The sequence below is a fragment of the Theobroma cacao genome, chromosome 6, assembly GCF_053813885.1.
Source record: "Theobroma cacao isolate CCN51 chromosome 6, ASM5381388v1, whole genome shotgun sequence".
Lineage (NCBI taxonomy): Eukaryota > Viridiplantae > Streptophyta > Magnoliopsida > Malvales > Malvaceae > Theobroma > Theobroma cacao.
Genome location: NC_142644.1, coordinates 23,316,292 through 23,377,239, shown reverse-complemented (window position 1 = coordinate 23,377,239; position 60,948 = coordinate 23,316,292). Strand labels below are relative to the sequence as shown.

The 60,948-nt window shown below is 34.0% G+C and overlaps 3 protein-coding genes, 1 long non-coding RNA gene and 1 other non-coding gene across 7 annotated transcripts; all 5 read left to right on the top strand.

Annotated features, from left to right (window-relative positions):
• The first annotated feature begins 12,547 nt into the window (after positions 1-12,547).
• On the top strand, positions 12,548-12,629 carry TRNAS-CGA (transfer RNA serine (anticodon CGA)). The gene has a single exon. It is a non-coding gene; the product is annotated as a tRNA-Ser (tRNA).
• A 98-nt stretch (positions 12,630-12,727) lies between these two features.
• EMB3123 (PPR containing protein) lies at positions 12,728-13,574 on the top strand. Its single transcript, XM_007024164.3, has one exon. It carries the CDS (start codon positions 12,781-12,783, stop codon positions 13,459-13,461), a length of 681 nt encoding a protein of 226 aa, XP_007024226.2. The 5' UTR covers positions 12,728-12,780; the 3' UTR covers positions 13,462-13,574.
• Positions 13,575-13,724: 150 nt separating this feature from the next.
• Positions 13,725-18,058, top strand: TED3 (Pex2/Pex12 N-terminal domain-containing protein / zinc finger (C3HC4-type RING finger) family protein). Of its 3 annotated transcripts, XR_001928535.2 has the most exons (9): positions 13,725-14,089; positions 14,669-14,785; positions 14,879-15,032; positions 15,692-15,873; positions 15,976-16,076; positions 16,434-16,551; positions 17,123-17,289; positions 17,399-17,538; positions 17,671-17,811. XR_001928535.2 is itself a non-coding variant. In XM_018123565.2 (8 exons), the coding sequence occupies exons 1-8, from the start codon at positions 13,976-13,978 to the stop codon at positions 17,798-17,800; spliced, it is 1,083 nt and encodes a 360-aa protein (XP_017979054.1). In that variant the 5' UTR covers positions 13,745-13,975; the 3' UTR covers positions 17,801-18,058. The 3 variants fall into 3 exon arrangements, 2 of the variants coding, with proteins under 2 accessions (XP_017979054.1, XP_007024224.2); XM_018123565.2 differs by lacking the exon at positions 17,399-17,538 and having other exon boundaries at positions 13,745-14,089; positions 17,671-18,058; XM_007024162.3 differs by lacking the exon at positions 17,399-17,538 and having other exon boundaries at positions 13,759-14,089; positions 15,737-15,873; positions 17,671-18,058.
• A 3,161-nt stretch (positions 18,059-21,219) lies between these two features.
• Positions 21,220-24,920, top strand: LOC18595972 (transcription factor bHLH68-like). Its single transcript, XM_007024160.3, has 8 exons — positions 21,220-21,679; positions 22,107-22,443; positions 22,603-22,677; positions 22,916-22,981; positions 23,244-23,309; positions 23,465-23,521; positions 23,768-23,812; positions 24,441-24,920. The coding sequence occupies exons 1-8, from the start codon at positions 21,501-21,503 to the stop codon at positions 24,567-24,569; spliced, it is 954 nt and encodes a 317-aa protein (XP_007024222.2). The 5' UTR covers positions 21,220-21,500; the 3' UTR covers positions 24,570-24,920.
• Positions 24,921-41,082: 16,162 nt separating this feature from the next.
• LOC148762208 (uncharacterized) lies at positions 41,083-42,952 on the top strand. The gene is made up of 3 exons (XR_016026996.1): positions 41,083-41,187; positions 41,842-41,927; positions 42,766-42,952. It is a non-coding gene; the product is annotated as an uncharacterized LOC148762208 (long non-coding RNA).
• The last annotated feature ends 17,996 nt before the right edge of the window (positions 42,953-60,948 follow it).

Sequence of the window (60,948 nt, the reverse complement as noted above, 5' to 3'; positions counted from 1 at the left end):
TAATCTGAATGAGACTCGACAGAGTCATTGTAGATTAGATTAAGGTTCGAATAGTGTATATTCATGTCACTTAGGTGATTCATTCGAAATTAAGGTAAACATACTCCTCAATGCCATACATAGCCAAATTAGAACACTAGCTTAATATACCTCATTTAATTGATTACTATACATATATAGTGACCCAATTAAATTAGGTACTTGTACAAGCATCTCGATGGATACTTGTGCATAGTTTGGATTTTAGGTTAGCAAAACCACCCATGAATGTAAATAATAAGAGAAATTGGTGTTAAATGAAGTGTTGAATAAACCCATAATCCTAGGTTTTAGTCTATTACCTTTCTTTAGTGAATATTTAGTTTTTGTTAATAAATTTAGTTTTAGATTGAATTTAGTTTTAATTAATTTTCTACAAAATCAAGTTACTTGAATAGGATTGATCTATCATAATTTGATACTTTTGAATAATTAGAAGCAAATCCTTATGGGATACGATTTTAAATTTACTGTCTAAATTACTAGTTCAATATGTATACTTATGAGTACTAAACCCACAACAAATTCTTGCTAGCCATGAGCCTTTTATTTTAGCCGAACAAGTAACTCAATTGTACTACATTCCATATCCATCAAACAAAAGAGATTGACGGATTGGTGGGTAATGTTCAAAACGAAAGCTCAAAGTCGATTTCCCATTATGGACAATGAGCAAAGTGATTGGGAAATGACTGACCTTAACAAAAAGGTGAATCAAGAAGATGAAGCTTCCTTCAATTCACAATTTGATCATAGTTCGGTCAACATTGACAATAATACAATTCTTCTTACTGGTGAATATGAAGAGGTTAATACGATGGAGGATATTGAACATAATGAAGAAGATGATGAAGTTGAAGAAGAATACGATGAGACAAAGGAAGAATCAGACGAACAAGATAAAAACGATACCGATGATTATGAATATGAGAACGAAGAAAATGAGTTACCTTATTCCGATGATGATTGATGGATCTTTTGTTTTTTTTTTAAAAAAAATTATACAAATTTATTATTTCGACTATGACATTTAAATTAATGTTTATATGCATATTCTATTTTTTATAGTTATACTAACAATTGTATATTTTTCTTTTTATTGGACATACATGGTTACGGTGAAGAAGAAGATGAAGGATTGCTTTTGACCCAATAGTAGCAGGCCCTTCGGTTGCTCGACATTTTGTACGGCAACATTCGTCGCCTCCTCTTCTCAGACCATAGACTCCACTTGCAATGATAGATATTATTCTGGTACAAGCAGAGGTACCGATGCAGAGTTCGACTACTCCAGTTGGAAACCCCCACTTCAAACGTTACTATGGCGTTCAACATGTCATAGTTTAAAGGTAGAGGGTTGAGTTTTTGTTTGTCGACTCTGACTTATTCGGACCGACAGATATTTCTACATCCTCTAAGAGATAGGTAAGTTCCTTTACTCCAATTTATGTCATTAATTAAATGTAGTCAATTTAGTTAATTAATTTATACATTTTACTAACAATAAGTTTATTTTGTAATACTTTTAAGGAGACTGATGTTACTCTAACGATTACGCGAATTATCAAGAGCAACTTCAGTGGACCTTGGTCGATATGGAGGTAGGTTCTTCATAAGCACAAGGATAACATGTGGCGAAAATTTGAGGTAACGTAAGGATATAGTATTAGTGTATAACATTGGATAATTTCCCATACTAATATATATTTTTCTTGGATGTAAGAATCTTTTACATGGGTTGCTATAAATGCAATAGACGTCTGGTCTATATGGGAGAAGATTTGTAAGGACTACCTCAAGGACCTATTAGGGGATGAGTGCGACAAGGCCAAGAAGTAAACAAGCGACCCCGATGTCTATCTCGTATTGATGAAGGGTAAGGCGGTATCTTGGCTTATTACTGAGGTATGAGAGAAACTAGTTGATGACGTATGGTCCAGGCCCCGAATGGCAGTTATGCTCTTACAAGGTTAGGTAGAATCGCTTGACTGAAAAGGACAGCAATGTGGCAAAACATATCAATAGTTATTTGCCTTTCACCCTATACCAGAAGTGGCTGCTATGTACTTTTATTTAAACACTACAAAAAATCATTCACTTTAATAATACTATTGTTTATGTTGTTAACCTGTTTTTATGATTACAGGAAAAGGAAAAGCAACACTAGGTCATGTTCTCCAACTTCTTCGAATGCACTCACAAGCGATAGAAGGGTATTGGACAATTTGTGGACAACAAGTCCAAAAATGTCTATGTAAGTAATATGTGTTTATATATGTGTATATATATACACATACATGTATATATATATATATATACACACACACATGTATATATTCGACATATATGTTGCTGACCGATTCAATAACTTAATAATTTTTAATTGCATTTCTATTTATAGGAATCATACACTTCGACAACATCGCAAAAGTATGATGACAAGCTATCGACCCAATTGGAGTTTGATCTAAAGGCATGGACCGAGGCCATTGGAGGGCGCACCAACACTAGGACCCACGTTTATGGATTTGGCACCAAAGTCCTTGCTTAGAGACTTCTAACTGTATCGGTGACGTTTGGGTCTGCTTATGGCCTTACCGTTACACCACCTCCTTTGCCTCTTGTGCTTGAGCCTGAGGGTTATAAGGAATTGGTTATCGACGTCAAGGACTTGAAAACGTCTTTTAATAGATTTAGTGACTTGTTGATTCAGGTAATTAGATCGAAGAGATTGTCAAACACCTCTGGGCCTTTCTCATCACAGTAGTCGGAGTCGTATCCTCCATTATAGTAGCAACAGCAGCCACCCCCACCCCCTTAGTAAGATTTGCACTTTTATTAGATGTTTATGTTTGAATTTTTATCAAATGTTTACATTCGGATGTTTACATTTGAATTACATTTTCATTTTTTTCTATATATATGCATTTTTGTGTTTGCTATATGTTTACTTTATCAATAATAACATCACATAATGATTTTATTACGAACATGACAAAATTTGAACCAAAAAAAAAAGTTCTACAAGTATTACAGACGGATTTCATCATTTAGTGGTGAATTTCATCATTTACTGATAGAATCACCGATGAAATTCATCCTTTGCCGATGAAATTTATATAAAATATTGACAAAATATCGATCGAATTATTGCCATTGATGACAGATAATGCTTGTAAGCTTCCAAACAAAATTTGTTGGCTATTTGTTGACAATTTTGTTGGTATTTTCAAACAGAATTGCCGAGCAAATAGTTCCGTCAGTAACCATCGACGGAATTTCTGACGAGTCTAAATTTGTCGATATTTTTACCAACGAAATTCTGAGAGGTCTAAATTCGTTAGTATTTTTACCAACGGAATTTATCGATTAATTTTTCTCCTTACTGATGACATTCCAACGGATGGGTCCGTGTCTTTGTCAACAAAATTCTTGATGAAAATTTCAGTCGATAAGTTATCGATGAAATATTCTGTTACTGATAAATTTACCTTTTTCGACAACAGCATTTTCAACTGACAACCGACGAAACTTTTCATTGATATTTTTATTGATAATTCCTCTTATTGACAAAAATTTCCATTAATAAGATCTTACTTTTTTGTAGTGATATTTAAACTATTACTTCAAATTCTTCGAGACTTCTCAAAAGTATAATTAACTTAAAATTCCCATCACTTATCTCAAAATTACTTTCATCATCTCCTTAAAATGAAGTAAGTTTGTCACTCATTCTAAGTTACACTGGGCTACTTCACGTGGTAACACAAGTTGACTTTTTTTTGAATTATTTTGTCTATTGTACGCAATGACGTAATGTAAGGCAATTTTAAAGAGATATCACCATAGCAGTCAAATGAAATTTTTACAATTAAAAAAAGCACTCATCTGTAACACCAAATGCGGTAAACAATTTTCTTTGTTTTTAAATAGTAATTACCAATAAATTTCTTCTTTTTATTCTGTCTGCTGCTTATTGATCTGTCCACTTCAATAAAAAATTCCATAAGGATTCATACTCAAAAAGTGTTGTCTAATTATCAAATTTAATATTATTTTAATAACACAAATAATTTTATTTTTGCAGAGAATTAGAGTTACATCATGGTCATTTGAACCTTTTTACATTCTTTTACAATCAATGTAGCCTTTCTACTTAGTTATCCAAATAAAACAATGTAGCCCTTTTTCTTGTATTTATACTATATTTTATGATATTGTTTCCAACCTTAAAAGCGTATGTCTGAAATTCAAAATTTATTAGAATAAATGGAAAAAGTAAATTAATTAATAAATGTGAAAACCCCTTTCTCAAAGCTTTTTTTTTAGTTCTTTCTCCAACTTTCAACTTCTGAAGCCCCATAAAATGCATTTTTTTCCATTAAAATGTTTGGGCCAAAAGTGAGCAGACAATAGGTAATAATTGGGTGTATTTTGAATGGAAGGCTGAGTTTATCGCATCACTTTGTAAAGCCACCCCCACTAGAGAGCTGCCACCTGGTAGGTGTAATCAAGAATGCTGAATATATATATATATATATATATATATATATATATATATATATAATGTATGTATATTTATATATTTATTTTATCTTTCTATTTGGCGTGAGGGGGCTGCTTCCCCAATACCATAATGTCTCTGTTGAAAAATTTTTGTTAGGTTGAATTGAATATGTGAAGGAAATCAACTTTTTAGGATTTAATGTGAATATTATAAAGTGTGCAAAGCTTGCATAATCTCCACGTACAAGATCCTGTCCAATCCGCAAGAAAGAAAGAGATAGCAATAATCTGAAGCATGCTTATAATGATCGCCTTTAAATTTTGATTTCTTTCACTCTCAGACCGACAGACTGGCTACTTATCTTGGGTGCTTGATTCTCCATCTCTATCTATATATTCAAAACTGAACTCATAAAATCAGTAATTGGATTTGTCACATTTTTATTGCTAAATTTAATCACTTTCTCCACAAATGTAACTTATATTGATTTTTGTTGATGACAGCTCTGAATAAATATAAAAACCCAACGGACAGGATCATTCCGGCCAAAGGGTACACGACTGATACCTCTTTGAAAACTATTAGTAGATATCTGGGAACCGGATCGTATTTGGTAATATTTTCATAAAAGAAATTACAAACATATGCATATTTTGGATGCTTTTTGCGTGATGATAATTAATGGAAGGGCATTAATTAGCAAGTTACTTAAATGAGAATGGTGCCCCAGATGTCCCCCACGCCATCGGGGGCTGCTTTAGTACTATCACTTTTGATTAGCAGCAACACATTTTTGGTCCCTCCTTATAGGGATAACTACTCGTACAATGCACAGGGCAATATTAATTATTACATCAATATCTCTCTCAGCTATATATGTAGGTTTGGCACACTGTCTCAAATAATTTTGAGTTTTCTTTTTGCCTTTTGGGACGGGGTCGGGGTTTATTTATTTTCACCTTTCTGGTCAAGAATTTTGTTTTATTCATCTTCGCAAAGTCATTAGTTGGTCAAAAAAGACATAAAGCTACTAGCCTGGAATTGACTCGTCTTTCTAATTTAATGCAACCTCGATCCTCACTGAATGGATAATTAAATGATCAATCCATAAAATAAATACAGGAAAGAGTGATGGGATTAGATCCAGGCTTGAATTAATGATAGTAGTATTAATATGTCTCATTTTCATTGCAAATTCCATGCTCTCTTGATTAGGGTTAATCATTGTTTTTGTATCATGTTCATTCACATTATATTGGTTTTAACAATTTCAGTAATGTTTTTTATTAAAAGAATTTTCATTTAAGATATATCACCTAGTTTTTTTATTACTACATTTAAAATTATCACATTAAGTAATATTCTCTGTTTCAAATTAAATATCTATATTTGTAAAATAAAAAACAAAATAACTCATTGTTAAAATTTTGTGATATTTGAAAAATTAATATTCAATTTGAAACAAAAAAATAATATTTTATTTTCTATTAATACAATTAAAATTGGTCAACTTACGTAAGAAGTCCTTGTATTATAGCTTTTTCCTTCAAATTAGTCTCTCTAACTAAAAACTAGTCAATTCAGTCCCTGTATTCTAACAGTTTATGCAATTGGGTCCTCTTGCCTGAAGTCGTCTAAATTAATCGTTCGCGTTATTGATGTGACGTTGATGTGTCAAACAATATTGACATGTTAAAAAAAAAATTGGCAAAAAAATTTTTCTTCATGTTAGTTTTCTAGTGCCATGTCATAAGGATTGAAATAAACAAATCGTTATATTATAAAGATTAAATTGAACAAAATGTCATAATATATGGACTAAATTGAACAAACCTCTATAATATAGGGACTTCGTGGATACTTTTACCATTATTTATGTCACATTACATATAAAAATGTTAACCCTTACTATATGTTGAAATAGTGCATAAAGTGTATGAAAATTTTGAAACACCGTAGTTAAATGTAATTTTTACTTATAATATGAAATGTTGTAGCATTTTTTGTAATTTTTGCGTATAATATGACTGCCATGCCAACATGCGACAAAGGCTATCACTTATGAAGAAGAGGATCCAACAAGTTGTTTGGCTAATTGTTATAAGAGAAGTGAATACTTGAAGGTATATGAGTAGATGCTCCATCTTGTTAAAGGCTCAATGTTTTCACCTAAAAGGAATGTGGAAGCTACATTACCTTCGTATGTGAAGAAATCTGTTAAAAGATCCAAAAAGGATAGGAGAAGAGAATCATGTGAAGGTCAACAAAAGACAAACATGTCGAGGATTGGAAGATGAAATGTAGTATTTGCCGTCAAGAAGGTCACAATAGGCCAAAACTTCCAATGTTGGGATCCCTCAATTTATAGGTTAATGATTTAGATTATTTTCTTGGTTTATTCATTGCTTTATTTATTGTTGGTTAGTTGGTATCATTTACATTTCTAGGGTCGGACAAGTAGAAAGAAAAGTCAGAGCCAAAAGAAGAAATCTTTTACTGATGGAGCAACTATATTTGCTGTTGGAGCTACTAATGGAGGAGTGCTGTAAACAAATCGCAAAAATTGCTACATTATTTCAATATTATAAGCAAAAATTGCATTCAATTACAATGTTTCAAGATTTTTTTTACACTTTATACACTATTTGAGCTTATAAGGAAAGCCAACATGCTCATTTGTAATGTGAAATAAAAAATGATAAAAGTATCCACGAAGTCTCTGTACTATAGAGTTTTGTTTAATTTAATATTTATATTATAATATTTTGTTTAATTTAATTTTTATAATATAATATTTTGTTTAATTTAATTCTTATAATATAATACTAGTAAGATTGACATCATACAAGTTTCTTTTGTCCAAAATTTTTTTCCTGACATGTCAAAGCTATTTAAGAGTTGTCTAACACGTAGGCAATATTAACGGTCAATTTGAATGGCATTAGGCAGGAGGATCTAATTGCACAAAATGTCAGAATACATAAATTAAATTAATTAATTTTAAGTAAAAGAAATAAAATGAAGAAAACTTTATAATACAAAGACTCTCATGATAGTTTGACCAATCACTATTTATGGCCATAGTTAAGAAGCATTGCCTTTAACGTAAAAACAATATTTTTTTTTTGTGAAATGTTTGGTGTAATTATGGAAGAATATTTGTGTAATAGTAGGAGAAAGAAGAAATCCCTCACCGCCGCTATGTTTGACTATGAGCACAAACAAGAACAAGACTGCTCTAAGTAAGGTCCACCATTTGGATGGGCCCACGTGGCAATGTGGTGGCACAAGATATTAGATATTTAGATCCCTCATCCCACCAGCAGGTTTTCAAGCGTGTGTCCTTGAAGAGGATCAAGGCACTGGTAATGATCATTGGGCCTGCAACATAATTTGTAAAAAAATTAAATATTTTAAAAATAAAAAATAATTATTATTTTATGTGTATAACATTCAAATATGATATCAGACAGTAAGTGTCATCCACTTTAATGTATTTTCCATTTGGTTTTGTTTTGCCAAAAAGCATACAGATATATTAATCATGTACTCAAAGGTGATATATACTTGCATGTGTATATATATATATATATATATATATATATGTATGGGTCCCATTTGTCCCGCACCATAGCTACAGTGTTCACCAGATTGCTAAACCTTTGATGAGCAATGCATATGCGCCCACCTCCCCTCCAAAAGGGGATTCCACCTGTTCCTCAATATTCCATCCAAAAATTCTCTGCTGAAACATTCTCACTGCTTCCACATTATTAATTTAAGGACAGATTACGTATAGTTACGATCGTCCCATATTAGTCATGTCCTGTCTGTCATGTTTTTTTGTCCAACTACATATATATATATATATATATATATATATATATATATATATATATATATATAAAATTGTATTTGATGAGATTTTCTTTTCTTTTCTTTAATTACTTAAGTAGAGATTGGGTGATTTGATTTATCATTTGATATGGTTCTTTCCCCTTGATTTTGTATGTTAAATGAGCTACATATGAATAAATACTAAGAAAGAATAAGAATAATAGATTTACACCAACGAATTTTGTTTTGGTTATGGCAGATGAAAATGATGGTCTGTTGATCATAGCAATAACAGTAGCAGCATGATTGCGACCTTTTGCTTTTGTTAGATACCCTGATAGGCGATATAACCACGTATATTTGATCGCTGCGTAAATTCTCATGTCTGCCTATGGAAACATGAATACATGCAATTGTAGGAATCCTAATAATTTGCTGTAACAATCATGCATTCATGCTTTAATTTTGTTTTTCTTTTTTAACGAGTAAGTTGTTGGTTTTAATCCGGGTTGCGCCGCCTTACCAGTAAACTCTCTGGATCAATCTAAACTTAGACAAGGTTGGCAGCCATTGCTTTTTCCGAATTGTTTCTTTCAATGAACAGAGAAAATTCAGTTTGTTTTCCAAGCATTTGGAATTCATTTTGAATACCTCAAAGTGCCTCCATTATCTTTTCGTCCGAAATGCTTTTTTAGCCAGTACATTTCTCAAAGGCTCTATCGCTTACACATCCAACACTCAAACCCACTTTAAACAAGAAACAGTGACTCCATTCATAAAAATATACTGGAATTTCTTTTATTGATTGCAACTCCTGAGTGTTGTGGAGGTTCTAAAATGACTGATCAAATTTTTGTTGATCAAACAGTGTTGATAAATAAGTCGAAATCAACCCAAGCTTTAGGGAGCTAACGTGTTTTGAGGAGGGCTAGAACTAAACAGTACAAATTGGAGACTAGGTGCAGCATGCAGCAAGAATTATGGACTTAATTAGTCAAGGAGAAAGAATGAAACATTTTTGTTCACAATTCATGTGGAAAACAAAAAAAAAAAAAAAAACTGAATCAAGACATAATGGCCACGTCCTTACCAAACAAACAACAGGGAAATTTTGGCAGGCTCTTTGATTTGGTGTCTTCAGCCTTTTTTTGGTTTCAAAGCAGACATGCAACCCCTTAAGCCCACAAGATTGATTATTTTCCCTGTGCTCTTGATTTCTATTTACACTGCACTATGGATAGAATTGAATTATTGGTGAGGACTAGCTGTATGTATGAATCATTCAATTAAGGATGAAAGTTCTGGCGTCAGTTAGCAACACCTCATCGATAGCGATAACAGTAGGTCCCTGGAAATGACTTGCAGAACATGTAAGATGTTAAGTATTTCTACCATTATTCACCAACATAAATCAAGAAGAGAGGGACAAAATTCCATATTTATGACTCTGTCCCGAACCATAAATTTCCATTGTTATGATTATTATGGCAGCTGTTAGTTTATTGTGCCAGACCTAGTTAAGATGTGCCAGTTCATTTTTCTGCAATTATGCTTATGCAGCACACTAATCAAAGATTAAGAGAGGGGAGCTTTCATGAAAAACATAATCGATTTGAACTTAAATGTGGTCAATGAAGGCTTAAAGTAAGCTAACAAAAGGCATTTCGTAAAGCATAAGTGACAGATTGAATGCAGCATGTTTACTCATTAATGTTCAAAGACAATGATGTGAACCTAATTATGCTGCATGACAGAACAAAAATATGGCATGGATTTTTTAGCCAGGCTAAGCCATATAAATGCATCTTCATTGTCAAAGTTAGCCGCCAGCTTTAGCCAGAAGGTTTGTTAATTTAAAATCACTGCTGAGCTGCTACTAAACAATACATTGTTATTCAGATTCATAGAAATAATATGATTGATCTACATTGTTTAGTGCAATGAATTTGGCACCAGAATCTACTTTCGGATCTGTATCCTGATGAATTAGTGAATTTCCATTAAAGACAAAAGGGCTTTTAATTTAGATTTTAGGCTAATATACGCCATTCCGAACAAACAGCATCATTATTCAAAGAGGTGAAATGTTCATATCAGAGAAAATTTGTGAAACATATTATGGCACTGCCATAATATTGTTCTGGCTTCTGCAACTTATAATCTCCATATTAAAGATGGCTTGGTTGAAGGGTAGATATCAGGAATTATTATCATATAATGGTTAGGACATGAAAACATCTGTCACGCATTAAAATCTGGGAATAGTTTGCAGATGGACCATGCATGAATGGAAAAAGCGTTTGCAAATTCTAGATATTCTGCTTAAGCATTTTGATCGTTTTGACCATTTGATATGGCAAAATCAATCAATGAAAAGAACATAAGAAAACCTATCAAGAAATGTTATATATTGAGAATTGGTTAGAGTTTTAAATGAAATATATATATATAGATATCGTGTTTATTCCTTGGTGCTTAATCCGACAACGATGCAAACCTAATTACAGGCGGCACACAGAAAATGGAAGCTATGGAATATATGTACTAGCCAAAATAAACCACATATCCTGATTGCATTGTCGGATTTGAGGAAAGTGTCAACTTCCAAATAGTTTTAGGTATGTTTTGATAATTATAGCATGAGAACTCCATGTAATCTAACAGCACCATGTAATAATTAGTAGGCACATATTGGTTGCAGAATGAAACCAAAAAAGATGGCTGATATTTTCTTCTTCTCTGCTCCTCCCCCACACTCTTTTATTGTTTTCCTATTCACTTATTGAATTATTAAGCTTGCTGCCTATACTTGTTTGTGGTGAGCAAGCAGTGCAAAGCGCCTAGCTCCACCATTGTCTGTTGTAGAAATCATTTATGAGAAAATCTAACCCGAAAATTGGATTTGGATATGGAAGCCAAATTCCACCATGTTTTTTTTTTCCATTTCCCCGCATGTCAGAATAGCATTGGCTGCCTTGGTTTTGTCTGTTTGCTACCGACCTCAATTGCTTATACTCGTGCCCTTTATTCATAAATTAAAAAAAAAAAAAATCAACAATAACATGAGAAAAATTTCATGTGGAAGTGGTAGAGAAGAAATCTTCGGCTCAAAAAAGTGAAATCCTACAATGATAAATGGAGAGTGAATGGTTGAGCAATATGATTCCAAAATGAACAGAGCTAACTATTCGTCAGAAATCAATGACATGGCAATGGAAATAGCAATAAGTTTGGACATGATGATAATATCGGCTCTTGAACGTACGTACCACTGAAAGTTGAATGTTACGAGAAAAAGTTACGCAGAAGCGACAGGGCTAATAAGTTAAACCTGTAAGACACTGAAATACAATAAATACTAACACATTGTTAAGACTAGAGGTGGGTGCTTTCTTCATTTCCACAAAATAATGGTGGATGATATTACAGGTTACAACAATAAAAGATACTCAAAGAGAAAAACAGGAAATCTTTACTACTCTCAGAACAACTTTTATGTTTGGTGAAATTGCTAAACAGATACAGCAGTAGCAATTAATGAGCTGCAGAGTGTGACTTCTCACTTTCACAATCCTATTTGGGTTTAATGGGCAATGGCATCTCATCCTTACCCTATCAATAATATTTAATTAGGATTTGCTAAGGGTGCCTTACTGACACTCTTTAAATTTACTATATTTGGGAATATCTTCTGTTAATATATTAAAATTCATTCATCACATTAACCATCAACTTATTCTACTTTTAATGCAAAAATATTATTATAAATATTGATTTAATTGACCTTAAAAAGTGCTTTTGGGACACTCATTAAAACAATTTTTGATAATTAATTGACATAGCCAAAAAAAATAAAAAACTAATCAGTCTGTATCCTTTTTATTGCATTCTCTCCCATTTATATTTTGCAATTAGGCGATTATGGAAAGTTACAAGGACCATGAGGGAAAGTGTGCTACTGTGGTCAAGCCAACGTGTGACATGGGCTCCATGTCTTCAACCATTGGTATAGAATTTCCTTTGAGTTGTTAAAGTAGCCTGTCAACCAGGCCCATGATGCATTGAGCTGTCAAGAATGGCCCGTTGTTTAGGCCCACCTTCTGAGCTCATTATTTTAAAGAAGAATAATTTTTTTTTATATTTCAGCCAAAATAGAGTGCTTCCGTCGATATGTCCGAGTGGTTAAGGAGACAGACTCGAAATCTGTTGGGCTTGTCCTGCGCAGGTTCGAATCCTGCTGTCGACGCTGTCTTTTGTATATCTTCCTTTTTTATATTCACTTGCGTCCCAACAAGGGTAAAATCGTCTTTCACCAATCAAAACGGCCTACTAAAATGGAAAAAGATAAACCCCTTTTTATCCTTTAAGGCTTTCGCAAAAATCCCTCCATTTTTTTGATGGCTTCCTATCTTTGTTTCAATCTCACTGCACTCTATTCTCTCTACCCCATCCCCACCCAGAGAAGCTTCACTCCGATACGTTGCGGTCCACGAGACAATCGTGGACCTCTCGTCAAAGGCCGCATCTTAAGCACAGAAGCAATCCAAGCCATCCAGTCCCTCAAACGGGCCTATCGAAACTCTTCACCAACGACGACGAATACCCAACTCCCTTCCCTCTCCCGCCTCATCAAATCCGACCTCCTCGCCACTCTACTCGAACTCCTACGCCAAGACCAATGCATCCTCGCCCTCCACGTGCTCTCGACCGTCCGATCAGAATACCCGCCTCTACACTTGACTTTGTACGCTGATGTTGTCACGGCGTTGGCCAGGAGCCAACTGGGGGGCGAGATTGACGGGTTGATTGGGGAGATGGAAGCAATCGAGTGCGATGATGAGAAGGCGCTTGTGAGGTTGATAAAGGGTGTTGTAGGGGCTGGGAGGAGAGAATCAACGGTCAGGATATGTGGATTGATGAAGGAAAATGGAGTGGGGTCCAGGAAAAGAGTAGGGCAGTATGTGGTGAAAGTGTTGAGTAAAGGATTGAGAAGGTTCGGGGAAGTGGGTTTGGCTTTGGAGGTGGAGAGTGAATTTGGTGGGTCGTCTAGGGTTAATTTGGACAAACTCAGAATATAGAGAGAAAAGAATGGGCTTTTTTTGGTGAAAAGCATAGAGAATTTTTCTTTACCTTTTTTGGTTCTCTTATGTATTTTTTTGTATTTGTAATTATAGAATATATGTTTGATGTGTCATTGAGCAAGGGAACCATCACTTCATCGGTAAAAATAAAAACAAATAATAAATTGTTTTTTAACCTATAAATAAAAGAATTAAAGTTTGATATTCATTTTTTACCATCTCCCTCAATCTTTTAATCCTATCCTATAGCAAGTATAATACTTAGTGAGACAAAAATACCCTTTAGACGACTATACCTTACACAAAATATGTAACTGCCATGTCCCTCAAATTTAACTTTAGCTGCAAGTTGCGAGTTTAGCCCACCTCTCAAGGCTTTTTAGCTGCATTTTCTGAAACAGGGCAGAGCCCAGGGAAAAAACGAAACCACCTCCTCATCTTCAAGGCTTCAACATCAAACAAATCTCATCAAATAATTTTTCCAAAGAAAACCCATATTATAACTCATCAAATGATTAGTGTTAGAAGCAATCCATCCCCACCTGCACTCCCACAAGAAGATGCTTGGATTACTTCTTACCAAAAGCTACTTCCTCACTGGCACTCTCTTTCTCTTTCTCATCAGGTAAACTCTTTTACTCTTTTTTTTTTTTTTGTGAATTCTGAAAATTTATTTGGATGTTCAACCAAAAAAAAAAGAGAATACCCTCTATTGATTTTCCTTCCATCTGTCCGATTAATGATAATTGCCTCTAAAGACTCTCCCACAAATTCATAAATTATGTTTTTTTTTTTCAATAATTCATAAATTGTGTTTTATGGTTCCCTTTTATATATTTTGTTAGTTATTGATTGCCCTTTAGAATTCATGGGAACTTGTTTTTATTGAATTCGTATCTGGAAAATTTCTGGGTAACATTTTATTTCCTTTCTACAAAAGGAATATAAATTTTGGGTATTAAGGATAATTTGACAAAGCTGAATGGAACTGCATTGTGATAGTAAAATGAAGAAATTAATTTCTAGTTCTCTAATTATACATATGGAAGAGTTATATACAAAAGTTTTGGCCCTTCCGTTTAAGGGCAAATAGGTTAAGATTATATCCGAGCGTAATCTGGAATTTTTCCTGGTTGTTCCAATTTCTGCTTTTATTTAACTTTTGTAGATTAGCTTATTGACTGTTTTTGGTCAATTGCTGCAGTATTCCACACTGCCAATATCAATATCCAGAGTTAATCAGTTTGACGCTGCTAGATTGGATATTGAGATGTCAGCGATGTTAAAAGAACAGTTGGTTAAAGTTTTCTCCTTGATGAAGGTACTTTTGCTATTGAAGGCATTGATGTTGTACAGAAAACGAAATTCCATCGTGCTATTATCTTATCTTGTTTCTTTGTTTTGTTGGGGTTAGCCAGGAATGTTATTTCAATATGAACCAGAACTTGATGCTTTCCTTGAGTTTCTCATTTGGAGGTTCTCAATTTGGGTAGATAAGCCTACTCCAGGAAATGCTCTTATGAATCTGAGGTATAGAGATGAACGTGCCATGGAAATAAGAAGAAAAGGTGAGAAGGTCTGGATCTCTCTTGCTTCTTGTGCTAATTGTTACTTACAAAACTGGCCTTCAATGGTTTAATTTCTCGTATGTTGAACATATAGGTGAAGACACATAGGTCAACGAAAATTTTGACGTTATGTTTTTGGGGCTAATAGTGTGAAGAGTGTCTTCTCATGTATGAGCATTGCTACTGACCCACGTGGTCTTCATATTAATCCTTTGATATGATTACTGATTTTAACTTAGCATGTTTTTTGATGAATTTCATTTTTTATGAGCAGGAATATGTATTCATAGATGTTTAGTTTGAATTTGTTTTTTTCATTTCTATTTCAATTGAGTTTGATGTATTGTGATATGCCCCATGTTAGTGTGCTGACCACATCATGCTCTGGTACTTTTTTATTGCCGTTCATAGCTAGTTGCATTGTTGAATTTCATTATGTTCTTGATTTTGTTAATGACTGCAATTATCAGTGATATTATATCAAAATTATATCTATTCGATTTGGGACAATCTTTTGTGATGCATTTAGAAGATGGAGCACTTACCTTAGTAACATTGTCTGTCCTGAACCATGTTTAGGAGAGTTTATTTTAATATCCGTGTAGCACTTTACCTTGGTTAACGTTGTCTTTTCTTTAAACATCCCTTCTCTCATGCAGCCTTACCTACAGCCTTAACTTGTGCGACTCATTATCTTTCTGCAGTAAGGACAGGTTTGGAAGGGCCTGGATTAACTGTTGCTCAGAAAATGTGGTATTGCATTGCCACGGTTGGTGGTCAGTACATTTGGGCTCGTTTACAATCATTCTCTGCTTTTCGCAGATGGGGTGATTCTGAGCAGGTGCAGCTTTTATGTATCTTTCCTTCTTTTTTGTCTTCTTACCCTAGGGAAGTGTTGGAAGACCGTTTAAAGTGAATACTGATTTTCCTTTTCCTTCTGCAGAGGCCATTGGCACGGCGGGCTTGGGGTTTGATGCAACGTATAGAAGGGCTTTACAAGGCTGCATCATTTGGCAACCTACTCATATTTCTTTACACAGGAAGGTAGGTTTCAAAGTGTTATTTCTCATAAGAAGGAAGCCCTTATGAATATTGAAGCGCATGTATATCTAAATCTCATTAATATTATAGGATAGTAAACACCTACAGAAGGACAGAAGCGCTGATAATAAGCATATTGATTCAACTTACTATATTTCAACTTGATTTTTCCATTTGTCATCTTCACTGTAGGAAACTGATCTGTCTGTCTGGTTTTTGGTTTGATATATGTTACTTTGTTCTACCAAACATGAAAGCTTGATGGGTGTGAATTTTTAGCTGGCTTGAAAAGCCTTGTTTTTCTATGATCACCTTTGACAGACAGAGTTGATCCAATTTTTATCTCTTGTTCTAATGCAGGTATAGAAACCTCATTGAAAGAGCTTTAAGAGCAAGGCTTGTCTATGAAAGCCCTAATATGAATCGAGCTGTTAGTTTTGAGTACATGAATCGCCAGTTGGTTTGGAATGAGTTCTCGGTAATCTTTCCTTGTTTAAGCCAGTATCACGATTCTTGTGTATCCGAATGCTTGATTTGAAATTATGCATGTCCTCTTACTTGGCAATGGACATTAGTAGTTGTTTGTAGGCTAGTCTCTACCATAATAACAGATATTAAATGAGGTGCATATTGTGGAGAAATTTACAAAAAAAAAAAAAAAATTCTGGTAGCTGTTAAATTTAGTGTTTGGTAATATATTCATATCTGATTCATGAAAAGCTCACCAAAAATGCCTAGAAAGGGGTGGGAGCTTATATTGCAAGTAAATGAGTATACATATGCTTGTAGAGTGTTTAAACTCCAGCACCTATGTATAGGATAAACATCCATATTTTGCTATTTGAGTCATTCAATAATGGTTCTTGATACGGCAGGTTTTTTACCTGTTCTGTGTCAACATAGCTAATCAAAGTACTAGTGTTGTTAACATAACATTGAATCTTTTCCCATCTCTTTGCCATTGGTCAGATTGACTTAGACTACCAGGAACCTTTCTTTTTCTGTGATGAATGTGTCTTAGTAATTATATTTCCTTTGCTGTTATGCAGGAGATGCTGTTGCTGCTTCTCCCTCTTCTGAACTCATCCACTGTTAAAAGTTTTCTTCACCCATTTTCGAAGGACAAATCTTCAAGATCTACGGAGGATGACTCTACCTGTCCCATTTGCCGGGCAAGTCCAACACTTCCTTATCTTGCTCTACCTTGTCAGCATAGGTAGGTTAACTGAATTCTCTCATATTCCCTGTTTAACTTCAACATTTTGTTTGCTATATCGGGTGATGTTGTAAAGAAGATCATCTAAATTTGTGCCTGTTTTTCACAGCCTGTCAAAATTCATGGGGCCTAACTTTCAAAAGGATGAGGCCCGTATTGCCCTAGGCTGAGAATAATTGCCTTGAAATATATTTTTTAATTTGGACTTACAAAAGGACTGACACATACATGGTGTGACCATGTATCTTGGTAATTTATTGAATGCTACCCTGAACAGTTGTTTCGATGAAATGCATTTCCATAGCTCCAGTGCTCCACAGTGTTTAAGAGTAATTGTCAATTATTGCTTGCTTATAATTGGGTCCAATTTCCTTTTTACAGGTATTGCTACTACTGCCTTAGAACACGATGTGCTGCAGCTCCATCATTCCGGTGTTCCAGATGCAGTGAGCCTGTTGTGGCAATGCAGCGGCATGGTAGCGTTGTTGAGCATAGAACTCAGAGTCAGTAACTTGCATAGGGGAAGGAAAAAATGGAAAAAGATAAAGATAAAGAAAAGAACGTTGTAGACTTCAAAATATGTATAACAAAAATGCCTGAATGTGGCATACAAATCATTTGAGAAACAAAGCTTTTTGTTTTAAAGCATTTGTACCCCAATTGAGTGGGGAATTAATCATTCTTTGTCAACTTTCACATTAATAACGAGGTATTTTTTCAACTCGTGGAAGAGAGATTCGTCCTTCCCATATTGGTTTATTCTTATGAATCTTTGTCTGGTAAATTTAACTGACTTGTCTCTTAGAAGGTGAAAATTTCTGACTCGCAACCTAAGATGTCATCTTATTTTTGCATCTTCAATGGCTAATACTTTTTGATGAAGAGATGGACACGCGAGATTGAGAGGAGAAAGTAGGCTTTGAAAGGAAAACCCAACATTGTCCTAGCTAAAATGGAAATGGATTTGCTTTAACAAACTCAAATTCCTGAGCAAGGTAGGGTCCTGGTAGAGGATAGAGCTTGCCCAGTACATCTCGTGGTAAGGGAATGGCAGGTGCCATAGAACCAAAAGGAATGGCTCACCTCTCACCAGCATAACAGGGCCCAGACTAGTGGCAATGATGTGGGTCAGGGAACACGTTGGTCGTATGGTTTCATATTCATCTAGCTGAATTTCTATATATATTGCGGCAGCATGTGTTGCACATTTTCTTTGGTGTAATCTTTTACAGGGAGCTTTATAACAAATGGAATGCTTTTGTTTCGTGTAATTTGTGTGTGTTTGTGTTTTTTTTTTAACCAAAGCATAAATTCATGGGTGTTTTATCCAAAGGGCAAAGTGGTTGGTATCCACGCAGACAGAGCTCTATAATATCTGATAGTTGGGCTTTCCCTGTCTTTCCTTTCTTTGGGTCTATTATACTTTCATTCAGGAAGTTTGACTCTAGTCACATTTCAAGCCAGCACAGTTTTGAAACTGACATTTCCATCATTTCATTAAAAAAAATATCAGGAACAGAACATACACTACTTTATTAAGGAAAAACCCTCTATATTATATATATATATATATATATATATTTTCAATAAATTTTAAAAGAAAAAACAAACAGAATTGTAGAGAATATCCTTAGAACTAGTTTTGTTTACCGTGGAATTTATCAAGAAAGAAACAGCTGAACATGTTTTCCACACTAGCTACCATGAAATGGACAAACTGAGAGTTGTACCGCATGACTTTGCCCAAGGTCTAATGGCATGTACAGAAGTTGGTGGTCAAACCTATTTCCAATAATATCCACAAAAAAAAAAAAGAAAAGAAAGAAAGAAAAATAATCATCCCGGCTTCACAAAGGACCATAAGTTCATAATCAAATTTTGTCTATTAATTCCTTATTTAATGTGCAATTTTGTCCAATTCTGATCACTTGTAACCTAGCTACTTCTGGTCAACCTTTGTCAAGTTTTTAGCTTCTTTCTTCCTTATCTTTTTTGAACCTTCAAAACACAATATGCTTTTTGATTTCCCCCTCGAGTCAAGCTGATGCTCAAATGCAAGCATCCCTTTCACCAAAGTCATCATAACATAGTTTACATATTTTCAAGAGAAATTTCCAAGTTTTTGTAAAATCTCAAATATTCTGTGAACTAATCTTCCATCTTAGAGGTGAAGACATGACCATTTAAACTGACATCGATAATCAATAAATATGTGGATATAATTTTCAATATATATATATATATATATATATATATATAATTATCGGTATTTGTATGTGTTTTTAAAATTAAAAAAAAATGATTAGAATCTAGTATTGTTTATTGTAATAGTTGATCATTAATGGTAACAGACTCGAATCTACATTTATGTGAAAAAAAAATTGATTACATGCAATTAAATTCGAGAACAATATTGGAAAGTGGATCATATATATAGGACTTTAAAAAAAAAAAAAAAGAAGAGACTGATGTTTGTTGGTAGCTTACATGGTTGAAAATTACATAGAACTGGGAAGTGTACTTTGGCGGAAAACCCGTGTCATGTTTTTCTCTCTAGCTAAGCTACATGATGCCCTGCTGCCTGCATTTCACAGTCCAAGTTTGGTGCTCTTCAAAATCCAAAGTGGTAACAGATATTCGGTTAGAAGCAGCACTATAGGCTAAGCTATTTGAATAATTTGATTCAACTGGCGGGCCTCCTTGATCTTAGATCAGTCCTGAAATCTCTGTCTTGTACGCTTTAAAGCAATTGCAAATGTTGTCTTTAGTCAAAAGACTGTCAGTTGCATGCCGATAAATTTTATTTATTTATATTTTCTTTCACTATTGTGTCCATCTTAAATCAATAGAAGCCAAAAGACCTTTCCCCTCTCCAAAAAAAAGTTCATGGTCTAAAACATTAAATCAAACGATCCAATCGCTCTCCTGTTTCAGCTTTTGCTACGCCCCTAAGAGCTCCCTTACAAGTTTGATAGTAGGAATTGCTGTTTCTGCTCTGATCGGATGCTCTCATTCAATTCATTATAACCTAAATTCCATATGCTCTTTACATTTCTTGATAATATCTTTTGGCTAAGATCGAATATAGATTTATATATTCTTATTTTTGTATAATCCTAAACAAAAGATGAATAATTTGTCTTAAATCTTTGGTAAAAATTTAGGTATTAAACAAGTAAAGATTGTATCCTATCCTCCATGGATAGGGAGCATGATTGAAGAAAAAAAAAAAAAACAAGTAAAGATTGGGACAAGTTGTTGGCCCAAATAAGAAAATTGGAACAAGTTTTAATCATTTTGATCCCTTATTTCTTGAAATCTTAATTTACAAATAAATAAATTGGAAAGCTAATCATGTGTAGACTAAATTGTTAAATGTTGAAAATGTGCTGATCAATTGGTACTTAATAAATACCATAGCTAGAATGATCTCGATGTATATCCCACTTTGATTTGGAAGCATGTGTACAAAGTGCAACCAAGCCGCCCTAATAAAACCCCATACAATAAAATAAGAGAAACACAACGGAGTTAGTGGTCTGACGGTTCAAAAATTTTCTCCAACAATGTATGTTGATATTATTATTGTGAGTAATGTATGTTTCGGGGTACTTACATATTATATATATATATATAGTTTGGTCAGTTGAATAATTGCACGAGTATAGAGAAAGCATGATAATATGAAATTATCAAAACCATCATACCCTGACCCTAAAGCCCCAAAAAACAATCCCAAGGTACCACCCCAAATCAAGGAAGTAAGCTCGTAGAGGCCAATAGTTTTAAGGACAGAAAACATAGCCCACCAGCTTTTCTGCCCCACTTTATAATAAAGCAAAAGCAAAGAATAAAAAAGAATACTAAATAAATGAAGGAAGATGGAAAGAAAGGAAACATAGGCAAAGCGCCCCAACCCCACCTCTCCTATAAAAATTCTTTCAAGGGCATAGACTCAAAGTTTCTTCAGCCTCATCTGAGAAAGCAAACAGGGAACTCTTATACCTTTAGCAAAGGCCTGTTTGGTTGGGTGCATAAACAAGGAAAACTTAGCAAAGTGAAGAGAGAAAGTGAAAGGGAAAGGGAAAGGGGAAGGAAAGGAGAGAAAGATTTTTCTTTCTTGTGTGTGTGAGTGGGGGGGGACTTCTTTTTGAAGGAGAGGCATATGAAACTGAAGGGTTTGTTTTTTGCAGCTCATATCAGTGCAACAAATGATGGCAGGAAACTCTAGTTGGTGGAGCATGCATCCACCTTCTCAACAATCTTCTGCTTTGTTAACTCCATCCCCTTCCTTCTTCCCTCCTCAATATGTTCTCGGATCTTCTACTCTTCCTCCTAATTCTTTGGCTGATAACCAAGAGCTTCCACAGTCATGGAGCCAACTACTCTTGTGAGCTCTCTCTATCTCCCTTTCTCGACTTCATCTCTACTTTTTTATGGTAGTTACTACTCTCTTTAACCTGCTTTCATGGTCTTCTTGATCCATAAACCATCTTTTTACGGTCTCGCCCTATACTATATATCTTCTCTATAGTTATCTTTTTTTTTGTCAGCTCCTTTTCAAGATGCCTTTACAAATTAACTATCTCAACTTTTTTTTTTGTTTCCTTATTACTGTTTACAAATTGAACCTCTTCCTCTCCCTCTCCTTCTCCATCTTTCATCTAGCTAGCTTCTCTCTGATCTAACCTTAAACGTATTTCTTAATGTGTGCTTTTTATTGCTTCTTTTGGTTATCTTAGTAAGATAGATTTTCTTGCATACAAATTCTAAGGCACTAATAATTATGGTTCTGGGGGTTCTTATTTGGTGGTTAGGGGTGGATTATCCGGCGAAGAAGAAAGGTTTGGTCCAAGTCATTTTCAGACAAAAAAGTTAGAAAATTGGGAAAACCAAATCCTAAATCCGTCTCCGAGGGTTCCAGTTGTTGACGTAAAGCAAGAGGTTACTCAAAATAGCAACTTGTACGGTCATGGTGATGAAGAATTTCAAGCATCTAAGCCGCCTGCTGCTGTTGCTGCTTGGTCCCATATCATGCCAGTTTCTTCTCCTAGGTCTTGTATTACTAGTTTAAGTAGTAGTAATATATTAGACTTCTCTTATAACAAGGCGGCAGATGGGACTAATACTCAACCCCTAGATCATTCTTCTGAGGTAAGAAAGAGAAAACAACGCCTCCCCCACCCTTTTTAAATTTTCTTTCCTTCTTTTTCCTAGCAAATCTAACAAATAAAAGTTCTTTTATTTTTTTTCTGGTTTTTTTTCTCATTTTCTTCTTTGCTGCTATATCTTTTTATGTTTTCGTTTTCACAGTGTAATAGCACGGCCACAGGTGGGGTGTGCAAGAAGGCTAGGGTTCAGCCGTCTTCAAGCCAACCACCTCTAAAGGTAACACAGAGAATCTTTCTTTCTCTCTCTTTTTTTTTTCTCTCTTTAATTCTGTGTGCTTGTGCATTTGTGTCTGTGTAGAATATTATGTCGTTCTTGATTGTCTATTTTCAAGTATGTCTTGTTCTTTTCAGCTACTACTACTAGCTATAACCATTTATAAAAAATAAAAATAAAAAAGAAAGCTATTAAAACATTGTGTGCTGATTTTCCTGCATTATATTTATGCTGAATCCAGGTGAGAAAAGAGAAGCTAGGAGATAGGGTAACAACACTTCACCAGTTAGTTTCCCCATTTGGAAAGGTAAAACAAAATTCTCTTTAACTTGTTCATCAGCTAGCACAAAAACTGAACGTAAGGAATAGTCCAGATTACAGAAGCCGTTTTATTCTATAATAGAACCCATATCCTTTGATGTTTTTATTTCCTTATTTTATGTATATGCACTGATCAAGGCTCTTTTTTCTTCTTTATCTTTTTTCATTTGGCTTTTCTCTTTTAACATTAAAGGAAGATCTGAAAGATGACTTGGGGGTTTGTGTTGTGTTTGTGTGCTCTTTTGCAGACTGACACTGCTTCTGTTTTGTTAGAAGCTATTGGGTATATCAGATTCCTTCAGGGTCAAATTGAGGTGATGTTTCTTCCACGTTTTATACTCTCTGCTAGTAGCTCAGGAATCAGTGAGAAGCATGTAGTTTAAAGTTTCAATAATTCATGCTATTCTTTATCATTCCTTAGTTATGGAAGTCATAAAATTTTATTCTCTTTTCCCCACTTTAAACGCAGGCGCTTAGCTCCCCTTACTTGGGCACTGCATCCACAAACATGAGAAACCAACAATCTGTAAGTACCCATACATACATACATATATATATATACACACACACACACTCTCTCTCTCTCTCTCTTTTTTCCCAAAGCGAGACTAAACCTTTCTCTCTCTTTCTCTCCCCCTCACTCTCTCTTTTAGTATATAAATATATATATATATATATATATATATATATATATATATGGTTAACTGCATATTATACTTGGTATGATATACTTACTATTTAATTGATAGGTAATTTTGATTTAATTTTTTAGGTACAACGAGAAAGGAATTGCGCATTTCCTGAAGACCAAGGACAGGTATGCTTTATTGGATCCATCACCTCACAAAAGCAAAGTAGGGGAAGGGTTTGTACATGGAAAGCATATGTTTTTAACTACTATTTTATTCATAAAGGAAGCCATTGAAAGAACAAGGTTCTCAGCTTTAAAACACTTTTACAAGTGAATAAAAGTTAATCAAAAGCATAATTTGGGACTGCATAAGATTAGTATGTAATTTAAAAAAAAAAGAAATGAAAAGAAAAGGAGTTGAAGATAGAAAGAGTAATGCTTTTTCCCTTTGCTTTTCCATTTCTCTCGTTTTTAAAATTAGTCGTTGAAAGACACCTACCAGGAAAGCAAAGGAGGCTCCTTAACCAGGAATGCTTTCTTGATATGACACACCTCTGTCTTTCTCTCTCTCTCTCACTCATTTGACTAATTGTTCATTCATACAACATTATTTATATCATCATCATTATCCTCCTCATCATTACTGCTATTATTATAACTTTATTTTGAAAAATGAAAGAGTACCCTTTCAGACACCACCATTATCCATTTACATATACATATGAGTTATGAAAATCATTGCACTCATACTGTTTTTCTTGACCTTTTCCTTTTCCAATTAATGGAGATTTACTTCTTTTGATTATAATAACAGGATATCCAAGATAAGCCAAAGGACTTAAGGAGTAGAGGGCTGTGCTTGGTTCCAGTATCTTGCACTCAACAAGTTGGAAGTGATAATGGTGCTGATTACTGGGCACCAGCTTTTGGCGGCGGGTTTTAAGGAGGCAATTAACGTTTGATTAGATTGCAGCAACTGCTTTGCTTGAAGCAATTTCAATGGAATGGAATGGAATGATATAACATCATGAGCAGTCACTCTGCTGAATTCTATAAGGCTGATTGCTCATGATGCTATTGCATTCTCCACCAGATGATAAACTATTGTTCTTGTACCTTGTTATTAATTTAGGATAGCTTTGTATTGTAGCTTTTCTTTGACCTATGAACTAGAGCTTCGTCTATGTGAAGTTCACTTCTATTATTGTTCATCTCCAAAAAAAAAAAAAAAAAGGAAAAAACTTGTTGGGAAAGCACCATTCTTTCTTGAGGAAAGAATCTTGACTCTCACAAATGAACTAGCTCACGTCTTCTCTTTCCTTTTTCCCTTTTTATTTTTCATTTTAACCTTTTCATTGCTATCCTTTAGAAGGATCCTTGCAAGCTTAAAAAGAATAAACAATGGCCGTCCCTTTAGAGATAAGGCTAACGAAAATGAATATATATGTCCAAAATTAAAACATGTTCATGGTTGTACAAAATTGCACATAAAATGTTCAACTTTCATATTGGCCAAAGGCCATACAAGAAAAAATTGCTCACTTCTTCACAAATCTTTATACAGGGATTTTATTTTATTTATTGTGCCCAGTAGCATCAAGGAAGAACAAAAGAGGAAAACATGCATACATAGCTAGTTACATTGTCTTTATGGTGTTTTAACCAGTTTTTTTTTTTTTGAAAAGCTTTAATGATGATTCCATTAGTTGAAGAAAAGTGTACAAAAACTACCCTTTTTCTGGTAGTAGAATGGCCAAATCATGTAGGACAAGTCCCTAGCATGAAATGTGCCATGTAAATGCCAAAGTAACAACAAAACCCGATAAGCAGCCACTGAATGATGAAGAAAAAAACCAGAGCCATCACCCTAGCATCCAGTCGAGTAACAGCTCCGCAAAAGCAGCTTTCAGGTTGACCAAAACACTTGGTATTTATATAGATAGTTATGATTTTTTGAACGTAGTGTTGATCAACTAATACAAAGATAATGAGTCAATGGGATGAGATTAAATTAGTTGATTTGCATGTTGATTTTCTGGGATGTATATGCACACCATTTTGTGCATATTTCCTCTTCGTCGGCTCTTCTCTCTCTCGCAGTCGTGTTGGAAACACTTGCAAATTACACCGGTGTATACAAAAAGCTGATTTGACCTAGTGGCAATCAACCCTTGGTTGTAGGGCAGCAATTGTTTCAGCTTCAAATTTAAGCTTTTTCTTTGTACTAATTAAGGATGGAAATAGAAAATTTGAATGGAAAGTTTTTTAATCCAATTAGGTTTTCATAACTATTTGGAACAAAAAAGCTCTCGAAAGTCATAAGCCTCCTCTTCCCTTCCTCCAAATTTCACATTATATAAAAAAAAAGATTTAAAATCTCTGTCTATGTTTTTCATAATTTCTCTGGGCACTTGCTTAATTTGGGTTCATGACGTTCATTCACCTGTTGTTGTATGGTGCAAGTTCTCCAATTTCAGATAGCAGCAGATCTTTTGCTTAATGGTGTAGTATAAAATTTTGTTAGCTATGACCTCTCCATTCTATTCGCTGCATCTACTGCCCTTTGCATACTCCAATTAACATGTGATACAATTGCATGCAAACTTCAAAGACAAAGGCAATCATACATATATTACTAAGCGTAGGATAAAATACACTAACTCCCTTGACTTTTGATCATAATTATATGTGGATCTATTAGTTTTTAAAATGAATAATCCGTCTTAAAAGAATATTTTCGCTGGACGCATAAATCCTGTTATTAGTCAATCATCAATATTTTTATTAGTTTGATAACATAGTAATATTTTTAAGATAATTTTACCCTTCATTAATTTTTAAAATTACCACAATATAAATTATAATTTTTTATTTTAATTTTGTTCTCTTTTCAAAAAAAAATTCTTTCCACCCAACCACCAGTTGTTGGCGACTCTCCCTAAAGAAGCACTGATCTGGGGCTCTTAGGGAGATCAAGTCGGATTTGACATTCCATGATCAAATTTAGCTGCTGATCCGGCATGAGAGAGGAAAAGAGTGAAAAAAAGACATTTTAAACATTTCAAATTTAAGCATTAATGTCGTTTACATGTTTGAGATGAAATGTTCATTTTGAACACTAATGGATTCACGTATAATTATTATCAAAAGTTGAGGGGTTAATGTATTTTACCCTAATCTATAATATACAAGGGCTACATATATATATACTTGATTTTTATTTTTATTTATTTTTCGTTTAATATCTAGGTTGTATAATAATTAATGATAGTCCTTCTTTTTCTTTCTTCTTAAACATCCAAAGTTGAAAAACGTAAAATTACGGAGAATAACCTGCATATTTTAAAATACAAATAGATAAGTAAAGTGATAATATATTTAAATAATTTCAATATAAAACGTGAAACACATTTGATTTTACTCACCCACCTTTAACTAAAATCTTGTTTGTCTTTATTTTTTTTAATTAATTTTGAGATGTTGCTATAGAGTGGATGAAATAGAAGAGCTATATCCATATCCATATATTAAAAGCAATACATAAACTGTTAATTCAAATATGAAAGGGATTGAATCTCTTTGAATGGGAAAAGCAATGCTTAGAATGCAATCATGGTGATGAAAAAGCAAACCAAAGCAATCCCCTTCAACATTGGACATTGGCATGGCCCCTTTGACAGACTTAAAATAACTTTACAACTGACAATAATGAGGCATTTGACAATGAGAGTACAATCCATGTGTACCATTCATGTTAATAGCTTTTCTCCTCTTTCCCCCTTTTTTTTTTCCTATTCCCCCTTTTCAATGTTCACGGCTTAAGGCATCTTAGCTAGATCACTATTATCATTATCATTATTATATATGTTAAGAATAGTCCTCATAATTGATATTTTCCTACTTCATCAGAGCGCATGAATCGTGCAAAGCAGACTCAAAAAACTTTTGCTAATTAAGTTATAAGTTGCGTTCTAAGTTAAATTTCTTATACCGACACATTAAAATTAATTGTCATCATACGATTCATTAATTATATAATTAATATATTAATATGTACATCATATGTAACATGAATGAAATGAAAAAAATGATTGTTTTTGTTGAAGAAAAGAGTCAAAAAATAAAATGTTTCTTTTTTTTCTTTTGTAATTTATCTTTGGGGTTGAAGGGGAACTTTGCATGAGTACTCATTATAGCAATCCATATCTGTTTCTTAGCCATATCTAACTGGAAAGCTTGAAATATGAGCAACTGGGTGGCATGGCCGGGTGCCAGTGCCAGACCACTCATGTCGTGAAGCAGACCCGAATATGCCAAAATGGACCCCATTGCTTTCGGGTCTTTCTAGACCACTTTTTGAGATTTCACTCAATTCAGATGGCCCACTCCCACGTAATCCTCACGTAATTTATTGCATCAACCCCCCTCCCCCCCTTCATCAATAACTCTTGCTATATTATAAAAAAAAAAAAAGAAGACTTAGCTAAAATTTCTTATAGAAATTAAAATTAAATCTGATCGTTTCTATTGAATTTTTATATAAATCAAGTATTTGAAATTTTAATTAATTTGAATATTGTTTTATATTTTATTAAATTGATATTTTTTTCTGTTGAATAATATTGCTCGAATGTTACTTATAAATATCAATTTTAAATTTTATTAATTTAGTGATTTTGATTTTCAAATAATAATATTTATTTGATTAATTTTGACAAACTTAATTTAAAGAATTTTATCTAAATTTCTTTTAATAAAAAATATAAATCTAAAGTTATAACGAATCAAATATTGTATTATCTGCACACTTTAACGTCATGTTTTTCACCCATTTTCAGATTATTTAAAACAACTTTAATCTTATTTTCTTGTGTAAAGGATTGATGTTGGATTTTGTTGTTCTATATTCAGCCCAAGCCCATCTTTCATTTTTTTTTCTTATGATAGGAACTCTCTTTATTCATGAAATCATATATATTATTTCAAAACTTTATTTTATTTAACAAAATTATAATAACAAAATCAAAGCCGTTGGATATCATTTTAAAAAAATAGGCCATCTCATCAGTAGGGTTATCTTAGAACAATGATGAATTCAAGATTTTTAGAACAACGATAAATTCAAGATTTTATATGAGAGGTTAAAGGATAATTATAAAAAAAATCATAAAATTAAAAATTAACGAGTAACCATCGTCACCACTTTAACTCCACTGATGTCTTAAAGGTCACCATGAAAAACATTTATTAAGTTAAACTTATACTGAAAATTTTATTTTTGTTTTGCTTGCAAGATTATTATATTAAACTAGGTGCGAAAATGGGCCTCAATGCAGAAGTGATGCTCAAGAGAAGGTGAAACATGCCATAACATTTTGAATTTTTGATGCAGAATGCGACAAATGTTACAAGTAAAAGATTTAGGTGCCAAAGTCATTACTTAATAATACAGAAAATGACCGACCACTAAACTAAGATAACTTCGCAATTATTTACATTTTCATATAACAATGATATATCTTGATTCATTTTTTAATGCTAATAACAACAAAATTAGTGCAAATTAATTGAAATAAATAAGTCCCAATATAAGGCAAACTGTCAAGCCCTTTTAGTGTTTCTTATTATATAGGTCAAACTGTCAAGCCCTTTTAGTGTTTCTTATTATATATGTCAAACTGTCTTAATATATGGTTGGAGTTGAAAGTAAAAGTAAATGAATTATTATTTCCCTTTTATGATAAATCATACTTAAATATGTTTACATAAACAAATCATATAGCAGTTAAAATAAATTAAAATCGATACTACCTTTTAGCCATAGCAATAATAAAATAAGAAACTCCTTCTATGAGATCTTCTGACCTAATGCTATTCCTAATGATAAATATAGGGCTAATGAATTGCTGTGTCAGAGAACCTTAAGATATCTATTTATAGACTTCCTCTCGTCAAGGAAATCTCAAATCTCGTAAAATTTAAGGGAAATCCTCATCTAAAATTTGAAATAAATTTTATTTATGCCACTTAAAGTAATATTATCACATACTTAAATGTGAAACATAAATATTTAATAGATAATAACAGATACGTGATAAGGACCACAATTGAATTTAAATTTAAATAAAATCTAAAATTCCGACATTCTTCCACTTGGTCCAAACATTTTTTATTTTAATATCTACACAATCTATTAGTTTAATTATCCAAATACTTGAAACAAAAGGAATAAATTACACAAATCATGACGCTAAGTCCTTTAAGAACAAGTATTACCTTCCACATATTACAATACAAAAATCTCTTTTGCAAAAAGCTCAATATGTGGTATATAACTTTTTCAATAAACCTCAAATGTTTATTCAAGGTTCTAATAAACAATTGTTATTCTCATTTAACTGTATACAATTTGAAAGAGAAAACAATTAAAAAATTAAGAGTTTCTGTCAAACCCTATTCTATAAAATAATTACGACGTCATTTACATGCTCAATAGAATGGTTACATATTTAGGAAGTTTGAGAAATCGTTAAAAGACGATATTGCCCCTAATGGTATAATTAAGTCGATTAAGCCTCAACTAGTTCAAATAGGAATTTTAAGGTGAAATTAAGAGTTTCACAGTTCAGGGATGACTCAAAATGGTAATTCGGAGTTCGAGGATCAATTTGGAGTCAAACCGGAATTTTCACTATCCAAGGGCAAAATGATCATTTGCCACTTGGGAATAAAATGAAAATTTTTAGAAAATATTTTTTTGGCCCCATTTGACTTATTGGAGTATGATTTGAGTATTGGAGTATGATTTGAAGTTTAGAAGTGAAAATTTTTAATTTCGGTATAATTTGAAGTATAGGGGCGAAATGGTAATTTTGCCATCTCGGGGGCAAATCGGTAAATTTTCACCCCCGACACTTGTCAAGACCAAGGGATTTTATTCATCATGAAAATGGATAAACATGAGAAATGTGTGGTGGAGAATTAAAGAATTAAAAGTCAAATATTTAAAATTTGAACCAATAAAGAAATGCCATGTGTCATGTTTTTATTAGTTTATTATTTCTTTATAAAAAGGCAAAAAATCAGCCCATTTCTCTCATAGTGATCAGCCAAACCAGAAGAGAAGAGAAACCAAGGAAGAACAAACCCTAGGTGGGAAAAATCAAAGAGAAAGTGTTGGAATTCAAGGATTTGATCAAGCAAAGGTAAAATTTCTTTCATTTTGCTAGTGATTTACCTTACCCATGGATTTTCCCTTAATTTCCATGGTTAAATTACATGTTTTCATGATGAATTCATGGCTGCCCAAATGGGTATGGAGAGAAAATGAAGTTAGATTAATTTGATTTTAAGTTATGTTAGTGTTTTAAGTTAGTTTAGCATATTTAGAAACAAAACAACAAGAAAAGAATTCATTTTCCTCCATTACCATTATTGGCTGAATTTTCTAGGGGAATATTGGCTGATGATCTTGATGTTTATTTGAGGAATTATGATGAATAATGATGAATTATGAGCCTACAAAAATAATGAGAATTTTCGGAGCAAAAATATGAATTTTTACCCACTAGGGGTATTTTCATAATTTGCTACTGAGACTGATAATTTGCACCACACTGAGGAACATTAAGTCAATTTAGGTGCAATTGAGGTATAGAAACTGAAAAAAATTAATTTGGGATTAAATTGGACGCGTTAGTAATTTAATCGGGTAATAGGCCGAATTAGGTTAGCACCGCATTTAAGCGGTAGTCGGATAAGTTGCATGTCATATCATGCATATACACCGAGCCTGAATTGATTTTATAATGGTCAAGCATTAATGTGGTGAATTATGTATTGTACATTGTGGATAGGTGGTGAGCAAATTACACTGGTAAAAGTACAGAGATTGTGCTTGAAGACTGGGGTTAGGAGTATATCGACTCCTAGAACTGTGAGTGGACAACTTATCGTCTTAAATATCTAGAGTTATTATACTTGTTTGATGCTTTTATTGAATGGTGAATTTAAATTATAAAATATTATGTTTTCCAATTAAAATGTTTTTTTAATAAAAATGAGATTTATACTGATTTTGAAATCAAATATTGTTTTGGAAAAATTGAGTATATGGAGACTGTGTTGAAATTTATGATTTTATATGTTATTGAAATTGGGGCTTATGACACTATGGTAGCATGATGGCTAAATTTTTGGAGTTGGCATGAAATATATGAACAGTTTTGGATTGGTCTCAATAGACTGGATTAAATTTTATTCGCCATATTATGCTACTGAAAATTTTATGGGTCTGGTGGTATATTAAACGGTCATTGCAGTGGTGGGGGTTTCCGTGGACTGCCTATGAGAGGGGCACGGTAACTCAATTATATACTTACCTCCGGGGGGAGATGTTGGGTGAAGTATCTCCTGAGGTATAATTTGAGTGCACTTCACGTTCGGGCCACTACGTGAGAGTGAGACTCAGTGTAAAACCCGACCCTATAAATACATGTCATGACATACATGCATTGAGTAGCATGTTATTACGCTAGAAAAGCACCTAAGAATAAACGAAACCTGATATTGTACCTAACGGTACACTTAAATTTTTTTAACCTCGAACTAGTTCAAATAGGAATTGTAGGATGAAATTTAATATTTTATAGTCCATGAATGACTAAAAATGATTGTTCGGAGTTCGAGGGTTCATTTGGGGTAAAATTAGAAATTTTGATATTTAAGGGCAAAATCGTCATTTTGCCACCTAAGATAATAATTTGATCATGGAGTGAAATTTTTGATCAAGATTAACTATTTGGAGTATAATTTAATGATAGGAAGTGAAAAAGTTTAATTCTGGTGATTTTTGGAGTGTAGGGGCAAAATCGTAATTTTGCCACCCATGGACAAAATTTGAGATTTTGAGAGAATTTAGATCAAATTTGACAAATTGGAGAATGGTATGAGTATAAGGGGTGAAAAATATGTCTATGGACAATTTTTCAATTTTTGGGGCAAAAATGTAATTTTTGACTTTTACGGGGGCAAAAGTGTAAATTGCAAAAATTACTCCACCGAGACTTTGGATGAGTCTGAGAATTTTATCTAAGCTATGAATATATGAGACAAGTGTATGGTGAAAATTTGGAAACAAATGGATGAAATTTTAAAAATGGGCCAATGGGAAAGTGACACATGGCATTTTTTTAATGAAATAATATTATTTTAATGAAAAGTCAGCCATTTAAACCCAAATTTTGAGTGCTGGCCGGCCATAAGGAAGAAAAACAGAGGAAATAGAGAGGAAAGGAAGAAGAAAAGAAAAACCAAAGAGAAACAAGAAAATTCAAAGAGAAATTCGCGGTTTTCGACCGTTTACGCGTCTAACGGTAAGATTTTTCGATTTTAGCTTGATTCCTACCTTTCCTATGCCTTTATTTCCATTTAGCATGCTTGAGGAGAGAGATCAAAAAGTGATATCAAGGGCTGGACGAAATTCTAGGAGAGAGAAATTGAAATTTTTAGGTTTTGATTTTTAGTTAAATTGATAGTTTTAGTTAGTTAAATGTGTTTAGAAATTAAATTGGGCAAGAAATCATTAAATTTTCACAATACCCACTCTTGGCTGGATGCTCAATGCTGTACAATGATGATGAATTGATTTTATTCTAAGGGAAATGAAGAGAAAATGATGAAAAACGATTAAACGTGATAGAAAAACAAAGTAGAAAATTTACCGAGTTAATGTCCCATTTTTGGCCGAATTTTCCAAGGAAGGGAGTGAGCTGATTTTTGTTGTTTTTAGAAGGTTATTGGCTGATATTTGATGGTTAGAAATGTTGGAGAGAGAATGGGATGATTTAGAGCTAAAATGGAGCGCGTTAGCAATTTATCGGGCAAAGTGCCAAAAATAGGTTAATACCGCATTTAAGCCGTTTTAGGCTATTGCATTTCATACCATGCATTAGTATAGGATTTAAGTTAATTATATAGTGATTTAGCATCAATGTGATGAATTGTGTAAATTTTTGTAATGTGTTTAGGAGGAGAGCCTTCCGGAAAAGGCAAAGAAGTCGTACCAGACGAGTAGTGATCGGGGCGCTTAGAAAGCTTTTAGTTTGTACAAACGGTGAGTAAACTTATTATTATTGTAAATTATCTAGAGTTTATTTTAAATGCCCTTTATGTATTTTATGAAATGAGAACGAGATTAAAACGGGATTTTTGATGTTTTAAGAATAAATGTGACAAATAAAAATATACTGTATTGATTATGAAATTGAGTAATTGGAGGCTACAAATTGACTTGAAAAATATATATTTTCCTAGGAATGGCTTATGAGAAATGAGTATATGTGGCTATATTTTGTGAATGCATTGGGAAATTTATGTAAGTTGTTTTACTATGCAGGCTGGATAAATAAATAAAAGCCACGTTATACTGTCGAAATTTTATTAAAATTGGTGGGTTAGTCACTGCAGTGACGGGTTTCCGTGGACTGCCTATTAGAGGGGCACGGTAAACCCAGTTATATAGTTACTCCGGTTGTAGAGGCGAGGAGGGTAACTCCTGGGGTAGTATTAGAGCTCACTTCACGTCGAACCCCCACGTGAATGTGTAACTCGGCCAACGCCAAGGGACGGCTTGTTTTTAAAAATAAAAATGTGTTTCACGTGTGAATATTTTAACACCCTTGGCGGACTCGGTTAGATACCTCGGCCAAGGTATCCCCGAGGATTAGTTTTGGCTTGAGCCTTGTTTTAATAAAAGCCATAAGCCTTAACAATTGTTTTGGTAAATTACAAATACTTTGTGGTTTAAGAAATAAATTGAAAACATTATGAAATGAGTTGAAATTTGTTGTTTAAACTTGCCTCCATTTTACTCGCCTTTAGATATTTATGATAATGTCTGTTTACTCATTGGGATTGCAAAATCTCACCCAACTCCTTTCCACCCATTTCAGGTTCAGTATAGACTGTAGATAGCTGATCTCATCGAGGACTACCATTGGATCTGCATTTTCCAAATCGTAGGTTCACAGTCCTCTCTACTTTTGTTTATTCGGGGGCCCTCTTGTTATTGTAAATTAAATTAAATATTTTGGCTTACTGTATTTCAGTATGTATAAATTTATTTAGCTTTTACGCTATAAAAATTATTCACGTATAACTCTATAAATATTGCTTTATAAGAAAATAGAATATTTCCCTTAATATTTCTTTTATTTTCTTATTATATTCAAATAACCGTAATTTCGTTTTAAATGAAGATTTTTGACTCTTAAACTCATTTTGAATATGAATTATGTATTTTGTACTTGTATATTACGTTTTAGCCAGTTTTGAAATTTTTGAGAAAAAAATGACCAAAATACCCTTGTGTGGCGAAAATTTTATTTTGATTGTTTTTGATCTAAAATAGTAAATATTCTCTAAAAACTCGATATTTAACAATGATTGCTCACAGGAAAGGAAAGAAACTGATATGTAAGCCTTGCGGGGTTCCGGTTGGCATTCCGGATAATGAGTGTCAATTGGGACGTCGCGGCGATTGTCATGGGCCTGAGGGAGGTTCCGGGTTGTGACAATTCTATTGGTATCAGAGCTTTTGGTTTTAAAGATCAAAGTTTTTAGTTTTAAAGTTGTTTTAAAAATTTACAATATCAGTGTGGCCCCGGATTAAGTTAAGTTAGGTTAGGTTGAATAGAATGCATGCATCTGCATATAGAGCCTAAGGTTACCTAAACTTGCTCGTATTTTTTTTATAGATTACAATGCCTCCTCGACGCGGACGTCCACCTCTCACTAGATCGGTTGGGAGGGGAAAAGGTCGTTCCCAACGTCATCAGCCAAATATAGTAGAGGAGGAATCAGCTGCATCTACCATTCGGGCAGCACCTGCTGCTGAGCAGGCCGATAGTCCTCCACATCCCCCATCTCCTCAGCCACCTACGGGTATTCCCGCATGCCTACTGAGGCAGCACAAGCATTGGCAGCTTTCTTTGCAGCAATGGCTGGTCAAGCTCAGACTGGTCAAGTTCCACCTGTAGTGCCTCCAACTACTCCTTTAGTTCCACCACCAGTACAGGATGTATCCATTTCCAAGAAGCTGAAGGAGGCTAGGCAATTGGGTTGTGTATCTTTCACGGGTGAGTTGGATGCCACTGTGGCAAAGGACTGGATTAATCAGGTTTCAGAGACACTCTCTGATATGAGATTAGACGACGACATGAAGCTGATGGTGGCTACGAGATTATTAGAGAAGAGGGCTCGTACTTGGTGGAATTCGGTGAAGTCCCGTTCCGCTACTCCTCAGACATGGTCTGATTTTCTCAGGGAATTCGATGGTCAGTATTTCACTTATTTCCATCAGAAAGAAAAGAAGAGAGAATTTCTGAGTTTGAAACAGGGAAATCTAACTGTAGAGGAGTACGAGACTCGTTTTAACGAGTTAATGTTATATGTGCCAGATCTGGTAAAATCTGAGCAGGATCAGGCCAGTTATTTCGAGGAAGGGCTCCGTAATGAGATTAGAGAGCGGATGACAGTGATTGGTAGGGAGCCGCATAAGGAGGTGGTACAGATGGCTTTACGAGCTGAGAAGCTCACGACTGAGAATAGGAGGATTCGGACTGAGTTTGCAAAAAGGAGGAATCCTGGTATGTCTTATAGTCAGTCAGTAAAAAGAGGCAAGGACTCAGCGATTTCAGGGAGTACTACTTCTGTTTCCGTGACATCTCCTCGACCTCCATTTCCACCATCACAACAGAGACCTTCGAGGTTTAGCAGATCTGCTATGACTGGTTCTGGGAAGAGTTTCGGAGGTTCTGACAGATGCAGAAATTGTGGGAATTATCATAGTGGGCTATGTAGAGAGCCAACAAGATGTTTCCAATGTGGACAAACGGGTCATATTAGGAGTAATTGCCCACGGTTAGGACGAGCCACGGTAGTTGCATCATCTTCACCAGCTCGCACTGATATACAGAGGAGAGATTCTTCTGGGTTGCCACCGAGACAGGGAGTGGCCATACGGTCCGGTGTGGAGAGTAATACCCCGGCACATCCACCTTCGAGACCACAGACTCGTACCTCGACAAGAGTTTTCGCTGTGACGGAAGATGAGGCACAAGTCCGACCTGGAGCAGTGACAGGTATTATGTCTTTATTTGATAAAGATGCTTATGTTTTGATAGATTCTGGCTCAGATAGGTCTTATGTGAGCACCACATTTGCATCAATTGCTGATAGAAACTTGTCACCATTAGAGGAAGAAATTGTAATTCACACCCCTTTAGGAGAAAAGCTAGTTAGAAATAGTTGTTATAGAGACTGTGGGGTAAGGGTAGGCGAGGAAGAATTTATGGGTGACTTAATTCCTCTAGAGATCCTAGATTTTGATCTAATATTGGGTATGGACTGGTTAACTGCACATCGAGCGAACGTGGATTGTTTCCGAAAGGAAGTTGTTCTTCGAAATTCGGAGGGAGCAGAGATTGTGTTTGTAGGGAAACGTCGAGTATTACCGTCCTGTGTAATCTCGGCCATCAAAGCTTCAAAATTAGTGCAGAAAGGGTATCCGACTTATTTGGCATACGTAATTGATACTTCAAAGGGGGAACCTAAGTTAGAGGATGTCCCGATAGTAAGTGAGTTTCCTGATGTATTTCCTGATGATTTACCGGGACTGCCTCCTGATCGAGAGCTTGAGTTCCCTATTGATTTACTTCCAGGTACCGCACCTATTTCTATCCCTCCATATAGAATGGCTCCAGCAGAGTTGAAGGAGTTGAAAGTACAATTGCAAGAGTTGGTGGACAAGGGTTTTATACGCCCTAGTATATCTCCATGGGGAGCACCGGTTTTATTTGTGAAAAAGAAAGACGGTACACTTCGGTTATGTATCGATTACCGACAGCTTAACAGAATGACCATTAAGAACAAGTATCCGTTACCGAGGATTGATGATCTTTTCGATCAATTACAGGGAGCTACAGTGTTTTCCAAGGTTGATCTAAGGTCTGGGTATCATCAGTTGAGGATTAAAGAACAAGATGTACCCAAGACAGCGTTCAGGACTAGGTACGGTCATTATGAGTTCTTGGTCATGCCTTTCGGGTTAACTAACGCACCGGCAGCTTTTATGGATCTCATGAATAGGGTGTTCCACCCTTACCTGGACAAGTTTGTTATTGTGTTCATTGATGACATACTGGTTTACTCGAGAGATAATGATGAGCACGCTGCCCACTTGCGTATAGTATTACAAACTTTGAGGGAAAGACAGTTGTATGCAAAGTTTTCGAAGTGTGAGTTTTGGTTACAGGAAGTGGTATTCTTGGGACACGTAGTATCGAGAACTGGAATATATGTTGATCCTAAGAAAGTAGAGGCAATTTTACAATGGGAGCAACCTAAGACAGTGACGGAGATTCGTAGTTTCCTCGGATTAGCCGGTTATTATCGGAGGTTTGTTCAGGGGTTTTCCTTAATAGCAGCTCCTTTGACCCGTCTAACTCGTAAGGGAGTTAAGTTTGTGTGGGATGATGTTTGTGAGAATCGATTTCAGGAGCTAAAGAACCGGTTAACCTCCGCTCCCGTTTTAACACTTCCTGTTAATGGTAAGGGATTTGTAGTATATAGTGATGCCTCAAAGTTGGGGTTAGGGTGCGTATTGATGCAAGATGAAAAAGTTGTGGCTTATGCTTCTAGACAGCTAAAGAGGCATGAAGCAAATTACCCTACCCATGATTTAGAGTTAGCAGCAGTGGTGTTTGCTTTAAAAATCTGGAGGCATTACTTGTATGGTGAGCATTGTCGGATATTTACGGATCATAAGAGTTTAAAATATTTGCTCACCCAAAAGGAGCTTAATTTGAGGCAAAGGCGATGGTTGGAGTTGATAAAAGATTATGACTTGGTGATAGACTATCATCCGGGAAAGGCGAACGTTGTAGCTGATGCCTTAAGTCGTAAGTCTTCATCGTCTTTAGCAGCACTTCAGAGTTGTTATTTTCCAGCATTAATAGAGATGAAATCTCTTGGGGTCCAGTTGAGAAATGGTGAGGATGGATCCTTATTGGCAAACTTCATTGTGCGACCTTCGTTACTTAATCAGATCAAGGACATTCAGAGGACTGATGATGAGTTAAGAAAAGAAATTCAAAAACTGACCGATGGAGGAGTTAGTGAGTTCAGATTTGGAGAGGATAACGTCTTGATGTTTAAAGATCGAGTTTGTGTTCCTGAGGGAAACCAGTTGAGACAGGCGATCATGGAAGAAGCTCATTCATCTGCTTATGCATTACATCCCGGAAGCACCAAGATGTATAAGACTATCAGGGAGAATTATTGGTGGCCGGGTATGAAGCGAGACGTAGCAGAATTCGTAGCAAAGTGTCTCGTATGTCAGCAAGTTAAGGCGGAGCATCAGAGGCCAGCAGGTACACTTCAGTCTTTACCTGTTCCCGAGTGGAAATGGGAGCATGTAACTATGGATTTTGTTTTGGGATTGCCGCGGACACAGAGGGGAAATGATGCGATTTGGGTGATCGTAGATCGGTTGACTAAGTCCGCTCACTTTTTAGCTGTCCATAGTACATACTCTATTGAGAAGCTGGCTCAGCTCTATATAGATGAGATTGTGAGGCTACATGGAGTTCCCGTTTCTATAGTGTCAGATCGAGATCCTCGATTCACTTCTCGATTCTGGCCGAAATTTCAAGAAGCTCTTGGAACCAAATTGAAATTTAGCACTGCTTTTCACCCACAGACGGATGGTCAGTCAGAAAGGACTATCCAGACCTTGGAGGATATGTTACGGGCTTGTGTCATTGACTTTATTGGGAGTTGGGACAGACATTTGCCATTGGTGGAATTTGCTTACAACAATAGCTTTCAGTCTAGCATTGGTATGGCACCATACGAAGCTTTATATGGAAGGAAATGTCGTACTCCACTTTGTTGGGATGAAGTGGGTGAAAGAAAGTTAGTGAGTGTGGAATTGATCGAGCTAACTAATGACAAGATCAAGGTTATACGAGAGAGGCTAAAGGTAGCCCAGGATAGGCAGAAGAGCTATGCAGATAAACGGAGAAAAGACTTGGAGTTTGAGATCGATGATAAAGTTTTTCTTAAGGTTTCTCCTTGGAAAGGTAATAATTTGAATACTTTGAAGTATTAAATCTTATTGATTATACTATCATGATAAATTATGGTGTTTTATTGGATAATGAAAGGTGTGATTCGATTTGCGAAGAGGGGAAAGCTCAACCCGAGATATATTGGACCATTCCGAATAATTGAAAGGATTGGACCAGTGGCTTATCGGTTAGAATTACCTCCAGAGTTAGATCGGATCCACAACGTTTTCCATGTCTCCATGCTTAAGAAATATGTACCAGATCCCTCTCACGTCCTCGAAGCACCTCCGATCGAGTTGCATGACGATTTGAAGTTCGAGGTACAACCTGTGAGTATCTTGGATCGAAAGGATCGAGTACTGAGAAACAAGAGTATTTCAATGGTCAAAGTATTGTGGAAAAATGCTCGAATGGAGGAAATGACATGGGAAGTAGAGCATCAGTGGAGGAACCAATACCCGCATCTATTTGTCGAATCTGGTAAGTGAAATTTTGAGGTCAAAATTTTATTTTAAGGGAGGTAGAATTGTAAAACCCGACCCTATAAATACATGTCATGACATACATGCATTGAGTAGCATGTTATTACGCTAGAAAAGCACCTAAGAATAAACGAAATCTGATATTGTACCTAACGGTACACTTAAATTTTTTTAACCTCGAACTAGTTCAAATAGGAATTGTAGGATGAAATTTAATATTTTATAGTCCATGAATGACTAAAAATGATTGTTCGGAGTTCGAGGGTTCATTTGGGGTAAAATTAGAAATTTTGATATTTAAGGGCAAAATCGTCATTTTGCCACCTAAGATAATAATTTGATCATGGAGTGAAATTTTTGATCAAGATTAACTATTTGGAGTATAATTTAATGATAGGAAGTGAAAAAGTTTAATTCTGGTGATTTTTGGAGTGTAGGGGCAAAATCGTAATTTTGCCACCCATGGACAAAATTTGAGATTTTGAGAGAATTTAGATCAAATTTGACAAATTGGAGAATGGTATGAGTATAAGGGGTGAAAAATATGTCTATGGACAATTTTTCAATTTTTGGGGCAAAAATGTAATTTTTGACTTTTACGGGGGCAAAAGTGTAAATTGCAAAAATTACTCCACCGAGACTTTGGATGAGTCTGAGAATTTTATCTAAGCTATGAATATATGAGACAAGTGTATGGTGAAAATTTGGAAACAAATGGATGAAATTTTAAAAATGGGCCAATGGGAAAGTGACACATGGCATTTTTTTAATGAAATAATATTATTTTAATGAAAAGTCAGCCATTTAAACCCAAATTTTGAGTGCTGGCCGGCCATAAGGAAGAAAAACAGAGGAAATAGAGAGGAAAGGAAGAAGAAAAGAAAAACCAAAGAGAAACAAGAAAATTCAAAGAGAAATTCGCGGTTTTCGACCGTTTACGCGTCTAACGGTAAGATTTTTCGATTTTAGCTTGATTCCTACCTTTCCTATGCCTTTATTTCCATTTAGCATGCTTGAGGAGAGAGATCAAAAAGTGATATCAAGGGCTGGACGAAATTCTAGGAGAGAGAAATTGAAATTTTTAGGTTTTGATTTTTAGTTAAATTGATAGTTTTAGTTAGTTAAATGTGTTTAGAAATTAAATTGGGCAAGAAATCATTAAATTTTCACAATACCCACTCTTGGCTGGATGCTCAATGCTGTACAATGATGATGAATTGATTTTATTCTAAGGGAAATGAAGAGAAAATGATGAAAAACGATTAAACGTGATAGAAAAACAAAGTAGAAAATTTACCGAGTTAATGTCCCATTTTTGGCCGAATTTTCCAAGGAAGGGAGTGAGCTGATTTTTGTTGTTTTTAGAAGGTTATTGGCTGATATTTGATGGTTAGAAATGTTGGAGAGAGAATGGGATGATTTAGAGCTAAAATGGAGCGCGTTAGCAATTTATCGGGCAAAGTGCCAAAAATAGGTTAATACCGCATTTAAGCCGTTTTAGGCTATTGCATTTCATACCATGCATTAGTATAGGATTTAAGTTAATTATATAGTGATTTAGCATCAATGTGATGAATTGTGTAAATTTTTGTAATGTGTCTAGGAGGAGAGCCTTCCGGAAAAGGCAAAGAAGTCGTACCCGACGAGTAGTGATCGGGGCGCTTAGAAAGCTTTTAGTTTGTACAAACGGTGAGTAAACTTATTATTATTGTAAATTATCTAGAGTTTATTTTAAATGCCCTTTATGTATTTTATGAAATGAGAACGAGATTAAAACGGGATTTTTGATGTTTTAAGAATAAATGTGACAAATAAAAATATACTGTATTGATTATGAAATTGAGTAATTGGAGGCTACAAATTGACTTGAAAAATATATATTTTCCTAGGAATGGCTTATGAGAAATGAGTATATGTGGCTATATTTTGTGAATGCATTGGGAAATTTATGTAAGTTGTTTTACTATGCAGGCTGGATAAATAAATAAAAGCCACGTTATACTGTCGAAATTTTATTAAAATTGGTGGGTTAGTCACTGCAGTGACGGGTTTCCGTGGACTGCCTATTAGAGGGGCACGGTAAACCCAGTTATATAGTTACTCCGGTTGTAGAGGCGAGGAGGGTAACTCCTGGGGTAGTATTAGAGCTCACTTCACGTCGAACCCCCACGTGAATGTGTAACTCGGCCAACGCCAAGGGACGGCTTGTTTTTAAAAATAAAAATGTGTTTCACGTGTGAATATTTTAACACCCTTGGCGGACTCGGTTAGATACCTCGGCCAAGGTATCCCCGAGGATTAGTTTTGGCTTGAGCCTTGTTTTAATAAAAGCCATAAGCCTTAACAATTGTTTTGGTAAATTACAAATACTTTGTGGTTTAAGAAATAAATTGAAAACATTATGAAATGAGTTGAAATTTGTTGTTTAAACTTGCCTCCATTTTACTCGCCTTTAGATATTTATGATAATGTCTGTTTACTCATTGGGATTGCAAAATCTCACCCAACTCCTTTCCACCCATTTCAGGTTCAGTATAGACTGTAGATAGCTGATCTCATCGAGGACTACCATTGGATCTGCATTTTCCAAATCGTAGGTTCACAGTCCTCTCTACTTTTGTTTATTCGGGGGCCCTCTTGTTATTGTAAATTAAATTAAATATTTTGGCTTACTGTATTTCAGTATGTATAAATTTATTTAGCTTTTACGCTATAAAAATTATTCACGTATAACTCTATAAATATTGTTTTATAAGAAAATAGAATATTTCCCTTAATATTTCTTTTATTTTCTTATTATATTCAAATAACCGTAATTTCGTTTTAAATGAAGATTTTTGACTCTTAAACTCATTTTGAATATGAATTATGTATTTTGTACTTGTATATTACGTTTTAGCCAGTTTTGAAATTTTTGAGAAAAAAATGACCAAAATACCCTTGTGTGGCGAAAATTTTATTTTGATTGTTTTTGATCTAAAATAGTAAATATTCTCTAAAAACTCGATATTTAACAATGATTGCTCACAGGAAAGGAAAGAAACTGATATGTAAGCCTTGCGGGGTTCCGGTTGGCATTCCGGATAATGAGTGTCAATTGGGACGTCGCGGCGATTGTCATGGGCCTGAGGGAGGTTCCGGGTTGTGACACTCAGCCAACGCCAAGGAACGACTGTGTGTCAGATGTGAAAACATGTTTATGGGTATGGGTCATTGAACAACCTTGGCGGTCTCAGTGGGATACCTTGACGAAGGTACCCGCATGAATGATTCTGGCAGGGGCCAAGTTTAAGAAATTCATAAGTCGAAAAATTTTGATGAAAAGAAATTGTTTGGTATAGATTGAAACGAAATTTGTGTTATGAACATTATTGAGATATAACGTTTTTATATTGTCTCCATTTACTCGGCTTTAGATGCTTTTGATGGTAATTGTTTACTCACTGGGATTATGTAATCATAATCTCACCCCTCTTCCTATCCATTTTTCAGGCTCGGGATAATTTGTTGATAGTTGATTAAGATGAGAATTAATCCCGAAGTTGCATCCTAGAAAGTAAGGGTTCGTAGCCCTACATCTTCTTAGTCAGTTGGGGGCTCACGTGTCATTGTAAAAGTAATTTTATTCTTCAATTATTTGATTTAAAGTATGTATGAATATATTTAGCTTTTACACCATGTTTTTGGCGAGTTTCGGTATTTTTGAAAAAAAATGACGAAAATGCCCTTGTGAGCCAGAAAGTAATATTTTATTGTTTTGATTTGGAAATGACTTATGATTTTTTTGAAATGTGAGATTTAATAACTGTCGCTCACTGGGGAGATGCGGAAGTTGATGCTAAGTCTTGCGAGGTTTCGATTGGCATTCGGGGTAACGAGTGCCTATCGGGACGTCGCGGTGGTTGTCACGGGCTCGATGGGAGTTTCGGGTTGTGACAGTTTCGCAATAAAATATGCTAACATGTTAATTTAAATGGTATGTGACAAGATAGAACTAAGTTCCATTCACAAAACATGACCCTTAAACAACTTTGGTGGCACTTTATTTGCTTTTATGTGCTCCTTAACAGCTAAATATTTAATGTCAATGTGTTTACTTTAACTTCCACTTTTATTATTCTTATCAAAGAACACAGTTGGTGGATTGTCACAATACAACTTCAATGACTTCGAGATACACTCAAAAACTTGAAGCCTATATATGAAACTCTTTAACCAAATACCCTATGATGTCGCCTCAAAATAAGAAACAAACTCTACTTCCATGGTAGAAATAGCAACTAAAGATTGCTTTGTGCTTCTCCAAGGTATAGCTCCTTCAGAAAATATGAAGATATATCCAGATGTTGATTTATCAGAGTCAACACAACCAGTAAAATCTAAATTTGAGTATTCAACTACCTCAAAATTGTCGAATCTTCTATATGTAAGCATGAAATCTTTAGTTCTTTGCAGTTACCTCATAACCTTCTTTGTTGCTTTCCAATGGTCTAAACTCGGGTTACTTTTATATCTTCCAAACATTCTAACTATAAATGAAATGTCTGGTCTAGTAGAGGCTTGATCATACCTGAGGCTTCCAATAGTTGAAACATATGGAGTATTTTTCATCTCTTCCCTCTTAAGATCATTTTTGGGACATTGGTTCAAACTGAACCTATCGCCTTTCACAGTGGGTGCAACATTGAGAGAACAATCTTTCATTTGAAATCTCTCAAGAACTTTATTGATATAGGCTTCTTGAGACAATTACAACAAATCTTGAGATTTGTCCTTATGAATCTTAATGCTAAAGACATAAGATGCCTCACTTATATCTTTCATATCAAAATGTTTAGAGATAAATTGTTTCACCTTATGCAACAATCACAAATCATTGGTTGTAAGTTAAATTTCATCCATATATAAAACCAAAAAGATTATTTTACTCTTACTAGCCTTGTGGTATATACATTGATCCATAACATTCTCTACAAAACTAAAAGAAGAAATTATGTTATGGAATTTTAAGTACCACCATTGACGGGAGGCTTGCTTAAATTTGTATATAGACTTCTTAAGCTTGCAAACTAGACTTAACAATTTTAGACACGACATTAGAAGAAACAAAGTTAAACAAGTTTGAGTTTAGCCTTATCATGTTTTGTGTCTTAATCGTGTCCACACAGTTAGCACATTTAAAACACGTTTAAAAATATTTAATTAATTGTGTTAATCGTATTATTATGTTTAAACATGTATAAGTGACACGTTTAATGTCAATGATGGATTTTATTAGTATGATAATGAATTTTATGTATATATGTTAATTTTATTATATTTGATGTTATTATTATTTGGTTATAATTGTTTTTATAATTATTGATTCTAAATTTGAATAATAAAATTATATTTAATTGTAAATATTTTAAGTCATGTTAAATGTGTTAAGAAAAATTTATGTTAATTGTTTAATCATATTTATTAGTTGTGTATTGTCATATAAAAAATCTTAACACATTTAATAAATGTGTTAGTTGTGTCGTGTCGTGTTACATAGTTAATAAACATATTTGTGTACATGTTTTAAATGCTAATACGAATAATTATTCATGTTGTGTTCGTATTTAACCTTATCATATTTCGTGTCTTAATCGTGTTGACACAGTTAAGACACAAAACACAAATTGTCAGGTTTATTGCAAACCAAATGCTCACCATGATTAGAGATAAACCCTATAAGTTGTTTCATGTATATCTCTTCCTTTAAATCTCCATTGAGGAATATTGTTTTCACATTCATTTGATGTAAATCTAAGTCAAAATGGGCAACTAATGCTATGATAATATGAAAAAAAAATCATTTCTAGACACGAGAAAAAGTTTCTCAATAATCAATACCTTCTTTTTGTGTAAATCCTTTAGCAACAAGTCTTGCCTTATATCTCTCAACATTGCTTAATGAGTTTTTCTTGGTTTTGAAAATCCATTTACAACTAATGGCCTTTGCCCCATCAGGCAACTCTACAAGATCCCAGACTTAATTATTCGCCATAGCATCCATTTCATCATTCATGGTATCATACCACAATTTAGATTTACTATATTCCATTGCTTGTGAAAACATCTCAGGGTCATTATCAGCACCAATGTCATAGTTAGATTCTTGAAGGTACGCCACATAATCGGTAGAAATTACTGATAGCTCTATGATATAGAGTTATTTGAGCTTAATTTTGATAATAATTTGGCTAGGTTCTTGTAGTAATGCATAGAAATTAGTAGGTTTTATTTAATTGTCTTAATTAGTTATTTTAGGTGAGTCAATCTAATTTTGGTTAATTTTATACTTAATTTGGTGATAATATGATTAAGATAGGTTGCTATTGATTTATTTGTGCTTTTGTAGGTGTTTGAAGAAAAATTTTGATGGAAGAAGGAGAGCAATTTCGAGATGCAGACTTCCAATGCTTATGTTTTGATATTTTGGCCATAACTTTCTCTAAAGAGCTCCAAATCAAGTGATTCTTGGACCATTGGAAAGCTAAGAGAAAGATCTAAAACTTTTATGTTTAATCTTCACCCAATTTGGCTTGTAAGATGGTTAAAAATCTTATCTAGGTTAACATACTGCATCATTCCTAAAGCAATTATGATTTCTGTTAATTAATTTGGTAAAACTGCGATTTACATTGTTTGATGAGGAATTTCCAGCTAAAATTGACTTCTTTCTTCACCCAATTTGGCCTAACTCTAAAGCCTATAAAAACAACCTTTCGGAGGACTTAAAGAGAGAAGAAAAATACCAGATTAATAGTTGAGAGTCAAGCTATAGAGTCATTGAAGTTAAGAAGAATTTACAGAATTTAAGGAGATTTGAAGATCAAGAATACAATTCTTAAGTTTTTCTATATTTTCTTTTATTCTCTTATTTTCTTGGTTTTGTTTTAATGTTTAAATTTTGTTCAATGATAATGCATGACTTGATGGGGAACTAAATTTTTAATCTAAGATTATGATTGAACTCAATATATAATCTGAACTATTTATCTCTCTTTTACTTATGTTTGATGGATTTAAGTTGTTTATTTTATTCTGTTCTTAATGCTTGTAATTGCCTGATCACCAATTAGATTGAGTTGGAAACCTAAGTTAAACCTTGACGAAGGAGATTTAGGTAGACCTTAAATAAAATAACGTATGATCAAATAAACTTAGTTGATTAGGTGGTTTGATTTGCATATAGGGTAAACATATACCTATAAGCCCAGGATTAGAGCACAAACTTAATGAATCTTTCTTCAATTTAATTTGCATAGACATATAGTTAATTAATTGGGAGATGTATTTTTATAAGAAACTCGACAGAGACTTGTAAATAATTTAGGACTCTACGTTAGCAATTTAATCCATTAAACTGAGTTAAGAGAAAGAGACAATAATCAGATAAAGTATTGAGGGATATCATAATCTTAGGTCTGGTAGTCATTCACATTTAATAAGTAAATTTGCTAATAGATTTTAGATTAAGTTTTAGTTTTCGTTATTAGTTTATTAATTTAAATTGTTTAGATAAAATTAAAGTGTGTTAATTTTAGTAGTTAACTGTAAGGATTAATTCAATTCTCTGTGGGATCGACACTTTACTCATATCTATATTAACTTTGCGATACGTACACTTGCGTGAGTAGAAAATTAAACAACAAGTTTTTGGCGCCGTTGCCGAGGAATTGATTTTTAATTCTTTTTTGTTAATATTAATACCAAGCATTCTTAATTTTAATCTAGACTTTTCTTTGTTTAATTTTTTTTAATTTTTTAGGTACTTTTGGTCGTTGCATGCGAAGAGCCCGAAATTTGGAAATTGTTCCTTTTGATCCAGAAATTGAGAAAGACTTTTCGAAGACTTCGACAGAAAAATAAAAAAGTTTCTGCTCCAAGTAAAACAATGGCTGATCAACAAAAGGAAGAGACCAAGCCTTTGAGGGATTATGTCATGACCCGGTACTCCCCTCGAGCCCGTGACAACCGTCGCGGTGTCCCGGTAGACACTTATTGCTCAGAATGTCAACCCGAAACCCCGCAAGGCTTTACTATCAGTTTCTCTGTTCCCTTGTGAGCAACCATTGTCAAATATCGTGTTCTAAAATATTTTAAGCTGTTTCCAACTTTAAACAAATAAAATATTAATTTTTCGTCTCACAAGGGTATTTTGGTCATTTTTCTCAAAAATTTTAAAACTGGCTAAAACGTAATATACAAGTACAAAACACACAATTCATATTCAAAATGAGTTTAAAAGTCTAAAATCTTCATTTAAAACGAAATTATGGTTATTTGAATATAATAAGAAAATAAAAGAAATATTATGTAAAATATTCTATTTTCTTATAAAACAATATTTATAGAGTTATACGTGAATAATTTTTATAACGTAAAAGTTAAATAAATTTATACATACTTAAATACAGTAAGCCAAAATATTTAATTTAATTTACAAAAACAAGAGTGCCCCCGAATAAACAAAAGTAAAGAGGACTGTGAACCTACGGTTTGGAAAATGCAGATCCCACTGTAGTCCTCGATGAGATCAGCTATCTACAGTCTATACTGAACCTGAAATGGGTGGAAAGGAGGGTGGTGAGATTATAAAATCCCAAATGAGTAAACAAACATCATCATAAACATCTAGAGTTGAGTACATGGAGACAATAAAGTAAATCATCATAAACTGGGTTATACAATTAGAACACATCTCGTTCAAAGTACGTAAAAAGGCTTATCAATCTCATAAAAATCTAGGCTTGTGCCATAAATCCATTCTCGGGGACACCTTGGCCGAGGCATCCTACCGAGACCGCCAAGGCTATTAAAATTCACATTTCACATAAATCATGTTTTTGTTTTGAAAACATAGCCGTTCCTTGGCGTTGGCTGAGTTCCCTCTCACGTGGTGGTTTAGCGTGAAGTGAACCCTAAACTTTACCCCAGGAGATACCCTACGCGCCTCTCCGTTCGAGGTAAGAATATAATGGGGTTTACCGTGCCCCTCTAAAAGGCTGGTCCACAGAAACCCCCTACTGCAGTGATTAATTAATATATAATCCACCATATAATAAAACTCAATAACATGATATGACAATTTTGTAATTCGTAGTTTTTCAAGGTAACCAAACAATTCGCATTTCAATACAATTGCCAACTAGCCAATCATGCTCGATTTATCATAAGCCAGTTAATTTAAACAATCAAATTATCACAATCAACAGTCTCCGTGTACTCTATTTTTCAAAATCACTATTAATTTCAAAACAATTTATAATTTAATTTCATTGAAACTCATTTATTCATAAAACATGAAAATTTATCTTTTTAAATTCCTTTTTCCATAGAATTCATGAAAGCATCTAAAAACCACCCTAGATAATTAAAATGACAGTAAGTTTACTCACAATGTCTAGAATGCAGACTTTCGAAGCACTCTGTCTACTGGTCCTCGGATGCAATTTTCTTGCCTTTATCGGAGGACTCACCACCTTGACACAGTACAAAATCGATAGTTTCACCAAGTTGGTACTAAATCAAAATTAAACTAATTTAGACTATCAATGCATGATATGGAATGCAAAAATGCACTGGTAACTATCTAAACCCGGTATTGGCCTAATTCGTCTTATCACCCGATTAAATTCCTAACGGGTCCGTTTAAACTCCAATTTAATTCTTTTCAGTTTCTATACCTCAATTGCACCCAAATTAACTTAATGTCCCTCAATGTGGTGCAAATTATCAGTCCCAACAGCAAATTACGAAAATACCCCTAGTGGGTAAAATTTTGTATTTTTGCTCCAAAAATTCCCATTATTTTTCTAGGCTCATAATTCATCATTCCTTAACCAATTCTCCTAGAATAAAATCAAACTCATCCTCACTCACTACATGGTAAATTCAGCCATTAATGGTTGGGGGAGAAAATAAATTCTTTTCTTGTTGTTTTGTTTCTAAATATGCTAAACTAACTAAAAACACTAACATAAATTAAAATCAAATAAATCCAACAACTTTCTCTCTCCTAACACATTTTTTCAGAATTGAATTCATCATGAAAACATGTAATTTAATCATGAAAAATAAAGAGAAATGCTTGGGAATAAGAAAACTCAAGCTTAATAGAAAAAACTCACCTTTTTCACTTAATTTCCTTGAAAATTCACACTTTTCTTTGATTTTCTCTCTCTAGGGTTTTGTTTTTATTTTCTCTCTCTTCTTGCTGGTTTGGCCGGCCATGGGGTGGAAGATGGGCTGATTTTGTGCCTTTTAAAAAGGAAAATAATAAATTAATAAAGGCATGACACATGGCATCATGTCATTGGCCCTTTTTTTAAAATTTTAAAAATTTAAACATTTTATCTCCACCACATGTTTAGTCAAGGGTCAAAGATGAAGACAAAGGAAGACCATGTGCTGGAAAAAATATCCTGGTGGTGGAAAATTACAATTTTGCCCCTGAGGTGGCAAAATTATCATTTTACCCCTATACTCCAAATTATACCGAAATTAAAATTTTTCACTTCTAAACCTCAAATCATACTTCAATAAGTCAAATTATACTCTAATAAGTCAAATGGGGTCAAAAAAATCTTTTCTAAAATTCCCATTTTATCCCCAGGTGGCAAATGACCAATTTGCCCCTAGTTAGTGAAAATTCTGATTTGACTCCAAATTGATCCTCAAACTCCAAATTACCATTTTAAGTCATCCATGAACTGTGAAACTCTTAATCTCACCTTAAAATTCCTATTTGATCTAGTTCGAGGATTAAATAAACTTTGTTGTACCTCTAGGTACAATACCGACTTTTGTAAATTTTTCGGGACTCTCCTAGCATGCAATCATGCTATCATCACATATATGTCATGAATAGTATTTTATAAGGTCGGGCTTTACAGATTATGCAGTCCCACAAGTACAAAATCTCCACTCTAGTATCCAAAGACCTCCTATTCAAGCCAACAATTTTGAAATTAAGCCATCAATTATTCAGACGATTCAGACTGTTGTTTAGTTTGGGGGTTTGCCTAATGATGATTCGAATGCTCATATTATAAATTTCCTAGAAATCTGCGATACATTCAAGGCTAATGTTGTTACTGATGATGCCATAAGATTAAGGTTTTTCCCTTTTTCATTGAGAGATAAAGCAAATAGTTGGTTAAATTTGCTTCTTGCTGGTTCCATTAGTATTTGGGATGGTTTGGCTCAAAAATTCTTAGCAAAATTCTTCCCACCTGCAAAGTCAGCAAAAATGCGGAATGATATTACTTCTTTCATGCAATTTGATTCTAAATCACTATATGAGGCTTGGGAAACGTATAAGGTGAAATACCCCATACTTTGATATGGTGATAAATAAAGTTGATCGAATGCAAATTGAGGTCAATTAAAATGTTTAGAAGTGATAAAAGACGAAAGGAGTAGTTTAGGATAAAATATTTCGCAAGTGAGAAAATAATAATAAAGTAATAATAATTTTATCGGATGAGAATTTGTGAGATAAAAGAGGATTTGGAAGTCAAGTGAGGCATAATAAGGTATTTTGGGTACCAAGGAGACAAGATAAAATTTTTAGAATAAAATAATATTTTATTAATAAAATAATATTAAAATATTAATATTTAGTCGGATGCCGAAGTCAATCAAGAAGAAGGATCATATGGTTGATCCAAGTGGGGGAGAAGATGACAAGCCCGACTCTATAAAAATATTTATCATGACATACATGTGATGGATAGCATGTTTGCATGCTAGGAGAGTCCCGAAAAATTTACAAAAGTCGATATTGTAACTAGAGGTACAATAAAGTTGATTTAAGCATCGAACTAGATCAAATAGAGAATTTATGATGAAATTAAGAATTTTAAAGTCCCATAATGGTTTAATATGGTGATTCGGAGTTCAAGGATTAATTTGGAGTCAAACCAAAATTTTCACTATCTAGGGGCAAAATGGTCATTTACCACTTGGGGACAAAATGAGAATTTTAGAAAAGATTTTTTGGCCCCATTTGACTTATTAGAGTATAATTTGACTTATTTGAGTAAGATTTGAGGTTTAGAAGTGAAAAAATTTAATTTCGGTATAATTTGGAGTAAAAGGGTAAAATGGTAATTTTGCCACCCCAGGTGCAAAATTGTAATTTTCCACCACCAGGACATTTTTCCAGCACATGGTCTTCCTTTATCCTCATTTGGACCATTGACTAATTGTGTGGTGGAGATAAAAAGGATTAAAATTTTAAAATTTTAAAAATGGACCAATAAGAACATGACATGTGTCATGCCTTTATTATTTTATTGTTTCTTATTAAAAAGGCATAAAATCAGCCCATTTTCTTCATATGGCTGGCCAAGCAAGGAAGAGAGAGAAAGAGAGGAAGAACAAAGGGAAAAACAAGAAAACCTAGGTGAAAAATTCAAAGAAAAAGTGAAGAAATCAAGGAAACAAGCTATGTAAGTTAGAATTTCTTTAGTTCTCCTTGATACCTAGCTTACCCATGCTTTTGTTCTTGATTTCCATGGTTGAATATTGAGTTATTATGATACATTCAATTCTGAAAAATGGGTTAGGAGAGAGAAAGTTGTTAGATTAATTTGATTTTAAGTTAAGTTAGTGTTTTAAGTTAGTTTAGCATATTTAGAAACAAAACAACAAGAAAAGAACTTATTTTCTCCCACAATCATTAATGGCCGAATTTATCATGTGTTGAGTGAGGATAAATTTGATTTTCATTTTAGGAGAATTGGTTAAGAAATGATGAATTATGAGCCTAGAAAAATAATGAAAATTTTCGGAGCAAAAATATGATTTTTACCCACTAGGGGTATTTTTGTAATTTGCTACCGAGACTGATAAATTAAATCTCATTCACAGTCATGGAGGTAATTTAGTTATAATTGGAGTGTAGAAAGTGAGAAGAATTGATTTGGAGTTAAATTGGAGATAATAGGCCGAATTAGGTCAACACCGCATTTAAGCGGTAGTCGGATAAGTTGTATATCCTATCATGCATATATACCGAGCCTGAATTGATTTTATAATGGTCAAGCATTGATGTGATGAATTATGTATTGTACATTGTGGATAGGTGGTGAGCAAAGTACACTGGTAAAAGTACAGAAATTGTGCTTGGAGACTAGGATTAGGAGTACATCGACTCCTAGAACTGTGAGTGAACTTATTATCGTCTTAATTATCTAGAGTAGTTTTATACAACTGTGTGATTTTGTGAAAAATGGGTTTAAATGGTAAATTGCTATGTTTTAAGAGCAATTGTGATTTTATAAAATGATTTTATAAATTTTCTGGAAAATCGAATATTGATTTTGGAAATAGAGTAATTAGAGACTGCCAGTTTGTGTTGCAAATTTATGGTTTTGAATTGAATGGCTTATGACAATAAATGAGCATGAATGGCTAAACTGATTTTGGTGTTAGAATTATTTATACTGTGTATTCAGCCTTGAGAGGCTAGGTTGCGATAAATTGCCATGTCATGCTAGAATGAATTTTATTGATTGGTGGATTATATATTAATTATTTACTGTAGAGGAGGTTCCGTGGACCAGCCTATTAGAGGGGCATGGTAAACTCCATTATATTATTACCTCGAACGGAGAGGCGCGTAGGGTATCTCCTGGGGTAAAGCTTAGGGTTCACTTCATGCTAAACCACCACATGAAGGGAAACTCAGCCAACGCCAAGGAATGACTGTATTTTTCTCAAACTAAAATATATTTTAAATGTATATAAAATTTTAACAGCCTTGAGGACTCGGTTGGATGCCCTGCGCAAGGTATCACCGAGTATGAGTTTTGGCACGAGCCAAAGTTTTAAGAAATTCATAAGCCAAGTTAATTTCTCGATTTATATGGATTGATTTTATTTGGTTGAAATGAACTGAAAGGTAATGAAATTACAGTATGATGACTTATTTTAATTGTCTCCATTTACTCGACTTTAGATAGTTTAGATGGTATCTGTTTACTCACTAGGATTTTATAATCTCACCACCTTCATTTCCTCACATTTTAGGTTCGGGGAATTCCATAGTTAGCTGACTTTGACAAGGGCTTTCATTTGGACTTGAATCGGTAAAAGCTATAGGTTTTCAGCTTTCGATGCATTTTGGTTAGAGGTGGGCCCATGTGTCACTGTAAAGAAATTTTATGTTTTGGTTATTTACTTTATAGTATATATGAATATAATTAACTTTTACGCTATAAGAATTATGAAATACCCCATACTTTGATATGGTGATAAATAAAGTTGAGCGAATGCAAATTGAAGTCAATTAAAATGTTTAAAAGTGATAAGAGACGAAAGGAGTAGTTTAGGATAAAATATTCCGTAAGTGAGAAAATAACAATAAAATAATAATAATTTTATCAGAGGAGAATTTGTGAGATAAAAGGCAATTTAGAAGTCAAGTGAGGCATAATAAGGTATTTCAGGTACCAAGGAGAGAAGATAAAATTTTTAAAATATTAATATTTAGCCGGATGTCGAAATCAGTCAAGAAGAAAGATCATATGGTTGATTCAAGTGGGGGAGAAGATGACAAGCCCGACTCTATAAAAATATTTATCATGACATACACGTGATGGATAGCATGCTTGCATGCTAGGAGAGTTCCGAAAAAAATTTACAAAAGTCGGTATTGTACCTAGAGGTACAATAAAGTTGATTTAAACCTCGAACTAGATCAAATAGAGAATTTATGATGAAATTAAGAATTTTAAACTCACAGAATGGTTTAATATGGTAATTCGGAGTTTGAGGATCAATTTGGAGTCAAATCGGAATTTTCGCTATCTAGGGGTAAAATGGTCATTTGCCACCTAGGGACAAAATGGGAATTTTAGAAAAGATTTTTGGCTCCATTTGACTTATTGGAGTAAGATTTGAGGTTTAGAAGTGAAAAATTTTAATTTCGGTATAATTTGGAGAAAAAGGGTAAAATGGTAATTTTGTCATCCGGAATAGAAAATTTAATTTTTGAAAGGATTTTGATAAAATTTAATTATTTGGAGTGTGAAATGAGTATGAGGAGTGCAAATTATGCATTATGGTAAATTTTCAATTTTTGGGGTAAAAATGTAATTTTTGAAAAGTTCGGGGGCAAAAGTGTAATTTTGAAGAATTTACTCTACCAAAACTTCAGAAAAATCTGAAAATTTCACTTAAGACTTGGATAAGTCAAAGGGAATGCATGGTGGAAAAAGTAGGACAAATGGATGGCTAGAAAAAAAATGAATTAATAAAATATTTAAAATATGAATAAAATAATATTATTTCATTAAACAATAAAAAAGGCATAAAAAAATCAGCCCACCCATTCTTCTACTTCAACATTCGGCCAAGCAAGAAACAAGAGAGATAAAGGAGAAAATAAAACCCTAGCTAAGAAATTTAAAGGGAAAATAGGTGGAAATTCAAAAATCAAGTGAAAAAAGGTAACATTTCTTAAATTTGTCTTGTGCTTTACCTTTCCCATGCATTTTCCATCATTTTTCATGGTTGAATCATGTGATTTGAGGATGATTTGAATTCTGGTCATATGGGTTTAGAGAGAGAAAGTGGTTAGATAAATTTGATTTTGAGCTATGTTAGTGTTTAGTGTTAGTTTAGCATGTTTATGAGTAAAACAACAAGAAAAATATTTATCTTCTCCATGAATTTCCCTAGGCCGAATCTAGCCAATGGTATGTGAGGATGAGGTTGACTTTATTTTAAGAGAATTGGGTGGAAAAATGATGAATTATGAGGTTGGAAATTAAATGGGAATTTTCGGTGCAATAAATTGAAATTTTTACCCACAAGGGGTAAAAGCGTAATTTATAGTTCGGACTGATAAATTGGACCAAATTCACAGTCATTGAGGTATTTTGGATATAATTGGATAATTGAAATTGAAATGGATGGAATTGGAGTCGAATTGGGGATTTTAGGAATTTACACCGTGTATAGGCGAGTTAGGTCGGACACCGCAATTAAGCGATTGTCTAGACATTTCAAATCCTATCTAGTGCATACGCATGGATAAGAGCCTGAAATAATTTATGATAAATTGACACAATTTACTGAATTTTGTGTCATGGATTATGGATAGGTGGTGAGTCAATTGTTTCGGGTAAGAGATTGCACCCGAGGGCGGAAGATAGGAGTATTTCTACTCCTAATACTATGAGTAAACTTATTATCGTCTTAATTATCTAGAGTAGTTTTATACAATTGTGTGATTTTATGGAAAATGGGTTTAAATGGTAAATTGCTATGTTTTAAGAGAAATTGTAATTTTATAAAATGATTTTATAAATTTTCTGGAAAATCGAATATTGGTTTTGAAAATAAAGTAATTGGAGACTGCTAGTTTGTGTTGCAAATTTATGGTTTTAAATTGAATGGCTTATGACAATAAATGAGCATGAATGGCTAAACTGATTTTGGTGTTATAATTATTTATATTGTGTATTCAGCCTTGAGAAGCTAGGTTGCGATAAATTGCCATGTCATGCTAGAATGAATTTTATTGATTGGTGGATTATATATTAATTATTTACTGCAGAGGGGGTTCCGTGGACTAGCCTATTAGAGGGGCACGGTAAACTCCATTATATTATTACCTCGAACGGAGAGGCGCGTAGGGTATCTCCTGGGGTAAAGCTTAGGGTTCACTTCACGCTAAACCACCACGTGAAGGGGAACTCAGCCAACGCCAAGGAACGGTTGTATTTTTCTCAAACTAAAAATATATTTTAAGTGTATATGAAATTTTAACAGCCTTGGCGGACTCGGTTGGATGCCCTGCGCAAGGTATCACTGAGTATGAGTTTTGGCACGAGCCAAAGGTTTAAGAAATTCATAAGCCAAGTTGATTACTCGATTTATATGGATTGATTTTATTTGGTTGAAATGAACTGAAAGGTAATGAAATTACAATATGATGACTTATCTTAATTGTCTCCATTTACTCGGCTTTAGATACTTTTGATGGTATTTGTTTACTCACTGGGATTATAAAATCTCACCCCTTCTTCCTATACATTTTTCAGGCTCAAGACAGTTTGTAGATGGTAGAGTAGGACGAGAACTAAGCTCGGAACTGCATTATAGAAAGTAAGAGTTCACAGTCTTACATCATCTTGGTCAATTGAAGCCCACGTGTCATTACAGATCAAAACTTATATTTTGGTTATCTGTATTTCTATTCATACAATTTTTACTTTACTTTCATGTGCGAAAAATTATTTACGAATATTTCTATAAAAATTTATTTTATGAGAAAATAGGATATTTTATTTATTATTTTTGAATAGTACTAGTTGTCAACAATTTGCTTTCAAATGAACGTTTTAGATACTTAATTATTTTTAAATCATTAAATATATATTTTCTGCTTACCTACTACATTTTTAGCAAGTTTTGAGATTTTTGATGAAAAATTACGAAAATACTCCTGTGAGCCAGAGAATAATATTTTATTGTTCTTATTTGAAAATGACTTATGATTTTTTTGAAATGCGAGATTTAATAATTGTTGCTCATCGGGAAAATGCAGAAGTTGATGCTAAGCCTTGCGGGGTTTCAATCGACATTCGGGGTGAAGAATGTCTGTCGAGGCCTCGCGGCGGTTGTCACGGGCCCGATGGGGAGTTCCGGGTCGTGACAAATTATGTACCGATAGTTTTATGAAAATTATTTTACAAGAAAATAGTTTATTTTATTGAATATTTTTATTATATTCAAATGGTCAAATTTTCCCTTCAAATGAACGTTTTAGATACTTAATTTTTTTTAAATCATTAAATATATATTTTCGGCTTACCTACTACATTTTTAGCAAGTTTCGAGGTTTTCGACAAAAATGACGAAAATACCCCTGTGAGCCAAAAAAAAATGTTATGTTATGATTTGGAAATGATTTGTAATCCTTCGTATTTTGATTATTTGATAACTATTGCTCACCGGGGAAGTGCGAAAGCTGATACGAGAGCCTTGCGAGGTTTTGATAGACATTCGGGGTGAAGAATGTTTGTCAAGGCTTCGCGGTGGTTGTCACGAGCTCGATGGGGAGTTCCGGGTCGTGACATAAGGATTTGATAAGAGGATGTCCTCACCATGGATTACCTAAGTGGCTGCAAGTTCAAACTTTTTATAATGGTTTCCTGGGACTTTTTAGAACTACCATTGATGCTACTGCTGGAGGTGCACTTATGAGTAAATCCATTGATGAGGCTTATGATTTGCTCGAAGAGATAGCTTCTAATAATTATCAATTGCCATCTGAAAAATTGGTACAAGAAAAATTGCTGAAATTCATGAATTAGATGTGATAAACATTGTTTTTACATAATTGGCCTCCCTTGAAAATAAAATAGATAAACTGAGTGTTAATGCTGTTCAGAACTCCTTTATGACATGTGAATTTTGCGGGGAAAGACATTCCAATGACAATTGTCCCATCTATTCTGACTCTTGTCAATTTGTTGGAAATATGCAATAGAACAATCCCCATTCCAACACTTATAATCCTGGTTGGAGGAATCATCCTAATTTTTCATGGAATAACAACCAAGAGTCCTCATTAATGGCTAAGTCAAACTTTCCCCCTGGATTTCCATCAAGAGCCCTTATGCTAGAGAAAAAGCCTTCAATGGAGGATATGTTCATGCAATTCATGACAAAGACTGATGCATTCATAACAAAGACTGATGCATTTATGATAAGGACTGATGCCTCCATTCAAAATCAAGCAGCTTCAATTAGAAATCTTGAGATACAAGTAGGCCAACTTGCCAGTGCTTTCAATGCTAGACCTCAAGGTACCTTACCAAGTGATACTGAACCCAACCCAAGAAGAGAAGGTAAGGAACATTGCATGGGAATCACTCTCTGCAATGAAAAAGAGTTACATAAAGAGGTAAGTAATCAAGCAATAAATCCTGAGATTTCAATTCAATCTAATGAGAAAGAAATTGAAAAAGATGCTGAAAAAGACATTGTGGTTGAAAAATATGTTGAAAATTTAAAAGAAAAATCACAATATGCTCCCACACCTCCACCACATTTTCCTCAACGTTTTCAAAAGCAAAAACTTGACAAACAATTCCAGAGATTTCTTAAGGTATTTAAAAAACTGCACATTAATATTCCTTTTGCTGAAGCTTTAGAACAAATGCCAAGTTATTTTAAATTCTTGAAAGACATCCTGACCAAAAAGAGGAAATTAGAAGAGTTTAAGACAGTTGCACTTATTGAAGAGTGCAGTGCTATAATCCAGAATAAGCTTCCACCAAAGCTTAAAGATCTAGGGAGTTTTTCTATTCCATGTATTATTGGTAGTTTTAAAATTTCTAAAGCTTTATGTGATTTAGGTGCTAATGTTTCAATAATGCCTTTATCTATTGCTAGGAAACTTGGATTTCAAGAGATACAACTTACTACAGTTACCTTGCAATTTGCAGATAGAACAATCAGGCGCCCAGTTGGGATTATAAAGTATGTGTTGCTTAAAGTGGGGCATTTATACATTTCAGTAGACTTCATTGTGCTTGAGATTGAATATGATGTTGAAATTCCTCTTATTTTGGGAAGACCATTCTTAGCTACAGTTGGAGCAATTATTGATGTGAAGAATGGCAAAATAACTTTTAGAGTTGGAAAGGAGGAAGTGGTATTTAATTTGTTCGATACAACTCAATATCCCTATACAAATAGTTGCTATAAAGTGGATTCAGTCAATGAGGGTAAAGGTAAGCCTATTCCACCACTTTCAACAGAGTAGGTGCCAATTCTTAAGACAAAACCACCACCACTTTTCAACTATCTTGATTTTGTGGTTGGACAGCGAGCAGTATTTTCTGATTCACAACTCCATCTTTTGCCATGGAATCTGAGACCATATTGGGGGAACAAGTTGAAGGTAAAAAAAATTCATCCTTATAATGTTATCAAGATTTATAGTGGACTTACCGGAGCAGTCAAAGTCAATAAAAAAAATCTTGAGTCGTATAAAGTAATGCAGAAGGGGGTACCATAGTCAAGCTAGTGACTATAAAGAAGCGTTTCTTGGGAGGCAACCCAAGCATTCTAACTTACTTTCTTTTATATTTTTTTATTTTTTAGTTATTTAATTATTAAATTATTAACATTTTTTTATTTTGTGCAGGCAGGTTCATAAATTTAAAAAAAAAAAATTCAAAAAAAGGAGGGAAGCAATGGCTCTCTCAAAAAAAAAAAAAAAAGAAGCGAGCCCCCCTCCACTTTAAGTGGGCTGCCAATTGCTACCCACTCCCCATAATTGTTTTTTCTTTTTTATGGGTTGCCAAACATTAGGCAGCCCACTAACCCAACCCAATTTTTTTTTTTTCATTTGGACTACCCATTACCCAATTACCCATTTACCTACTTACTCACTAACCCATTTACCCATTACCCAACAAAAACTTTTCCTTTATTTATTTTCTTTTTAGTTATTTTTATTATTTATTTTATTTCTCTACATTAATTAATTTTTTTACAATAAAAAAAAATTCCTCCATGTGAGAATGAAGATGATAACAATAAGGAAGAGGAGGATTAGAGCTTCTAAAAAATTCATCCAATCATTAGGGGAATATTCTTTACTTTTCTTTTATTTTTTCTAACATTGAGGACAATATTTAGTTTAAGT

Bases quoted from the DNA above. Each gene is read 5' to 3' on its own strand.
- EMB3123 (XM_007024164.3), top strand. From the start codon at position 12,781: ATGGCTTCCTATCTTTGTTTCAATCTCACTGCACTCTATTCTCTCTAC.
- TED3 (XM_018123565.2), top strand. From the start codon at position 13,976: ATGATTAGTGTTAGAAGCAATCCATCCCCACCTGCACTCCCACAAGAA. The intron at 14,786-14,878 runs GTACTTTTGCTA...TGTTGGGGTTAG, and splicing joins AAGTTTTCTCCTTGATGAAG to CCAGGAATGTTATTTCAATA. The intron at 15,874-15,975 runs GTGCAGCTTTTA...TTCCTTCTGCAG, and splicing joins GATGGGGTGATTCTGAGCAG to AGGCCATTGGCACGGCGGGC.
- LOC18595972 (XM_007024160.3), top strand. From the start codon at position 21,501: ATGATGGCAGGAAACTCTAGTTGGTGGAGCATGCATCCACCTTCTCAA. The intron at 22,678-22,915 runs GTAACACAGAGA...TGCTGAATCCAG, and splicing joins CAAGCCAACCACCTCTAAAG to GTGAGAAAAGAGAAGCTAGG. The intron at 22,982-23,243 runs GTAAAACAAAAT...GCTCTTTTGCAG, and splicing joins TAGTTTCCCCATTTGGAAAG to ACTGACACTGCTTCTGTTTT.